This window comes from Rosa rugosa, chromosome 2 (genome assembly GCF_958449725.1).
Source record: "Rosa rugosa chromosome 2, drRosRugo1.1, whole genome shotgun sequence".
NCBI lineage: Eukaryota > Viridiplantae > Streptophyta > Magnoliopsida > Rosales > Rosaceae > Rosa > Rosa rugosa.
In genome coordinates, this window is record NC_084821.1 from 38,239,175 (window position 1) to 38,308,925 (window position 69,751).

At 38.5% G+C, this 69,751-nt stretch overlaps 5 protein-coding genes and 3 long non-coding RNA genes across 14 annotated transcripts; 4 read left to right on the top strand and 4 right to left on the bottom strand.

Moving 5' to 3' along the window:
• Positions 1–239: 239 nt before the first annotated feature.
• On the top strand, positions 240–2,814 carry LOC133732205 (4-hydroxybenzoate polyprenyltransferase, mitochondrial-like). Its single transcript, XM_062159697.1, has 6 exons — positions 240–1,012; positions 1,330–1,465; positions 1,788–1,909; positions 2,023–2,092; positions 2,196–2,345; positions 2,609–2,814. The coding sequence occupies exons 1-6, from the start codon at positions 642–644 to the stop codon at positions 2,795–2,797; spliced, it is 1,038 nt and encodes a 345-aa protein (XP_062015681.1). The 5' UTR covers positions 240–641; the 3' UTR covers positions 2,798–2,814.
• Positions 2,815–11,037: 8,223 nt separating this feature from the next.
• Positions 11,038–13,292, top strand: LOC133728080 (uncharacterized). The gene is made up of 3 exons (XR_009855606.1): positions 11,038–11,405; positions 12,077–12,155; positions 13,118–13,292. It is a non-coding gene; the product is annotated as an uncharacterized LOC133728080 (long non-coding RNA).
• Positions 13,293–17,662: 4,370 nt separating this feature from the next.
• On the top strand, positions 17,663–20,278 carry LOC133727873 (uncharacterized). The gene is made up of 3 exons (XR_009855405.1): positions 17,663–18,391; positions 19,063–19,141; positions 20,104–20,278. It is a non-coding gene; the product is annotated as an uncharacterized LOC133727873 (long non-coding RNA).
• A 4,776-nt stretch (positions 20,279–25,054) lies between these two features.
• Positions 25,055–30,901, bottom strand: LOC133728901 (factor of DNA methylation 4-like). Of its 4 annotated transcripts, XM_062156348.1 has the most exons (13): positions 30,425–30,901; positions 30,273–30,310; positions 29,771–29,842; positions 29,556–29,666; positions 28,943–29,008; positions 28,628–28,858; positions 28,148–28,360; positions 27,810–28,051; positions 27,360–27,510; positions 25,947–26,044; positions 25,752–25,849; positions 25,445–25,516; positions 25,055–25,290 (listed from the first exon to the last, which is right to left on the bottom strand). In XM_062156348.1, exons 1-8 carry the CDS (start codon positions 30,732–30,734, stop codon positions 27,812–27,814), a joined length of 1,281 nt encoding a protein of 426 aa, XP_062012332.1. In that variant the 5' UTR covers positions 30,735–30,901; the 3' UTR covers positions 25,055–25,290; positions 25,445–25,516; positions 25,752–25,849; positions 25,947–26,044; positions 27,360–27,510; positions 27,810–27,811. The 4 variants fall into 4 exon arrangements, with proteins under 4 accessions (XP_062012332.1, XP_062012333.1, XP_062012331.1 ...); XM_062156349.1 differs by lacking the exon at positions 27,360–27,510; XM_062156347.1 differs by lacking the exons at positions 25,055–25,290; positions 25,445–25,516 and having other exon boundaries at positions 25,675–25,784.
• A 9,754-nt stretch (positions 30,902–40,655) lies between these two features.
• On the top strand, positions 40,656–44,126 carry LOC133733149 (4-hydroxybenzoate polyprenyltransferase, mitochondrial-like). 2 transcript variants are annotated; one of them, XM_062160762.1, is made up of 9 exons: positions 40,656–41,430; positions 41,756–41,891; positions 42,218–42,339; positions 42,453–42,522; positions 42,624–42,773; positions 43,040–43,175; positions 43,311–43,407; positions 43,611–43,682; positions 43,842–44,126. In XM_062160762.1, the coding sequence occupies exons 1-8, from the start codon at positions 41,060–41,062 to the stop codon at positions 43,678–43,680; spliced, it is 1,152 nt and encodes a 383-aa protein (XP_062016746.1). In that variant the 5' UTR covers positions 40,656–41,059; the 3' UTR covers positions 43,681–43,682; positions 43,842–44,126. The 2 variants fall into 2 exon arrangements, with proteins under 2 accessions (XP_062016746.1, XP_062016745.1); XM_062160761.1 differs by having other exon boundaries at positions 43,782–44,120.
• A 495-nt stretch (positions 44,127–44,621) lies between these two features.
• LOC133733148 (protein transport protein SEC23 D) lies at positions 44,622–53,256 on the bottom strand. Its single transcript, XM_062160760.1, has 14 exons — positions 52,856–53,256; positions 52,710–52,772; positions 52,001–52,054; positions 51,737–51,909; positions 51,419–51,609; positions 51,140–51,281; positions 50,908–51,062; positions 50,031–50,112; positions 49,797–49,912; positions 48,601–48,699; positions 46,854–46,977; positions 45,683–45,960; positions 45,112–45,326; positions 44,622–45,031 (listed from the first exon to the last, which is right to left on the bottom strand). Exons 1-14 carry the CDS (start codon positions 53,181–53,183, stop codon positions 44,817–44,819), a joined length of 2,235 nt encoding a protein of 744 aa, XP_062016744.1. The 5' UTR covers positions 53,184–53,256; the 3' UTR covers positions 44,622–44,816.
• Positions 53,257–57,727: 4,471 nt separating this feature from the next.
• On the bottom strand, positions 57,728–60,277 carry LOC133733783 (uncharacterized). Of its 3 annotated transcripts, XM_062161421.1 has the most exons (6): positions 60,109–60,277; positions 59,230–60,007; positions 58,745–58,988; positions 58,455–58,532; positions 58,210–58,363; positions 57,728–58,065 (listed from the first exon to the last, which is right to left on the bottom strand). In XM_062161421.1, the coding sequence occupies exons 3-6, from the start codon at positions 58,858–58,860 to the stop codon at positions 57,907–57,909; spliced, it is 507 nt and encodes a 168-aa protein (XP_062017405.1). In that variant the 5' UTR covers positions 58,861–58,988; positions 59,230–60,007; positions 60,109–60,277; the 3' UTR covers positions 57,728–57,906. The 3 variants fall into 3 exon arrangements, with proteins under 3 accessions (XP_062017405.1, XP_062017404.1, XP_062017406.1); XM_062161420.1 differs by having other exon boundaries at positions 58,745–60,007; XM_062161422.1 differs by having other exon boundaries at positions 58,455–58,542; positions 58,745–60,007.
• A 1,545-nt stretch (positions 60,278–61,822) lies between these two features.
• On the bottom strand, positions 61,823–63,078 carry LOC133728111 (uncharacterized). Its single transcript, XR_009855616.1, has 4 exons — positions 62,859–63,078; positions 62,297–62,420; positions 62,090–62,156; positions 61,823–61,946 (listed from the first exon to the last, which is right to left on the bottom strand). It is a non-coding gene; the product is annotated as an uncharacterized LOC133728111 (long non-coding RNA).
• Between the last annotated feature and the right edge of the window lie 6,673 nt (positions 63,079–69,751).

Consider the following 69,751-nt stretch of genomic DNA (forward strand, 5'->3'; position numbering starts at 1 on the left):
ATCTCAATTAACGAAAGCTAACTTTTTTTTTTTTTTTATTATTATTTTTTTAAGAAGATCAAAGGATTTCACTCCTAACTCCATGGTGACTTGAACTCATGACTTCGTACATAGATAGTGAGTGCTCTAACCACTGAGCTAACACCACATCGTCGACATAACGAGAGTTAGCAAAAAAAAAAAAAAAAAAATTAATAATAATAATAATAATAAAAAAAACCAAAGCCTATTCCTTTTGCAAAAGACTGGTGATTTTTCTCTTCCCCTGCAAAACCCCCAGAAAACCCTGCAATTGGCCCACGCCCCTTCTTCTCCTTTCTCCTTCGCTCACCTTCTCCATTGTCTTGCTTACCACGAAGAAACCCACTCACCCTCTGAACCAGTCAACCCCCAAATTCCAAATCCCAACTCAAATCCAAGTACGGAGAAATTGAGCGACTCATAAAAAAATGGCTACTTTTCTATTCAGTTCAAATCCATTATATACGAGGGTGAGCATGATATTTAGAATACCCATCAGCTAACCCACCTGTCACTCCAATTCTGACTTCCCATTCCTCCATTGCCATGCTAAATCATAGCCTAGTTTGGAAGCCAGTCTCTCAACTTGGCTGAGGGTTGCATCCGAACCATTCCTCAAAATGACGTCGTTTCGGCTCTTGTCTCGGGCATCGCGTAGGCTTCTGAAGCCTCCTTCACTCTCTCGCTCCCATCTCTCTGCTGCAGTCTCTACCTATCACCCAACCACCAAACCCAGCCCTAAAGAAACGCCTTTCATCCCTTTTAATCTCAGGCACCGTTGGATTCCCGGTTATCATCTTGATTCTGATCTCAGGCTCGTAGCGCACATATCCACTTCATCGAACAAGGACGACGACCGGGTCAGCGATGACCCGAAAGCCCAAGCTTCTTGGATCGACGCTTATTTGCCCAGGCAGGCCCGCCCTTATGCTAAGCTCGCTCGCCTCGACAAGCCCATTGGCACCTGGTTGCTTGCTTGGCCTTGCATGTGGTAAGTAGTGCTTCAATTTTTATCACTCCCTTAATTTTACTGCATTGTTTGGTTGGAGTGATAGCAATTTGGGTTGCTCGAACTAAAAAGTAAGTATTTAAATTTTTACTGCATTACTTTGTTGAAGACTTGAAGTGATAGCAATTTGGCTTTGGTTGAACTAAGAAGTAAGGCGCTTTTTTTTTTTTTTTTGTTCTTGTTTTGTAATTAGTGCATTGTTTGGTTCAGGTGATAGCAATTTGGCTTAGTTGAACGAAGAAGTAAGGCGGTTTTGGTTAAAACTAATGGTCTGGATACATGCATGTTGGCTTTTGCAGGTCAATAACATTGGCAGCAACCCCAGGACACCTTCCTGATATTAAGATGCTGACACTATTTGGATGTGGGGCTTTGCTTTTAAGGGGCGCTGGATGTACCGTAAATGATCTCCTTGATCGGGATATTGACACCATGGTAATACTCATTGGCCATGCACTTCTTTTGAGTTTGACTACCTTCTTGAGTTGGTGACTGGTGCCGAAGTATATTATCGATTTTCTGTACATGCTCGTGTGCATATGAATATATTAGAGTTTTAAGTGGCATTGGGATCAATTGTTAGTTGCTAAGCTGTTTTTTCAATTTGAAATGCTTAATGCATGGGGATTGCTAAATCAAATGACTGATATGGAAATTGAAGAGGAAAAAAATTGCAGGGTTCAAAAGTTCAAATCCTTTTGTTTCTCTAGACACGAACTTGTTTGTAACCTTCTCTGATCAAAGGGCTTTAATTCAGGTGGAACGTACAAAGTTGCGGCCAGTTGCGAGTGGTCTTTTGACACCTTTTAAAGGGTTGTGTTTTCTTGGATTTCAATTGCTTTTGGGTCTTGGAATTCTCCTCCAACTGAATAATTATAGGTTAGTGCCTCACTTTTGGGTCTTGGAATTCCTCACTTTTAGTCTTTAAATCTGGATAAGTCACCAATAACTCCGAACATATGAAGAGTGGGATATTGTATTGATATTAACAGCCGTGTTTTGGGGGCTTCGTCTTTGTTGCTAGTTTTCTCCTATCCTCTCATGAAAAGGTTGACATTCTGGGTAAGTAAACATTTTTTTTTTTTAATTAACCTGAAGTAAGCCTTGGAAGCACTTTCATGATAATTAACCAAGTGATTAACAAATGGTATGATACTTTCTGCAGCCTCAAGCATACCTAGGTTTGACCTTTAACTGGGGAGCTTTGTTAGGATGGGCTGCAATTAAAGGAAGCATTGATCCAGCTATAGTACTTCCATTGTACATTTCTGGAGTATTTTGGACACTTGTGTATGATGCGATATATGCGCATCAGGTACCACAAATATGTACTGAATATATGCACTATTGTTTTCTTCCCCCTCTTCTTGATAGTTTATCTTCTAAAGAACATGTTACTATCTGAGTGTCCAAATAAAAAAAGAAAAACAATACGTCTTTAGCCTCTAGTTGAGTTTCCAGAATATGGAGATACCTATGAAAATAAATAAATTCTTTTTTGTACTTAGATATGGAATATGTCGGAGTAACATAACCTTTTCAATACAGTAATAAAAGATGTTTCTTTCCATGCTTCAGGATAAAGAAGATGATCTGAAGGTTGGTGCCAAATCTACCGCTTTGAGGTTTGGTGATTCAACAAAGGAGTGGATTACTGGGTTTGGAATCCTGTGCATCAGTAGTCTTGCCCTCAGTGGATATAATGCCGAAATTGGTTTTCCCATCCTTTCTTTCTTTTTATATATAATTTATAGGTATATTTTTTAATTACTGCTATTGGAACCTCAGCCTAATTTTTCTTTTTCTTTTTCTTTCTGCTCCCACGCCCAAACTGTCAACCATGGAATTGGGAGTTTGGTGGTTAGAGTTTGGGCCCTTTGGCCTAATGGTCTCTGTGACCGCGGTTTCTTGGGGTTTAGGTTCATGTCGCCCCCAATGTAAACTTGATTGATTAATGGATATCTTCTGTTCTAAAAAAAAAAAAAAGAGTTGCTAAGTGAAGACATAAATGGTGTTAAAGATGACGTGGCACTTGATAAAAGTAATGTGAGGGGGCGATGTGACAACCATGTCAGTTTGATAAAAGTTTTCCCACCGTATTGGTGCCCTATGTTGCTCTAAAGGAAACTGGAACAAAGGGCACTCTCAAGTTATGGGTGGTTGCATAGTGGCTAATGAAGATTTTAGTGGCTTTTGTGAACAATGAGCACCCTTAATGGAGGGTGTCCTTTGGCCAATTTTGTAGTAGTGAGCCTGTAATTAGAGGGGAAGATTTAATTGTTCTAATTCATGGTTTATGGAGATGCAATATTGCAGCGACCAAAATGTTGTTAGTAAGAAAATTAAAGAACAGAAGCAACTGTGAATCGTACGTCTACTGAACAATTAATTAAGAAACAATCTAAATCCTCAACTACAGCAATATCATTTATGAACAAGATCAAATAATATATTACATGTATTATTTCTTATTGCATAGTACAACTGAAAGCAAAAATTGAATAGAGAAACATTAATTTCCACAATGAATAAAAACAATCGTATTATTTCTTATTATACTTGGGGCTCATTTGTTAACGACATACCTTCTTCTTTTGGTAGTTTCTTCCGAAGGTTGGAGGCCAAATGGAGATTGATGAATGGTAAATACGAAGGAAAAGAATACCGGAAGAAAAATGGTATCAAATGAGCCCTTTAGTTACTATATATGTATTATGACTATTATCAACATATGAAACAGAAGCACAAAAAGCTAGCTTGTGCACAATACGTCATTTGATTTGCTTATTTCCCTTTGTTGTTAACTAAACAATCTTTAGCAGTTTGCTGAGTAGCCACGGACTTACTAGCTGGTGGATTTGAATTTGATTCGGGTTCCCTGCGCCCAAAAATGGCACGGCCAGTGGGTTGAGAAGAAGTAGATGGATTTGAATTTGATTCGGGTTCCCTGCGCCCAAAAATGGCACGGCCAGTGGGTTGAGAAGAAGTAGAACCAGAAGACATGATAAATGGCTTGCTGCTTTATCTTGTATGAATGATATCTTAGAACTTATGGCTTATACACAGGTCACATATGTCTATATATAGTTGAGGAAGTGAGTTGCTTGGTGTACAATTTTGGTTTGGGAAATTAAAGGGATGTTGTGTTGGGATTAGGGAGAACTTTACCATGGATAGATTAAACTTGATAAGTAAACATTCAAAACAAAAAAAAAGAAATTTACCAAGAAAATTTCGGTAATCGTCTGTTAACTCAAACATTACCATGAACTATGACAGCAAGTTCATGTTGTGTAGTTTAAAAGAACTTGTTGCTGAAAATTGGGGTATGGAAACAAGTAACCCTAATGTCAAAGCAACACTATTTCCAGTTAGTTTCATTTTCTATGAAGGGTTTATTATGGAACTGAACCAACCTTCTTTCTGACCTTGGATAGACATACAACTATTGTACAAAGCTAGGACTTGTATTATTTTAAGCAGATTATAGCTTCTTGTTCTTCTTTTCTTTACAAACATTGCTGCATCGCAGCATACTTAGAAATTGAAATTTCCTTCTCTGCCGGCTGTTATACAGAATTACATGATTTCTTGAAGAATTGCTTCTCTTAGTGGTGCCCGCTTTCCTTCTTATTTCTCATTGTTTTCCTTGAGAAGATTAGTTATTTGAATTTCCTTCTGTAATTAACTAACGTTATTAATTAATTGACTTCAAAACCAGTCGGTTGATAAAGATGACCAGAAAATACCCACAGCTGCACTGCACACGAATCCATCCAGGGCCGGTCCTGAGTTTTTTGATGCCCAGGGCGAAATTTTTTTTTTGTGCCCAACTAGCCTAGAATAATAGACATGTAATGATTCTTTCAAATGTCATACTCTATTACATAAAGAAACATTACACAACAGGGTCGACATAAAACCAAAAACCCGTATAAAAAAGTTTACAAATCATCTAAAATGATGTATTCTTGCATTTCTTGAAGCAAAATCATCAATTATCTTTTCGTAGTCAACATTTGCCAACATATTTCTTTCAATGGTTAAAATCGCTAATCCATTCAGTCTATCTTGAGTCATGGTAGTCCGAAGATAAGACTTCAATAACTTCAATTTTGAAAAACTTCTTTCAGCGGATGCTACAGTCACCGAAGACTAGGAAATTGATTGGGACATACTAACTAATGAGATCTCAAATGACGTACAGAAGAAATGGTGAAGAGCGACCGACCAAAGAGAGTGCAGCAAGTTCTATCTACTTGACCATTCACAGACCCCAGAAACAAATTCACAGAAGACTGGGGAAAATCTATAGTAGTTCCTGCAGGAATTGCTATGCGATTCAGAGGAACTTGCATAACTTCACTCAGACAAATTCTAAACCGCGTTTAAACCAAAGGTTTGACGGGTCTGAGTCCCGTCTTCATTGCCACCTTCTGGTACACGTAGCTTGCTTGGTATTATATCTTTGGCCTGTAGATTTCGTTCCCAATTCATTGTTTTCTCATTAGGTACTTTATTTCATTCGGGCAACTCTTGAGACCAAGATAGAAATCCCGCGTCGTTTCCTTGCAGATTTCTGAGGGTATTAGTTTCATAGTCTTCTGTTAAAGCTGTTTCGGGGAAATATTTGAGGACATTCGTTCTACACCAATTTTTTCAGTCAGTGGTTGGGTGCTGTTCATTTTTCAAAAGTCTTCATTTCTCAAGGGCAAGTGGTTAGTGGGCTTGGGCCTCATGCTTAGGATAGCTGCCTAACATTCATATAAGTGTTTCTTACAATTAGTTAAGTGAATTTCCAAGTGCCACAATTAGTGCATTGATGAAGGTATACATATTTAATTTTAATCTTGTATAAGAAGACTGGTCATGATTTTCCTTACTGAATAAATGTGCGTCAATATTCTAGTGAATGGTAATAGTTATGTCTAAATTACTTGCCCATTAATGTAGGACACAACTATATGATGTTATTCTATGTATCATTCAATTTGCCTATGGACTAATGAAATATTCTGTTTATTTAAAAAAAAAAAAAAAAAAGCTCAAGTTTCCCATTATTTTGCTCCCAGTCTCCCACGAACCCTTGGAGTTTATATCAACTCAACTAATGGGGAGAGTCTTCAATAAGGTCTTTGTTTGGTTCATGAAAATGAAATTCTGGTATGTTTAATGAGTTAAATATATATGCAAAATGAAAATTTTAATCGCACATCTTGAACTACTATTTAATACACATCTCTTTGTTTTTTTCTTTTCTTTTTTGTTCGTTTATCTCCATAACTTCCTATATTACCGCTGGTGATAACTAAATATACACCTCCATCCATTTAATGGCAGCTCTGCATCCACCACCACCATACTCCTTCATCAGCCCACTCTACCAAACTTTCTCATAAACTCACAACTCCATCACTCAATTTCCGTAATTTGTGATGGGTTTGTCTAGGAAAATGAAATACTGAAACAACACATCAAGCAAAAATAAAAGCGAAGAATCAGGATCATAGCTCGTAATTGAAGACACCAATCGAGCACCTCCATCTTAATTCAATAATTCATCAAGCTTGTGTCACAATAATATAGCAATATATATATATATATATATATATATATATAGACACACACACACACTTGTGTCACAATAATATAGCAATATATATATATATATATATATATATATATATATATATATATCATTAATTTCCTTTTGTGCTCAATTTGGATCCAAGTTGAAAAAAGAAAAAAATTGTGCCTCAGTTACTTTGACGAAATCATTATCTTACCTTTCGTGCTCTAAACCTCATCCTTCTTTCTCAATTTGTGAGTAAAGTTTACATGGAAATTGAGTTCTTATGTTTTCATTGCTTGTAGAAATTAATTCCCAAACATTACTTTTCCATTATTGAGAATGCATATCTTTTTATTGAAATTGTGATAGTCATGCAATAATAGGCCATTCTGTAATGATTGACACGTTCTTTATTAAATTGGTATTGTAACATGAATTTTATTGTCACTAAGTATATTATAGAAAATTTATTGTTTGACAATAAGAAATAAAATTGAAATTCATATCACCACTTTCATCTCTCATTAATCTATATATGCAGTTGCAAGAAAGGTTATGTATCAAAATTCATCATTGTCAAAAGTAATGGCAGAGATCCTATTCATGTCCAAAACAAACCCAAAATACATTAAATTTGTACAAATAACTTTTCTATTTTCTTGTACTAGACTATTGGTTGTTCTTGTTGCTACTGTATTTCTTTGGTTGGCGATCTTTTAAGTCGGCCTGTAATGTGCCCAATTGAGAAGCATGTACCTATATAGGAACCTGATCTGGTTAATGAAGTTGTTATGATTAGCCTCCTCTCCAAAGAAGCTGAAGGTATTGTTGCCAGAACTGCTGAACAAATATGCAGATGTGCCTACAAAGAAGCTGAGGCTGCCGGATTCACTACAAAGTTCTCTGCTAAGTCTCTTGGCATGATCAAGGCTCCATGAAGCCTTTTGGTGACTAAGGAAGCTGTACATGAGGAGAAAGTTGAACCAAAGAAGAAAAGGGGCACACCGCCACTTGGTTCCAAGAACAAAAACCCCACCAAGTCAAAGAAGGTAGCTGAAGCACAGGAAATTTCCCTAGCTTATCTTACAAAGCCTCATAGCCCTAGTTTGAAGGGCAAGGAGAAAATTGAAGTTTTATTTTCTTTTTAACTTAACCTATTTATTATGTTATTTCATAGTTCATAGGCTAATTTTAATAAGTGAACATTTGATGTTTTAATGAGTGTTGCCTTTTATATGTCACTTTTCTTATTTGCTTGTGTTCATGACAATAAAAAGATATGTAATGTGTCACTCTGGTTTGAGTTAAATGAGAAATCATTGTGATTTGATTAAAAAAAAAAAAAAGTCAGCAAGTAATTAGCGAGGAAGAAATAACTGTTCTGGTTCACGGTTTAGGGAGATGTCCCTGTGCAGCGACCAACATTTTGTTAGTTAGAAAATTAAAGAACAGCAACAACTTTGAATCGTCTACTAGACAATCAATTAAGAAACAATCTAAATCCTCAAGTACAGCAACATCGTATATGAACAAGATCAAATAATATATTACATGTATTTCTTATTGCATAGTACAACTGAAAGCAAAAATTAAATAGAGAACATTAATTTCTACAATGAATAAAAACAATCTTATTATTATACTTAGGGCCCATTTGGTAACTACTTTCCTCTTTTGGTAGTTTCTTTGTACCAAATGGAGATTGATGATAAAAATGGTAAATGTGAAGGAAAAGAATACCACAAAGAAAACTTGTGTCAAATGAGCCCTTCAGTTGCTGTGTATTATCAACATATGAAACAGAAGCACAAAAAGCTAGCTTAAAAACTGGTGCACATTACGTCATTTGATTTGCTTATCTCCCTTTGTTTTTTGCTAGACAAGCTTGAGCAGTTGGCTGAGTAGCCACAGGCTGACTAACTGGTGGATTTGAATTTGATCCGAGTTCCTTGCGCCAAATAGCTTCACGGACACTGGGTTGAGAAGAAGCAGAACCAGAAGACATGATAAATGGTTTGCTGCTTTATCTTGTATGAATGATGTCTTAGAACTTATGGCTTATACCTAGGTCACATATGTCTCTATATATAGAGTTGAGGGAGTGAGTTGCTTGCGTACATTTTTGAGTTTGAGAAATTTAAGAGATGTTGTGTTGGGATTAGGGAGAACCTTACCATGGATGGATCAACTTGATAAGTAAACATTCAAAACAAAACATGAATGATGACAGCAAGTTCATGTTGTGTAGTTTACAAGAACTTGATGTTGAGAATTGGGGTATGGAAACAAGTAATTAACCCTAATGTCAAAGCAACACTATTTCCAATTAGTTTCGTTTTCTATGAAGAGTTTATGATGGAATTGAACCAACTTTTCGTACCAAAGAGTTTTGTGGTTTGGTGTTCAGAGAATAAGTGGGTTTGAATGGTATGTGATTGCTTCTAGGATTGCTTCTCCCAAATCACACATTCCTGGAAAAGGAAAAGAAACTTTTGGCTGATTATGGTTTTACTTCACGAAGGTTTCTTTCTTGTATGTTTTTATATTAGGAGTTTGATCTTTGATCTGAAGTGGCTTCTGTAAATAAATGTTATTGACTTTGAAAACCATCGAAGAAGATGAACAGAAATCAGGGATAGGTATGTGGATCAGAAGATGTATATGATCAAATTACAGAAGAAATAATCATACTTAACGGATCAACAATTAATTCTGGTCGACCATGCAGGCATTTTCTTATTATCTTCTGAGAAACAGTCGGACATGGCATGCCAGCTGCACAGATCGATGACCAAACAAACAGAGCTAGAGAGATTGAGGCACAAGGAATCGACGTGTACAAGTTATATATGTAGCTTACTGCATCCAGTTCTGCGAAAATAAGCCCAAAGCAAAAAATTGAACCCGCAATGTCGGCAATGACTATTAGAGCAACCCAACCAATTGTGACCCTGTTTTTTTTTTTTTTTTTTTTTTTAAACTAACAAGGATTAGGCGATATTAGCTCCTCTGCAATGATCTGAAAGGGGTGCCTAAGCACCCACACAACCCCGAAGGGGACCACTACAACCGGGGGCCCACCGCCCTTCCCTCGCTAGAAATCTTATTAGGGGAAATATATGAGCAATACGGCAGCAGTTTTTTCAACAGTCGAAATTTTCTATCCCTCTTTCCTTTTTCTTTTTTTTTTCCCTTAGTTTTTCTACGGTAAATGTAGTAATATGGATCTAATTAAAAGATTGCTCTCAAATGTGGTTCGACTAAGACCTACGGATGGGTATTTTAGCCCGAAAGAAGTGGTCTGGCTTTTTTGAAAATCTGAGTGTTTTAAAAAAGGGATTTTGTCCATTTACCCCATTTCTAGGGATTTTTTTCCCACTAACCCCATTAAGTTTTTTTAATTCCCTCTTACCCAATACACTCTAAGGGAGTCTTCCCTAATACCCTATTAAGATTTTTTTTTTGTTTTTAATTTTTTTTTAATACCATTTTACCCCTCACCCCTTTATTACTTAGAGAGAGAGAGAGACAAAGAGAAAATGGAAGAGAGAGAAACCATAGGAGACTTCGCCGGAATCCGGTCACCGGTCGCCGGATTCCGGCCAACTTTTGCCGGAATCCGGTCACCGGCCGCCGGAATCCGGTCACCGGCTGCCGCCCACCGGATTTTTTTTAAAACCTCTATTGCCCCCTAATAGAGGAGCAATAGACGTCTATTGCCCCACAATAGACGTCTATTGCCCCAGCAGTGTATTGCCCCCTAATAGATGTCTACTGCCCCCCAATATACGCCTATTGCCCCCCAATATAAGAGCAATAAGGTCTATTGCCCCCCAATAGACGTCTCGATTACAGAAATGGGAATCAATCTTCTTAAAATTACACAAATAAAACTTTTATTAAAGAAAAAAAACGAGGAGATTACATCAATTCAAAACGTCTATTGCCCCCCAATAGACGTATATTGCCCCCCATGTAATAACCTCATTTTCCATTACCTTAATTATTGAATTTTCTGGTTTTGGCACTAGAGTAGTGATGATTTCTTTTTAAAAAAAAAAGAAAAGAAATCTGTGAGGCGTGTTGAGCAACAGTGAAGCAGTGCTTCTGCTTTACTTCTTTTGTATATTGAATGAGAATTGGTGGAAGGCGGTAGGCAGCACAGTGCTTCTGCTTTAGTTCTTTTGTAGTATTGTATGCGATTGTTGGAAGGTGGTAAGCAAGCACAGAAGAGAAAAAAAAAAAAGAGGAAAAGAAATTCCACTCTCTCCCGTTCTCACGTCCGAAAACAACCCAAAGAACAGAGCAAATTTCTCCAAGATTTTTCTCGCTCCACAGGCCATCGATCGACCCCAGACCACGTCCCACGCCTTCGCCTCCTCCTTTCACAGCTGCCGGTAACAGCCTTTCGCCGTTCGTGGGCCGTACACGGCGGTGGAGCACAAGGCCGGTTTACCCCCGTTTTGATTTCAAGCTTGATATCTCAAGCTACCAGTCACCACTCCTCACCAAACTCCATCCACAAGCTCGCCTCAACGTCCTGAAGCTCCCAGAAGTGGCCTTGCACGGCGGCGCTACTCGTGGTGGCGGCTGGAAGCCAGACCCGATCAAATCGAAAACCGAAGCTTCGAGCAATATATCTCGCGCTACAGGACGTTGTTTTGAGTGTTTCTTGAACTGGTGAACTCAGAGTGAGGATCTGAACAACTTTCCAGAAGGTATCGAGGCCTGAAGTTGCAGTTTTTACGTCGAACTAGGAGCTCGCCGGTTTCTGGGTTTTTCCGGCCAACCGACTGGTTTGAGGTAATTTCTATTCCTTCCGGTCATTTTCAGACTTCGTGCTAGTTATGAAAGTTGTCAAGCATGATGAGAGGAAGAAGAGCAGCCCGGCCCCGACACCATTGGTGGTGGTCGGCGGCGGCTCTGCCACTAACTCCGGCGGCCCTTTCCGGCCACCTCCGGGGATCAAAAATATGGTTTCTGTACATTTCAGATTCTATATTTCAATACGATCATTTTGATATATTATACACAATTTTTGGATATCATATGATTAAGTTATGAATTTTACGATTTCGATCGATTTCGATCGTTCGATTTGTGATATGTGAAGATCGGACCGTCCGATGGACTTGTAGTTTTGATATGTTGATCTTATGACTGTCCCAGTGGCTTTGTGTGGTCATGGGCGAAGATCCGACCGTTGGATCTTCGTATAATTGCTAAACAGTGACTAGGAGGCGATTCGTGAGAATCCGTCCGTTGAATTTTCGTATAAATTAGCGGAGATGTTAGTAAGGACGATTCAGGAAGATCTGACCGTTGGATCTTCGTGATGATTTTTGGAGGATGATCCTAAAGGCGATCTGTGAGGATCCGACCGTTGGATCATCATTTAATTTCGATCCGACCGTTGGATTGTCGTTTGATTATGTTTTTGAGTTATTGGCTAAGTTAAGGTCATGTCTGATTAGGTGATCGACGGTTTGATTTGGCGGACGATTCGTGAAAGTGTATTTTGAGCTGTTAAGAAGACGCAGCGGGAATTTAGAGGTGAGTAAACCTCACGTGGTTCATATTACGAACCGAATAAATTTAATTACCTTATTTTGTCGTAATTGCGTGAAAATATTTATGAAATAAATATTTGTTTTAAAATCATATGGACTTGATCAACTACGGTCCATGGGTAAGTAAAATGATTTTTACTATACAAATGAATTTCTCGGTTTTATTGCATGTGAACTATAGTTGGTATTAGTGATTATCCCTGAGCGGATAATTACGTATATATATATTTACGTGATTATATGTGAATGGTGTGACATTGAAGAGTGTGGAATTGGGATGATTAAATTATTATGAATTGACATGTGACTTACCATATTTATATGTGATGAACATGATTGATGAGTTCTTGTTAATATTCATGATTTACATTGGAGGATGTATAGAGTTAGAGAATGTAGGGTTCTGAGGATGAAGTGTCCGAAGTTCGACGGTTAAGGATAACCGGAGTGTTTGTGTACTGAGGACGGGGATGTCCAAAGCGCGACGGTTTATTATTAACCGAAGTTGTGTGCTGAGGACGGGGATGTCCAAAGCGCGACGGTTTATTATTAACCGAAGTATATGGTGCTGAGGACGGGGATGTCCAAAGCGCGACGGTTATAGTGTTAACCGAAGTATTTTTGCCGTTGCTTGACCCTAGGCCAAGGTGTCAGAGGTAACGAGGCAGTTAGAGCTCTAACGTGTTATGGGATGGGACCAAAGTGGTGATAGTGTTGTGAGATAGGACCAAAAATGGTGATAGTGTTGTGTGATAAGACCAAAGTGGTGATATTGAATGGGTTTGACGTTTGCGTCGTGGATGTTGAGATTGTTGGTTGTATTGTTGAGTTATAAGAATTGTAATTTAAAATCAACAGTTCTTTCTTGTTTACTCATACTGGCTGTAAAAAGCTTACCGGGTTTTGTGTTGTTGCAACTCCCGGTACACTATTCAAATTGTGTAGCGGGAAATCCTACAGGTCAGGAGAACCAGGACGGTGATCGGGCTGCTTAGAGTAGTGTTATGTGAATTACAGCATTATATTGTGAGGTTTGTTATGCTCATTTAGAGCTTTGCAATTTTACTTTGTAAGAGTGAATTGTAATAATTAACTCGAGGGTTTCGAGTTTTTGTGTTGAGTGGCGAGTGGTGTGTTTGTTTGTGAGAAAAAAATTCAGAACGTTATTTGTATTAATTGTTTATTCATGTTTCGGATTTGAATTGGTTATTCAAAATTCGGGGCGTGACAGTTTGGTATCAGAGCGTAAGGTACATATTTGGTGATAATCAGTACTCCCCGAGTGATGGCCCGTCTGCAGCGGATCCCCATCATATACTCTTCGGTACTGGTATAATCATTGGGTATGTCTTAGTATGGGGTCTAGACAGCGTGTATGTCTGTAGGACGGTAGAGTTGTCTTCTAAGTTCGTATTAGAATAAGTTTAGTTTCCGCAGGTTGTAATCTTCGAGGAATAGAGACCTCTAGATTTAACTATGATGAGTCGGTGAGATTTGTTTTATGGAAGTGAGGTCCTTTTGGATGTTGAAGTGTTTGGTTGAAGGCATGATGTTGACCTATGCACGTACCTAGTGTGGATACGAGTATGAATTGTTATAAATTTTGTCTTCTTAAGTTGGACGTACAGATGTTTAGATGGGGTGTACGTATCAAGGATTAGATATCTTGTTTTATAAAGAGACGTCTTAGTGGAGTTTTGGTAATTGACATGTGATACGTGATTAAAGTGACTCTGAGGCAATTATGCTGACCTTGTGTGAGATTGAATTCTTAGTGTAGACTAAGAAGGTTGTGTGGTGATTTTATATACACTACGTGATGAACTTTTAGAAGGAAAAGTTATGAGTAAAAGTATGGGTTTTTCCCTGATGTCTATAGCAGACTTGTGCATATGGCAGCCTTGTGGTGGTGCCAGTAGTGTTTATTTTATAACAGTTTTTATGGCAGTGCTTGTAGTGCTTTAGTGGTAGTTGTGTGATGTAACCATTTGATAGAACTCACCTTGGTTAGGGTGTTAGCCATTGAACAGGATTCTTGACTCTGTGGTTTGGGAAGAGATTGATATAAATTTTTGAGTGTAGTGAGGTAATTTGGAGATACTTAGGTTATCTATAAGGAGGGTGGTGGAGTTTGTTATCGAGGTGATACCAGGTTAGATACCTATATTAATGTCGCTTTATTGGATGAAACTGAACTTAAGGAGTTGAAGGTTCAAGGTGAGAGTTTACTTGAGTAGAGATTCATTAGAGCTAGTATTTTTCCATGATGGTACTGTATTGAGAAAGAAGAAGAATGTGGCTATGTTCCTTCTTTAAGGTGAAACATGACCATGATTAGATTTGGTACTAAGGATATGAATTATCGATAATGACTTGGAGCGAATTTGTAGCATTCTTTTGAGACATGTACTTTCCTGCCCAGTGAAGGATATGTTAGTGTTCTAGTTCTAAGGATCACGAGCATAAGAGGTGTTAAGTTTGGTGCTCTATAGGTGTTTCTGAATGGGAAGTGTTTAGCTTTATTAATCCCTGAATTCTAGCGACGAAATTGTTTGTGTTTGGTTTGACTCAGAGGATGCTAGCTAGACCTCTGTGCAACTTAATTGATTGTTTGTGATAAATCATTATGATTGATGTGTGCAGCAGAGTTGTCAATGGTTTTGAAAATAGTATTGGGTGACCAAGGTTGATCCTTGGTGTTGTTGATGGTTTAACAAAAAGAAGAAACGACATGCATGCAATCTTATTGATTTTATATTACAAAAGGGAAAACGAGCACTATGCTATGCTAAGCCTAGTCAGCAGCTCCGGATGGATTGAGGCTGAGCTCAAGAGAAACGTTAGAGCCACTGTGGTAACCGCCTGAGCCACCAGAATAGTAACCAAATGCGCTACCTTCCTCGGAAGTAGTCTTCGGGTTACCAAAGACGTCCTCGCCGTGCACGGGGAACAGAGGAAGAGTTTCAACCTCCTGGTGATCTCCTCCTCGTTGTTGCAGGGATGTTTGTCCTCCTGTTGTGCCAAAAGAGTTGTACTGGTATTAGTGTTGAAGTGTGAGGAAGAATTTGAAACAAAATTTAAATCAAGAAATCCTTCATTACCAGTAGAATAGGTGGAACCAAAGTTGAGATCAATGGATCTACCATCATCAGTAGAACTAGTGGACCCAAAATTGATGTCGATGGATCCACCAGCTGGCCCAAAATTGATGTCGATGGATCCACCAGCACCAGTAGAACCAGTGGACCCAAAATTGAGATCGATGGATCCACCAGTACCAAGAGAACTAGTTCCCATGGGCACTGGAGCAGCCTGATTACACCTATTCATCTGCTTCTCTCGAGCCCTGACGTTCTGGAACCAAAAGTAAATGTTCTTACCCTCAACATGTCCATACTGGTTCAGCTGGAGGCAGATCTCGTGAATATGCTCTGTAGATGGGCACTTAAATCCCTTGACGTAGTAAAGATCCTTGAGGATTCTTATTTGTTCTGGAGTAGGAATCCATCTGGTACGACTTCGCCAGAAATCCATGTTGGCACTACTTCCAGCTGCTTGGGTGTTTCCTCCCTCCTCTGTTGGTTGCTGTTGTTGTGGTTCCATTTGTTGCGGGGTTTGGAGCTCCATTAGTTGCAGAGTTCGTGGCTCTTGGGTCATGAGGTGAGAGGATGTGAATATCGAGGAATACATGGTTTAGTGTTTGAGGGAGATTTTGTTAGAAGGATTGGAGTTGTTGAACTGGTGATTGGAGATCTGAGATTCTCAGAGGAAAGATGAAATCGAATCTTCAAATGGGAGAGAAGATCAGAAGAGAAGGATTGAAATTGATGAAGAAAGGATTTGAGTTTCGAGAGGAAGACTGCAGAGTTTGAGAGAGAATGGCTGGGGAAAAATTCTTTTCTTTGGTGTGAACAGTTTTTCTCCAGGATGCACCTATTTATAGAACGAGGTGAGCAGATCTCCACCGTTGGATGGACGATCTCTGAGATTCAATCTACGCGTTGAATTAAAGTCATCCGAAAACCCGGAAAAGTTGTTGGCGCGTGGAGAGCGTGTAAGGGGACAGGCCGAACCTCGAGACGCTGTGGCAGACAGCTTTAGCCGAAAGTGATTTGCTTTCCGTAAATCACGGAAGAGACGTGTCGTGGCACGTGGAGTGTACCGACAGTTTGTTGTTATTCTATCGCTTATGATAGAATAAATAAAAGAAGTTGCATGGATAGTAACGAGAGCAGCTGGTGCTCTAGTGGTTGAAGAGCAAGGCTCTTGTACAAGAGGTCAGAGGTTCGAACCTTGCCTCTCGTTTATTTTTATTATGTTCGCTTATGACATAATAAGTATAACATTTGTACACATTATATTAAGCACAGCTTGTGCTCCAGTGGTTGGGGGAAAAAGGTTTCGTGCGGCAGGTTGAGGTTTCGAACCTTGCCTTCCCTGTTATTTTATTTATGTCGCTTATGACATAATAAATATAACACGTGAGCATATATTAATGAAGGCAGCTCTTGCTTCAGTGGTTGGGAGCAAAACCTTCGTGTTCGAGGTCGGGAGTTCGAACCTTACCTCTTACAAATATTTTTGGATTTCGTATATGCTTGATATACATACGTATATACGGTCTGTACGGTATGCATACGTATATACGGTTGTACAGTATGCATACGTATATACAGTCTGTATGGTATGCATACGTATATACGGTATACCTACGGTATGTACAATTTCATACCGTAGCCGAGCTAAAAAGTTGTGGGCCAAATAGTAAGCCCAAATGTTAGGCCCGATTTGTAGGCCTAAATAGTGAGCCCAATTGTTCGGCCCGAATAGTAGGCCCAAATGTTAAACCCAAATTGGTTTGGGCCGGTTCGAAATGTAGATGGTTCGGTTCTTCGGCCCAATTGGCCAGCCCTAATGCTTAGCCAAGGATTGAGCAAGCCCAAGTCATCGTCACTGGGTGACATATTTTATTGGCGTGCTTTTGGGGATGATTTGTTTTGAGTGATGCTAATTGAGTAGCGAAACGCTTTGTGGGAGTTTTTACTGTGCTTGTATGCCAGTACAGGGTGAAGATCTATGTGAGGATCTATGAGATAATCTCTGTGAAGATCTAAGTGATGATCTATGTGATGATCCATGTGATGATTTTGTGTAATTGATGTGGAGTGATGTTGAGCAGTTGTGTTGTGAGTTTACGTTTGTGATGAAAGGATTTAGTGGCCATAGGAATGTATTTTTATACAAAGGGCTGAGGCTTTGTAGATTACTACAGATTTGGAAAAGATGGAGATTCTATAGTTAGAGTCTAACATGAGAGTGAAGTATCCACAGCTCTTTGTGGAATTGGGTGCTTGAATTTCGGGACGAAATTCGTTTAAGGGGGGTAGATTGTAATAACCTCATTTTCCATTACCTTAATTATTGAATTTTCTGGTTTTGGCACTAGAGTAGTGATGATTTCTTTTTTAAAAAAAAAGAAAAGAAATCTGTGAGGCGTGTTGAGCAACAGTGAAGCAGTGCTTCTGCTTTACTTCTTTTGTATATTGAATGAGAATTGGTGGAAGGCGGTAGGCAGCACAGTGCTTCTGCTTTAGTTCTTTTGTAGTATTGTATGCGATTGTTGGAAGGTGGTAAGCAAGCACAGAAGAGAAAAAAAAAAAAGAGGAAAAGAAATTCCACTCTCTCCCGTTCTCACGTCCGAAAACAACCCAAAGAACAGAGCAAATTTCTCCAAGATTTTTCTCGCTCCACAGGCCATCGATCGACCCCAGACCACGTCCCACGCCTTCGCCTCCTCCTTTCACAGCTGCCGGTAACAGCCTTTCGCCGTCTCGTGGGCCGTACACGGCGGTGGAGCACAAGGCCGGTTTACCCCCGTTTTGATTTCAAGCTTGATATCTCAAGCTACCAGTCACCACTCCTCACCAAACTCCATCCACAAGCTCGCCTCAACGTCCTGAAGCTCCCAGAAGTGGCCTTGCACGGCGGCGCTACTCGTGGTGGCGGCTGGAAGCCAGACCCGATCAAATCGAAAACCGAAGCTTCGAGCAATATATCTCGCGCTACAGGACGTTGTTTTGAGTGTTTCTTGAACTGGTGAACTCAGAGTGAGGATCTGAACAACTTTCCAGAAGGTATCGAGGCCTGAAGTTGCAGTTTTTACGTCGAACTAGGAGCTCGCCGGTTTCTGGGTTTTTCCGGCCAACCGACTGGTTTGAGGTAATTTCTATTCCTTCCGGTCATTTTCAGACTTCGTGCTAGTTATGAAAGTTGTCAAGCATGATGAGAGGAAGAAGAGCAGCCCGGCCCCGACACCATTGGTGGTGGTCGGCGGCGGCTCTGCCACTAACTCCGGCGGCCCTTTCCGGCCACCTCCGGGGATCAAAAATATGGTTTCTGTACATTTCAGATTCTATATTTCAATACGATCATTTTGATATATTATACACAATTTTTGGATATCATATGATTAAGTTATGAATTTTACGATTTCGATCGATTTCGATCGTTCGATTTGTGATATGTGAAGATCGGACCGTCCGATGGACTTGTAGTTTTGATATGTTGATCTTATGACTGTCCCAGTGGCTTTGTGTGGTCATGGGCGAAGATCCGACCGTTGGATCTTCGTATAATTGCTAAACAGTGACTAGGAGGCGATTCGTGAGAATCCGTCCGTTGAATTTTCGTATAAATTAGCGGAGATGTTAGTAAGGACGATTCAGGAAGATCTGACCGTTGGATCTTCGTGATGATTTTTGGAGGATGATCCTAAAGGCGATCTGTGAGGATCCGACCGTTGGATCATCATTTAATTTCGATCCGACCGTTGGATTGTCGTTTGATTATGTTTTTGAGTTATTGGCTAAGTTAAGGTCATGTCTGATTAGGTGATCGACGGTTTGATTTGGCGGACGATTCGTGAAAGTGTATTTTGAGCTGTTAAGAAGACGCAGCGGGAATTTAGAGGTGAGTAAACCTCACGTGGTTCATATTACGAACCGAATAAATTTAATTACCTTATTTTGTCGTAATTGCGTGAAAATATTTATGAAATAAATATTTGTTTTAAAATCATATGGACTTGATCAACTACGGTCCATGGGTAAGTAAAATGATTTTTACTATACAAATGAATTTCTCGGTTTTATTGCATGTGAACTATAGTTGGTATTAGTGATTATCCCTGAGCGGATAATTACGTATATATATATTTACGTGATTATATGTGAATGGTGTGACATTGAAGAGTGTGGAATTGGGATGATTAAATTATTATGAATTGACATGTGACTTACCATATTTATATGTGATGAACATGATTGATGAGTTCTTGTTAATATTCATGATTTACATTGGAGGATGTATAGAGTTAGAGAATGTAGGGTTCTGAGGATGAAGTGTCCGAAGTTCGACGGTTAAGGATAACCGGAGTGTTTGTGTACTGAGGACGGGGATGTCCAAAGCGCGACGGTTTATTATTAACCGAAGTTGTGTGCTGAGGACGGGGATGTCCAAAGCGCGACGGTTTATTATTAACCGAAGTATATGGTGCTGAGGACGGGGATGTCCAAAGCGCGACGGTTATAGTGTTAACCGAAGTATTTTTGCCGTTGCTTGACCCTAGGCCAAGGTGTCAGAGGTAACGAGGCAGTTAGAGCTCTAACGTGTTATGGGATGGGACCAAAGTGGTGATAGTGTTGTGAGATAGGACCAAAAATGGTGATAGTGTTGTGTGATAAGACCAAAGTGGTGATATTGAATGGGTTTGACGTTTGCGTCGTGGATGTTGAGATTGTTGGTTGTATTGTTGAGTTATAAGAATTGTAATTTAAAATCAACAGTTCTTTCTTGTTTACTCATACTGGCTGTAAAAAGCTTACCGGGTTTTGTGTTGTTGCAACTCCCGGTACACTATTCAAATTGTGTAGCGGGAAATCCTACAGGTCAGGAGAACCAGGACGGTGATCGGGCTGCTTAGAGTAGTGTTATGTGAATTACAGCATTATATTGTGAGGTTTGTTATGCTCATTTAGAGCTTTGCAATTTTACTTTGTAAGAGTGAATTGTAATAATTAACTCGAGGGTTTCGAGTTTTTGTGTTGAGTGGCGAGTGGTGTGTTTGTTTGTGAGAAAAAAATTCAGAACGTTATTTGTATTAATTGTTTATTCATGTTTCGGATTTGAATTGGTTATTCAAAATTCGGGGTGTGACACCCCAATAGACGTTTCGGTTACCGAAATGAGAACTAATCTTCCTAAAATTACACAAATAAAACTTTGATTAAAGAAAAAAAATCAGAGATTACATCAATTTAAACGTCTATTGCCTCCCAATAGACATGTATTGCCCTCCAATAGACTTTTATCAGACGTCGACGTCTATTGGGGGGCAATACACGTCTATTGCCCACCATAAAACTTTTTTTTTCTTTTTTCTTTCCTTCTGGGCCTTCTGCCATCATGAAACCGACCTCCATCTCATCAACTCTCTTCCCAAGGACCCCTTGTGCAGCTATTTCCACTGCCACCTCTTCAGACGCCTCATCCATCTTCATATCTTCCAACTACACCAAGATGCACAACCCATAATCAATGTAATCCAAAATTCTAATAACTAATTCTTCTAACTCTTATACCAATATACTATTAACAACTCGTACATGTAGGCAGAAAATATTAGAAGGGTTGAAAGAAAAAACCAATACAAAATAAGAAAGGAAGAACATGGATGCAGTTACTGAAATAACCATTTGAATAGGTTGACATTGAACTCCCTAAAATAATGCTCAACTGCTTCAAAAACACTATCGTTCCTCTAGCCTCAAATGCCAACACAGGAATAATGGAATCTTACTATTTAACACACATTTCTCTTCAAAAAGCCCATTTGAACAGGCCTCAAGTCTCTTAACACACAACAAGGAAACGCAAAACAAAAGGTTGCCAAATTCAAAAACAAAAATTTAACCTTCTTCCTCAAAGAAAGCTCGATCCCAAGCAAGGCTTTTACGCAAATTGTATCCTCCCTTCTTTTTCCTCTTCATTTGCTGCGGGTGGAGGCTGAATTTCTTTTCTTCAATCTTGTTCAAGTTAGTGTTCTCTTTATTCATACTATCCCTACATGAAGGTTTCTGGGTATCCCCATTCACTTTCACACCCTCTGCAATACAAATCAAAGAAACTCCCATTTACGCTCTGTAAATTGTAATGTAGGTCTAATTACGTAAAATCAGAACACAAACATGTACGTAATGGATTCAAATTTACAGAAAGGAGCACAATTAGAGTTCGATTTGAGTCGCAATATTCAAATTCAACAAACGAATTAAAGAAACCCTAGAAAGCTAGAACAGAGTAAAAGGAGGGAGGCGTAAAATTGGAGAGGGAGGGAGATGAAACCCTAACCTTTGGGTCTGGATCTGGGGGGTTGGAGAGGCGAGCAGAAGAAATAGGCGTCGTCGTTGGTGGCGGTGCTGGTGGAAACGGCGCCGTGTGGAGTCGACTGAAGAAGCGAGTCGTCTTCTCCGGTGATCTGCACCGGAGTCCGAGTTCTGGGGGTTTTAGCGGAGCCACCCACGACGACGAAGAAGACGACGAAGCCGAGGGAGGAAGCACATGGCTAGGAATCTGGCGTCGGCGATCTGCACTGAAAGTAAATCACAGCTAGCAAAACCGAGGCGGAGACGAGGAGAGAGAGCAACGCCGGCAATCTACACGGAGAGAAAATCACAGCGAGAAAAAACACAGGCGGTGACGAGGAGAGAGAGTCCGGCGCCGGCGATTGCACCGAGGAGAGAGAGAGAGAGAGAGAGAGAGAGAGAGAGAGAGAGAGAGAGAGAGAGAGAGTCTGCGTCGTGACTGGAGAGAGAGAGAGTCTGCGTGAGAAAGAGAGAGAGAGAGGAGAGAAGGGCATGTGGTTGTAATTCATTAATTAGACTAAGGATAAAATTGTTATTTCAATTCAAATTATAGGTTAGTGGGAATAAAAATCTGTTGCTGGGGTAAGTGGGATAACTTTGGCTCATTTTGGGGCTTTTGGTCAAGGACCCTTTAAAAAAGGGAGGTCATATTCATATTTTCCAAATTGGTATTTAGACCTCCTCACTTAATAAGCATTCAACTTACTTTTACAAATAACCAATATGTCTCCCTAATTTTTCCAAAATGCTCATCGTCTTATGAAATCAATAAAAGCCTTTAATTTTTAAGAGGCTCTATTCATACCTTCAAAATCGGTAGTTGCCTCTTAATTTTTTAAAATTTTGCAATCCTATTTTACATTTGATACGAGAGCTGAAAACAAAATAAAAATAAATAAATAAACTTCAGGTGGTAGTCGTTCCTCTATGCTACTTTTATATATCTCTCTCTCGCAAATACAAGGCATGGCGATTTCCCAAGTTTTTCAATTTCAATACCGTGAGCAATTTTTTCTTTTGATTGCAGAGAAGTGTGTCAACATGGAGTCGTGTATGGTTTTCATGTTAAGAATTGATTTGTGGGCATTGAAGTCGAGTAACAGAACTGTGGGGTGAAAATTTTGGGATTAGTTTTAAAAACTCAATAAGAAGGTACGTATCTCATCGAGAATGGTATATCTTGTCAAAGAGGTGATATCTCGTTTAGGAAAAGATATCTTGTTGAGTAATAATAGAACCCATCGAGGAAGATCTTGATAAGGCAAATTCCATTGAGGTCAGATTGGAATTCATCGAGGAAGATCTCGACAAGGTACCCTTTGAAGAGGATCTCAATAAAGTAAAATCCTTCGAGGAGGATTTCAATGAGGTGACCAATTTCTTGACTGCCAAAGGTTTCACTCCCGCTCCAGTCCAAAGAAGCAGGTGATAAAATTTTCTATTGATTTTCAAAAATTTAATGTCAAATCCCTTTACAGATGTATATTTTAGAGTTTATGTTGGAGGAGAAAGTTTTCTCCAAGTTGAAGACTACTACTGTTTATAGAGGTAAGAAGAGACTTATGTTTCCCTCTTTCGTGTCTTTATTGGTAACTTTGACATGAGTTGACAAAGTAAACTATTACTTAGAAAAAGAGAGAGATCCAAATACCAAGTTTAAAGGTCGTATGAAGGGGCGGAACTAAAATTTAACTTTTAGGGGGTCCAAACATAAAGTATTAATCAGACAACCGAATTATTACAACATAATTTGAAAGTCAAAAATCTATTAGTATCGTACGGCGTCAAAAATCTATTAGACTCGCTATAAATTATCTCGAGAGGTTGAGAGCAATGATAGGGTTCCTTGGCAGCGTTCTGGCAATTTTGGGTGGAGGGTTTGGATTTTCTGCTATCTCTGTCTACCTTGTGGATGACGGCGGCGGTGGAAGGTTTCTTTATTGCTAAAAGGGTGGGGTGATAGGAACAAAATTGCTCCTTGTTCCTCTGGTTGTCTTTGCTGGTGAGGGCTGGTGGCACGCTTGGAACTGCTGCCCAGATCGAGAGGTTCGGGTACTGACCCTTGGTGGCACGTCGGCTACTATTGTTACTGACGATGGAGAGGTTGCGGTTAGATTTGCAGCTGGGGGGTACCGTTAATCTCAAGTAACTGGCTATGTCATTGGCCATGTCACAGTCATAAATATGACACTGAACATATAACTGTCAAAGTCATTGACCAAGTAACTGGCTATGTCATTGGCCATGTCACAGTCATAAATATGACACTGAACATATAACTGTCAAAGTCATTGACCAAGTAACTGTCAATCACATGCCACTTGTCAAGTCACTGTTATATCCATGTCATTGGTCAGGTCACATTGCATGTCATTGACCATGTCACTGTTATGCACATGTCACTGACCAAATCACTGGCTAGGTCCCTAGTTAGTGCCAACTCACTGTTAATCTCAAGTCACTGGCTATTTCACTGGCCGTGTCACAGTCATGAACATGTCATTGATCATGTAACTATCAAAGTCACTGATGATCTTCTCATTTTCACAATTTTGTATAGGTTATACAAACAGGACACATGGGCCGGAGTAGAAGAAAACAGAGGGAAGAAAGTGAAGAAGAAGATAATTATGAAGAAGAAGTAGAAGTTCCAGTCAAGAAGAAAAAGGTTATGAAGAAGAGTAGTGAGTATAGAAGAAATTTTAGAAATTTGTTTATTGCTTAAGATGCAAGTCACTAACCAGTTTGTTGGCCACATAAAACTTCAAGTTAGTGAATTTGAACAGTATAACAATAAAGTAACATTTTAACGTGTTGTATACTTACGAGGCTTCTTCTTGTGAAAATGAGAAGATTATCATTGACTTTGATAGTTACATAATCATTGACATGGTCAGTAACATGTTCATTACTATGACATGCATGGCCAGTGACTTGAGGTTAACAGTTTTACCTGGCCAATGACTTGGATATATCAGTGATCAGAAAATTTCAAAATATGTTAGTGACATGTAATGTGACTTGGTTAGTGACGTGTATAATAATGGCATGGTCAGTGATATGCAATGTGATCTAGCCAGTGATATGTGATTGACAGTAACTTAGCTACTAACTTGTGATCAACATTGGACGTGACCAGTGACCTAGCAAGTGACTTGACCAGTGACTCAGTCAATGCAATTAACATACTCTTACTAACTGCTGCAGAGCTGCTGAACTAGCACCATAGGCGGCAGCTCCTGTATAAAGCCCTCTTACAATCGAGGTCAACAATATGATGGAACCTCCTAACTTATGATCTCGCATTCTTCTGCCAACGGCCTTTACCGGAAACCAAGCAGACATCAAATTTATCTTCATTATCTGTTTAAACTCATCTTCAGATAATGCAGATATGCTCTTGCATCTCTCAAGATCAAGTACCACTTCCAACATACACATCGACATAAAATTGTCAAATCTTATTTCAAAGGTGAGTATGGGGAATACAGGACTAACAAACAATCATCAAAAGAACACCTAAATTACATTACACGATACAAATGCCTCTTACAGTGGAGATATAGAACCACTATGAGATGACGGCTAAGATAATACGCTTGGCTTTTGCCAGCCAATCACAGGATCTATTCGGTTCCAGCGGTCTTCCTCTTCAACGCATCAATATATGTCTGTAGCTAGTTCTTTTCTGCTCTACTGATAACAAAATAGAATTGGCACTTGTTAGAATTATATAGTTTACATGCCAATTCAAGTGCTGTAGTTCTAATAGTTGTTAAAAATTATGAGCAATGCCTCATCTTGTAGAAAATAATGACATGCAACTTTAAATTGATAGTTCTAAACTTACCTTGAAGAGTAGGTAACGGTAGACGAACCAACCAGTATATCCTAGCCCTACCAACTCCAGGACCTTCGGAAGCTGAGGCAGCAGAGAATCAATCAATTCAGAGTGCGTTGATTGATATTTAGCGTAAGAAAAACAAACGTTCAGAAAATCTATAATGCAGAATCAAATCAATTAAGTGTAAAGGCATTCATCATTTCTGATGAAATAAAATTGAAGAATCTAAAGCCTTGTGGTTTTTTAAGAAATAAAACTGAATAGACGGCACCAACAAGTATTGAAGACAGCCACACAGCGACGATTGCCCCACCTCCATACAGAAGTACTGTTGACTTGTTTTCAACTGCATGCCTTTGATGAAGAGAACATAAAGTTTATCATTCTTAAACCAACCATAGGTGTCACTCCCTTTAGAACAACAAACAGCAAAATCTAAGTACATAGAAAAGATTCAATGCAAAGGGAAACAAACTGCTTGCTATGAAGTAGTAAGCTTATTGTTTACCTTCTCCTTCAAGTATGATATCAGTTCACCAGTGTAAACAGAAGTGGATGTCTCTTCCGAAGATGATGCTCCGATCTGAAGGGAACGCCTCCGGGACTCTGAAAAACATAAATAAACTCAATAAGCTTATAGTCTCAATTCATTTGATGCATTCCATAAAAAAGAGAAGCAGACAGAAAAATAAGAAGTTAAGAACTCGACTCCAAAGTATTCAATGAATACTGAAGAGGACTCAATACTCATGAGCTAAACTTAGGAACTATAGAAACAACCAAATGAGCCAAGAAATTGGGATAATGACGTGTGATTACACTCCAAATCTTCTAATTATCATCTCAAGGTGAAGTCTTTTATTACATGCATGTGCTATAGAGTTGCACAAACAACAAGCAGAGTACATTTGCCGACTGTAGCTTTTGCACAGTACATGGGACTTAGGTCTCACATATTTCGATGGCATCATTCAACTTGGATGCCCTGGCACCATTTCCCACTCCAAAATATGAAAACTCTGATTGGCTAATTAACGTGAAAAGAAAGAAAATTAAGAGTAAAAAAAAAAATGGTCATTAGTTCATCCACTTTCAATGCACTATATCAGCAACAAACCCACAATTACTAAGTGCTAAGGCGCACACAGGTGTTGGAAAAGAAAGAAGGAAAAAAAAAAAAATCTTGCCACCTTCAGAGAGTCTGTCGAAAGTCGAAACTGATTTCACTAATGGAGCTAAAGATGAAATCTTGCAGGCGCATTATAAAGTATTGAACTTAATCAACTCAAATTCAGGAACAAACATTCACCTTCCTAGCTTCTTCATACCTTCATTATCTGTTTATTAAAGAACATCCACAAAATTCCTCCACTTACCCATTGCCTCTCTCATATAACATTTATGACATCCCACATAATAGTTGACATTCATATTCATCTGTCAAACTACTTTAGTTTCTAAAACCATCAAGAACAGGAGCAGAGCCAGCTACTTGAATTTGAATTCCACCCAGTTATCTAGAACAAGCTGATAAGCTCATTGAAACCCACCTAATTAATTCTCAAACAAATCCAATCCCCAAAACCATTTCCCACTCTCCCACATTTTTATCAGCTACCAAAAACAGCAACAAAAAAACACACACAACTTCACCAGCACAACATTCAAGAACAACCCACAAAACCCAACAAGACAAAAACCTCAGAAACCAAAAACACAACCTCAAAAATCTTGCTTCCAACTAAACTACATCAACCTTAATCTCAGCACATAGAAATGCTCAAAACTGAATGGGAAGTAAAGAATGACACAAAAATTCATAGAAGAAGGCCTTTACATTTCTATTTACAAGATCGTTTCCAAGAGGCATCATTTTTACTACTGAATGTAAAAACATATGCAAGAGGGGAAACTGATTGACCTTGTTGTCAATCAGTTCAATTCTACATAGGCATTTTTGTTTTTCCAGCAAAACTGTGGTTTCTTCCAGTTTTGTCTTCTTCTTTTTTTGTAAACAAGCCTTCAAACAACTCATTACGAGCAGCAAACTCTTCAGATGAAAGCCCTTTAACCTGTGAGCAAATAGTAGCATTTATAAACCTCACTGCACAAACCTAAGCAATCAGGAATTCTATACTAAATAGGTAAAATTGACAACTCAACTACACGTTCTTCCACTTCAATTTACTATCGAGTACTAAAATACCGTATCCGAGTGTAATCATCTTTCAATTTTCAGTCTTGAGTAGAATGTAGCACACTAAACATCAATTTCTCAAACAATTTTATGAAATGCACAATTACGAAGAAGCACGATAATAGATTTGATTCAAACAGTGGAGCTAGTAAAATATAAACGCAGATGCCTTACTTCTAGTTTCTTCGCCGCTTCGTGTTCTTAAGCACGTTCCATTGCTTTATAATGTAAGCAACTCCCTCTTTAAGTGTTGCCTTCCTCCCTGCTTTAAAATTCCAAAGCTCTTGTATCTTATACCTCCCACTGGAATTATGTTCATTCAATTCCATTAACGAAGTAGTCACCACCTTGTATACTTCATCACCCAGCTCAGTCTTCAAATTTTTCAACTTTTTATCTTCTTCATCAATAATTTCCTGTATTTACATCAAAATCAAACAAAGTGAACAATAGTAAAAGAAATGTCCAGTATGACATGCTAAATTGAGGGATGTATTTAGTTCATCATATACCATTCTTTTTCCTGTCTCATCCATAATAACCTTGTATGGGTTCCATTTAGAATCCCCAACATAATCCTCCCACATAGAGCACAACTCCACTGCCCTCTCATTTGCTTCTTCTAATGCAGTATATCTTCTCTTGGCTGCAAGTTGAAATGCCTTCAAGTCAAGATCACCCAATGTCTTCACGCCAATATAGATTTTTGAATGATTTTTCAGTCCCTACAGAGAGCAAAAATTAGACAAAATCCAAAACACTTGTTCTAAAAAAAAAAAAAAAAAGGTAAAAAAGAATCCGTCTATTTCGTTCCACCCAAAATACCCAATACATAGCTGGCACACTACATATCCAAAAATGCCTTCCCCTTTCTTCCCAACAAAATCGATTATCAAAAATAGTGAATCAACAAATATGACTGAGAGACTATATATAGTGTAGGGAAATAGTTTATAAACTATATCGAAAACATGCTTAGAATATGAACATACATCAATTAACTCTTTACGGGCCCCCTGCAGCTCATCATTATTGCTCCTCTCCTTGAAAATCAGTGCATTGTAAAATTCTGACAGATCAGTAAGCTCCTGCTCCTTCTCCTTTAACATTTGTTCAAGTGCTTTAACATTCTTCTGGGCCTCAAAATCCTCATTCACTGCCTGTTTGGCTTGGAGCTGGTCTTTCAATTCAATTATTTCTGAGTGAAGCTTCTCATTTTCTCTCTGCAATTACCAATAAAGCGCAAGAAATATCAGAGATTTATTCATCCAAATCTCAAGGTTCCGAAAAGAAAATAGACTACAAACCTTTCTCTTTTCTGCAAGCGCTATCAGATTTTCTGCTTTCTTCTGCTCTGATTCTTCTCTCTCATTCTTACATAAATAACCACAGTATTAGCTCATATCAAATAACATATGCCGAGAATATAAGCCAATCATATTGTGGCCTTTAGATTACCCAAAGGAGAGAACTAAACAAATAAAAGATAAGAAAAATGATGTATACTTAAACTAGAAAACAAAGTAGAGCATTACTAAAAATGGAACTTGAAAATGAGGTTGACGTTGCATCACCCCATGGTACCCTCTCACTAACTCAATCTAAATCCTACTAGAACAATTTTTTCTGGTTCATTATATCTTCATCGAATATCAGATAAGTGGACAAGAATAAAGTTGGAGGAAACTTCATTGGTTTTTTATTTCTTTCACGTCATTTCTCCCAGTTACCATTCTCTCCTCCCTCTGAAAATTTGATTCCCAATGAAGGCACACAATAGTCCACAAACTATATTCCAAATCAGAGTGCGTATGAACGAATATCATATACAAGCCGGAAATATATGTGAGTAGTAAAACCATTATAACAGTCCAATAGAGTCTAAGTTGATCGATATTAACATTTCAACAGTATGATTACCATATGCTGTAGCTCCTTGCGGCAGTGCTCCAGCTCATTCTTTTTCATATCAATCTGATTCTCCAATTCAATGTTCTTTAGTTGAAGCTGATGCTTTTCTCTCTGCCATAGCTGGTCAATCATGAAAAATACAAATTAATCTCAAAGTTTCATGTACACACGTGATTGCTCCAACCAACCAAATTACCAAGTAAAAGAAAACAAGTACAGCAAACCTTTCTCTCTTCTGCCAACATTAGCTCCAGTTCATAAGTGTCCTTCTTTCCCTCTGTGCTAGTTGTCTCATTCTGAAAGAGAGGCTACATTAGCTCCTAGCATGTCAACAAAACTAGTTCTGAACACTAGAGAAATAAACAACCAAAAAGTTATTTTGCAAAGGCAGAGATGCTAATTAATCAAGACAAGTATCAGAACCAAGGAGCGAATAGTAACGGCTCCAACGAATGCCTATGCACCCAATGATCAAGACAGTGTTTTCTGAAGCTCAACCTCTTTCTCAAGATACTTCTTTTCAGCTTCAGATTTCAAGAAGCCTTATCCTATTCTGAGAATGCCTTTTCAAAGTAGCCATGTACATTATTGCAAAACTTTCTATTTAAACAACACATAACATGAAAAGATAAACATTTCCAATTTTACAACTTCATGACTCAGAAATTTTTAACCTTTCTTCAGGAACAGAATCAGAAATATCAACCTTAAAAAACAGAGACTCACCCATATCTCTTTCTCCTTGTATGTGAGATACGGCAAACCTGATACACAGACACGAAATCAGAACTACAAGAGACCCAACAATAGAAACAGAACATAAAACTAGAAACAGTTAATACTACTAAAAATAAAAATTCAACTATAGACTTGGTTACCTGGTGATGAAGGTGGAGGAAGTGAAGCTATATGAGAAGGCTGAGCCGGGAAAGAGAAACACTTGGTGCGTTTGGGCTGGGGTGGTTGTGGGTTTTCATCGAAGTAATCCAAGGCCAACCCAGCAGCACTGCACTCGGCTTCTTTCTTAGAGGTCAGCATAGTTTTAGTGTTGAAGGTGAAGCCATGGACGAGCACAGAGGCTGAGAAGCGAGGTCGGTGAGGTGGGCCTTGCTGGTTGCTGCTGTACTTGGGGAAGGTCCAACCTCTGGCTTGGCACATCTCCTGAAGCTTGGATTTGTTCAAGTTCATGGTGATTCTTAATTTGGAGGCTGCTAAGGCAATGTGGGTTCTTTTGTTGCTTGAGCTTGTTGCTGAAATGGAAATGCTGACCAGAATTGAGGGTGAGGGATTTTGGTGATCAGGGATTAGGCTTGGTAGGGGAGCAGTTACCACAGCTAGCTACGAGCCCAGCTGCCTTGTTTTTCTGTTTTCTGTCTTTCTTTTAGAGGTATGAAAACACAGACAAATTTGATCAAAATAAAAACCCAGACAAAATTTTTTTTTTTATGAGAAGGACAAACGTTTTTGTAAATTGACTCTTTTATGAAATGAAAAATTATCGCTTTAATTTTAAGTAATTTTCTAGTAGTGAAACCGTTCACTACTAGAAAATTACTTAAAATTAAATTAACTGCTTGTATCGACCTATTACTATAAGAATTTTGACATCTCCGATTTTATAAATATTGTGAAATATCCTCAGTAGATCAAAGGAAGTCAAATTTTAGCAACTTTTCAACTCCAAAAGGTAAACAAAACATAGTGAAATTTGTTTTTGCCTTATTCGCTATATTGCATCCATCGGGATTGAGGCTCTACCTCTAAATTTCTTTTCACATGTATCAAGAAAGGCTTTTGTTGAATTTCGAAGTTCGAGCCCTTTTTGGATGGAATTTTTTGTGACGAGTGTTTTTTGAGTTTCAACATACCATTTTTAATTTCTTTCTGGCATTGCGTTGTTGCCTCTTGGTAATTTTCTTAAATTAGTCATTAGAATAAGCTACTTTCTTAAAAACTTAATGCGGGTTAACCATTTCTTTGGTATTATTATTTCTCAGGTCCTAGGTTCGAAGAAGATTACATATATCTATACTGCCACATGGTACGCTTGCTTTATTTAAGAATTTCTCTCATCCCAAAATAGTCTGTCCCATTCTGTCTCAACACGTGTCATCTCAATCAAAGAGAGCTAAGTCTGTTAGCAAAAAATAATAATAATAATAATAATAATAATAAAGGGGGCGGATCCGTGGCATCACAAATTATAGTTAAAATCATACTTCAATTACCAACCATTAGATTTTTTTTTTTGAAGGCAAAAGAATTTAACTTTATTAGATTAAGTGGGAGTTGGGGTCTCCCGTCGGACTAAGTCCTGAATACAATCTGGAGTGGAGTCATACCAAAACATACTTTGGTCAGATTCAAAAGCTATACTAGCAAGACGATGAGCAGCTCTGTTGCAAGTACGGGGGGCATAACAAATCCGCACATGCTGCATCCCCTTCAAAGTAGCTTGAATGTCATCAATGATGGATCCATACACAGTACGTATAGAGGAGCAAGAATATATATCATGAACTGCCACCTGACAGTCAGTCTCAATAACAACATATCGATAATCATGCTGCTTAATAAGCTCCAGCCCTGCCAGAATGGCCAGCAGTTCAACATGGTATGCAGAACTGACAAACGGAGAGACAGAGTGAAAAGCAGCTGCCACTTTTCCACTTGAGGTTCGGAGAAGTCCACCAATGCCTCCCTTAGTCATATGAGGCATAAAAGCCCCATCAATATTGAGTTTAAATTCTGCAGTTTTAGCTGGCTCCCAAGTCAGTAGAGTAGAGGATCTCGGTGTAGACGGAGTAGCGCTAGACTTTTGGAATTCTGCAAGCCAAGACAAGCACTTGAAGAGTATGTCAGCTGCACTGCTAGTAGTGTCCTGTAATACCCCGAAAATTCATAATTAATTCCTAAATGCTTCGGGAATTATTTAAGAGTTCATTGATACGATTTCGTGGTTCGTGGATGGAGCGGAAGTATTTCGGACGATTATTTATTCGAAAAGTATGGTTTTAGGGGGGGTGCGAAGGTTGACTTTTTATACGTTAGGATTCTGTGAAAACTTCCTTCACGAAAGTCGTAGATCGCGTCGATACACGTTCATGCATATGTGGAACGTGAAAATCGGAGTTTGTATGAAGAAGTTATGAAGATTTGAAGTTTGTGGATTTTTCTATAAATATAAAAAAAATCCGGATTTATTCATAAATCCAGAAATTTTCCCATTTTGCGTTTCAGCCCCCCATTCTCTCCGTTCTCTCTCCTCTCCCACGCAGCCGACCCAGTCGACCCGACCCGACGCCAGCGGCGCCATCGCGAGTCCTCCGGCCACGACCCGGCGCTTCCCGCGTTCGCCGCGAGCCGCCCAGACACCCCGTGGCGTCGCCTTGTCCCATCGCAGCCTCCAGGGCTGGATCGAAGCCCTCCACCGAGCCCCAAACCCGACCCGGCCGATTCTCCTCCACGCCGGAGTTGCACGGGCCGATCCTCCCTGGTTTTGGGTTGTCTTCCTCCTCCTGATCATCCCCATATAGGCCTTGCATCACGATTTGGGGTGTAGAGCGCTAGATCAAGGTTTGACTTTTTCTATGGTCCTGATTCGATCTGGAATCTGATCAGACGCACGAGATTAATCTAATTTCCAAGCTTGATCTAGGACGATCTAGACCGAATCTCGCTTAGCTCCAGGTATGAAAATTGATCATCCCTTCATTTTGAACAAGTTTGTAGTTGACGACTTTTGCATCGGAGGTGGTTGACCCGGCGTTGACCGCCACCATTGACCACTCGCTGACCCGCCGCTTGTGGTGGCTCGTGGCAGCGCACCTGGCCTTATTTTTGTGTTCTGTTTTCATATTATTCATCTACGCATCGATACGGTCGTTTTGATATATTATAAGGTAATTTTGGTGATCACATGTTTAAGTTGTGAATTTTAGCGTTTTAGGGTTTTCGGTTCAATTGTTTTTCGATCCGTGAGGATTCGGCCGTCCGGTTAACTTGAAATTTTGATAGATTGATCATATAAGTATTCCGGAGACCTCGAGTGGTCTCGGATGAAGTTTCACCTCAATCGGCATTACTTTCAGAATTTAAGGGCAAATGGGAGTTCGAAATATAATCATTTTCGATTTGTGGACTAAGTTAGGATCGTATTGTACTTAGGTGATTGACGGAGCGTATTTGAGTTCTTATCTGCGGTGAGAAGACGCAGCGGGATTTTGAGGTGAGTAAATCTCACATGGTTCATTTACGAACCGAATTATTTAATTGTTGGAATTGTTGTGATAATTGTAAATCGTTTTCAAATTTAATGCTTTGTTTGAAATAATATGAACTCGATCGACTACGGTTCATAGGGCTACGGCTCCCAAGTAAAAAAATGAATTTAAGTATAAAATGAATTTCTTGGTTTTAAAGTGTGTGAACTATAGTTGGTATTAGTGGTCATTCCTGTGTGGATGATTACGTATATATATATTTATGTGGTATATATATATATATCTGGATGGTGTGGCATTGTGATATGTAGACTTTTGGTGTTTTCATTCACATTATTGAATTGAACTTCCACTTATGCCGGAATTATATTTGAGGACTTATATTGTTGAATGAGTTATTGAAATTATGATGTGACAATTGAGAGTCGGGTGGGATTTCTTTAAATGGCTGAATTCTGAAGGTTACTGTGGTTAACCTGGGTGCAATGTCATCGTAAGGCTGAACCTCGACGGAGGCAACAGGTTACGGTATGGTTAGAGCTCTAGTCATGTTGCATTCACAGTTTCATGATGGTAACTGGGTTATTGCATCATGGGTGTGTAGTCTGTGTTTGCATAGTTTCATGATGGTAACTGGGTTATTGCATCATGGGTGTGTAGTCTGTGTTTACGTACCGTCATGGTGGTAACGACGTTACTGCATCATGAGTACGTATTTTTCGGAGAATGTTCTGGTGTTCTTTCCTTAATTCATATGTGAGAATTGGAATGCTATGAATTCTATTGTTGATTTAATTGTAATCTCCTGAACTAAACTTTCGACGCAGGGATTACTATAATTTGAATTGGGTGACTTTAGTGATCTCCTGAACTAAACTTTCGATGCAGGGATTACTAATTGTTACCTAGGGTGATTATATGTTTGGTTGTGCTTTGTGAAGTTAAATGTTGTTGCTTTAATTTATCTCACGAGTTGAGAAATTATAAGCATGAGTGACGTGAGTCATTTTAATTGGGTTTACTCATACGGGCTTAAAAATCTTACTGGGTTTGTTTTGTTCATTCCCGGTGCACTATTCTATGGTGTAGGGGTTATTGTGCAGGTTAGAATATCGATTAATCGTCATCAAAGCTGAGGTGTACGTTCGGTAGCGTGGACGTGGATGAGTACTCTTAGTTTTAAGTCTTCCGCTGTGTAGTGAGTTGTGGTGGGTGTGTTTACTTATTAAATTGTCATTCAGTTTAATTTGTAGACTATCTGTAATGTAATATGTGACTCTAAAGAACGAGTCAGTAATGACATTGTGAGCTCAGTTTGTTTAGTTGCTTAATTTATAACAAAAATTTTCTATTTTGTTTTTCTTGTGCTCGTTAAGTTTCGCGTTTCGGATTCGAATTTCTTTATTCGAAATTCGGGGCGTGACTTGTCCTCCCAAAGCTTTGTATTCCGGTTGGTCCACAAGCCCCAGATCAACATGAGTAACTTCTCAAAAGTCTCCGTTTTAAGATGCATAGCTTGTTCCAACATCCACTCTTTGAAGTTGATTTGAGGCAATAACGAGCTTTGAAGGTGAAATGGAGCTTGAGATAGTAGAGAACATGCTAGAGGACACTGACAAAATAAATGACCGTTGTCTTCAATCATGTAATTGCACAAAAGGCACCGAAGATCCCCTGCATAACCTTTTGTTGTGAGTCTCTCTCTGGTCGGCAGTAAGTTACAGCATGCTCGCCAAGCACAAATTTGGACTTTCCCAGGGACTTGAGCTTTCCATAATTTCCTCCATATCAATCCACTTTGAGGAGAAACCAAGCTTTACCAACATAGAATGAAGGAGAGGCCATTCTAGCCGGTCATAAGCCTTACTAATATCAAGCTTCAGAGCAAAAAAGCCTTCTTCCTGTGATTTAAGCTTATGCATAAAATGTGCAGCCTCCGTAGCAACTAAAGTGTTGTCTGAGATCAATCTCCCAGGAACTTACGCACTTTGAAGTGGGGAGATGATATGCGGGAGCCATTTTTTCAACCTATTTGCAATGACCTTGGAACTGATTCTGTAAATTACATTGCATAGTGCTATAGGCCGAAAGTGAGAGGCAACAGTAGGGGCTTTGATTTTTGGAATGAGGCAGATATAAGTGTAGTTGGACTCTTTCCAAATTTCACCCTTCTCCAAGAAATTACGAATAGCAGTACACACATCAAGACCTACAATATGCCAGTATTTTTGAAAGAAGAAAGGAGACATACCATCCGGTCCTGGACTCTTAGATGGATGCATTTGAAACAAGGCTGCCTTGATTTCATCATCTGAGTAGGGTAAATTCAAATCATCATTCATCAAGGCCGTGACTTTCATTGGAGTTGCTCTGAATATCTCAGAGATGGCAGCATCATCTACACCCTCAGAAGTAAAAGTCATGGTGTAAAAATCAAGCAAGAGACGCTTGACTTCCCTAGGATCATCAGTCCATTCTCCTAACTCATTTGTTAGACCATGAATTGAGTTTCGACTCTTTCTATTGGATGCCTTGCTGTGAAAGAATGCAGAGTTTCGATCACCATCTTTTAGCCATATAGCCCTGGATCTTTGCCGCCAATACTTTTCTTGTAGTGCTAAAAGTTGACTCTGTTGGATATGTAATGCACGCTGCTCTTCATACTGCCAGGGAGAGTAGGGTTGTCTCATAAGATCCTGCAATTTCTCTTAGACTTGTATAAGCTCAGCCTTCTGCTTTTGAAATTCCGGTCCATGCCACTGCATAAGGTGTTGACCAGTTACATGTATCTTGGAGCCAAGTTGTTGCAACATATTACCAGTCAAAGGAGTAGCCCAATGCCTTTTAATAATTTCGGTACACTGCTCGTTGCCGTGCCAAACCTCTTCGAAACGAAACCTTCTTTTGCCTCGCCGTAATTTTGCACGTTCAACCCTAGCCTCAATGAGCAGAGGATTATGATCTGAGTCGGAGGGAGGCAACGTGATCGTTCTGCTTAAGGGGAAGATCTGCTTCCAAGATAGCGACTGGAAGCTGCGATCCAATCGCTCCTTAGTGAATTTGTTGAACCAAGTAAAAAGACCACCTACATATCCCATATCAAACAAACCAGCAGCCTCCATGGTGGATCTAAACAAAGACATTGGCGCCCATGCCCTAGGAGGGCCACCAGACTTATCATTCCTTGTTATTAGCTCATTGAAATCCTCGGCCATTAACCAAGGGAGAGAGCAAGCTTCTGTTGCTAAGGTATTAATCAAGGACCAAGTTTTATAGCGCTCGTCCCTAGCAGCAAAACCATAAATACCGGTGAAACGCCACACTTCGTTCATTCCCACCTCCCTTACTTCAGCGTCAATATGGTGCGCAGACTTAGATCTGAGATCCACATGGAGTTCAGAACTCCACAGCAATCCCCGGCAACGGCGCCAAAAATTGATACGCTCAAAGCAAGCGCATAATTTAACCCTGAAAACATCGTTAGTAGTATAAGCAAATAGGGATCGTTCTATTCCGGGGATTGAGGGTACACCTGTCATTGTCAAAAACAAATAAAGAATTAAAATAATAAAGTAAAAAGTATTATGTACAAAAATAAAATAAAGAATAAAAATATATACAAGTTAATATAAAAAGGGGGGTTTTGAGATTATAGAATTGGAATTAAAATTAAATGAAATAAAGAAAGTGTAAAAACACATATACAAGGGTGGAACACAAGAAACAAAGATCAAAACTACAATCATATGAATGAAATCCAATTACAATTCCTATAGTTGATTATCTATGTCATGAGAAATAAGTTGACCATGTGAAACATTCGAAGCAAATGATTTCCCATATTTTACTTTCCTTGAATATTTAATCTAAGTGAAAGCACCTAAATTAAACCTATTGAACATGCAATCATAGTCTAGAAAACTAGCTAATCAAGAACACATTCAATGCATGAAGAACAAAGAAAGGATGTTAACCAAAGTGCACAACCTAGTATGAAAAAGTCCATCTATTTGCAATCCTCCTTAATTGATTTCGACTTTTGTCCAAAGCCTTTACTACTTAAATCTAGCACCAATTACATGCATATATCCTAAGTTGGCCATCAAAGAACACATACATATAAAAGTTTTCCATAATCCAAAATCAATTAAGCAATCTGTGAATAAGCAACATAAAAATCAACATAAAGAAATCACAATTTTTATTCAAACATAGAAATTGGGCTTAAACTTTGCCCTTAATGTTATTGTTAACTAGAAACAAATTCCTACGAAATTAAATAAGGAAAAAGAATGAATTACACCGTGAGTTGGAGATGGAGATGGAGTGCTTGAAACGTTGAAATCTTGAATCTTGGAAGCAAGCCTTCAAGGTGGACGATGGAGGATATGATATTCCCGGCTCCTTCTTCTTCTTCTTCTTCTTACTTGAAAACGCAGAATTTTGCAACTAGAGAATGGAGAGAAAAATGGAATGGAAATGGAGAGACAAAGAAGATGAAATGGATGAAGGAATGTGTTTAGAGTGAGAGGAGAAGGTGTTTATATAGGGAAGAAAAAGAAGAGTGAAATGATAAATGGAAGAAAAATAATGAAAGTGGTTTGTAAAATATGGAAAAGATGGAGTAATGATGAAATGAAAGCAAGGCATGAAGGTGCAGAAGTATGGAAGTGATGATGATCTATTGGAGCAGAAAAATATATCCAAGGAAAAAGAGAAAAGCATCTAGCTTTCTTCATGTGGGTAGGAAACTTGAACATGTGGTGTTGAGCTGTTTTTAGATCAGTTTCTGCCCCTTTATTCCTTCAATTATTTCTCCAACAGGACTTCAGATTTGGCTCTTGACTTCTTCATATGAAATGATCTACCATGAGTGTAGATCATTTTGGTAAAATTTCAGAATTTATTTCCATGCCTTTGGGCCAGAATCTCTGCTGGACTCCTTACGGGTCCAGTTTTCCAGTTTTGCTTCTGCAGAAAATTGGGCTGACTGTTGATAGACCTTCCACTCAAAACTAGCTCTGGCACTCTTCATGAGAAATGATCCTTAGGATGTCTAGAATGGATCTGAAAAGTTTCAGCTCATTTGGAGTTCATTTGGTCAGCGGCCGCTCCTTCTTCCTTGCTTGGCTTGGTTTCTCATAGCCGGAGTAGGAAAATGTGTAAAATTGACCTTTTAGTACATTTCCATTTTTCTCCATCATTTATAGGTAATTATGGACCTAATGCTCATTTCATCATCATCTACTCCAATGTACCTAAAAAAATAGAAATTAAGTTAAAAATCGATTCGTTAAGGAATTAACTAAGCAAAATGTGAGGAATTAACTATTAAAATACCACATTAAAATGCTCCTATCAATTATGATCTGAGTCGGAGGGAGGCAACGTGATCGTTCTGCTTAAGGGGAAGATCTGCTTCCAAGATAGCGACTGGAAGTTGCGATCCAATCGCTCCTTAGTGAATTTGTTGAACCAAGTAAAACGACCACCTACATATCCCATATCAAACAAACCAGCAGCCTCCATGGTGGATCTAAACAAAGACATTGGCGCCCATGCCCTAGGAGGGCCACCAGACTTATCATTCCTTGTTATTAGCTCATTGAAATCCCCGGCCATTAACCAAGGGAGAGAGTAAGCTTCTGTTGCTAAGGTATTAATCAAGGACCAAGTTTTATAGCGCTCGTCCCTAGCAGCAAAACCATAAATACCGGTGAAACGCCACACTTCGTTCATTCCCACCTCCCTTACTTCAGCGTCAATATGGTGCGCAGACTTAGATCTGAGATCCACATGGAGTTCAGAACTCCACAGCAATGCAAGACCCTGAGATGCCTGCTCCTTGGGGAAACAAATATTATCCACAAACCCCAGACGAGATGTGAGCGCATTGATCAGTTTTGGAGTTGCTAGGGTTTCAGCCAAGAAGATGAGGTAAGGTCTCTTAGCATGGACCAAATCAATCAACGCACGTTGAGTTTCGAGGTTAACAATACCCCTGTAGTTCCATACAAGGATATTTCCTTGCAGCATGGTGGCCGGAAGATGTCGTACTGGCCTTAGAGGCGTCGCAAGGAGGAGCGGCTCTTAATAGGTTTGTTTAGGATAGGAAGTAAATTAGATTATATTACCAACCATTAGATTAAAAGACTATCAATAGATGATATTAAATTAAAAAATTTCATTTTAATTTTTTTTTATCTCTCATTGAATTAATTTAATCATAACTAAAACTCAATTGAACACAAGAACATCCTCCAATGCCATTCACTTTCAGAGTCATCTCTGTGTTGTGTTCAAATTCTCTTAATTATGTAAAGAGTGATAATCCAATTATCCAATACAAACCCAATTTCCCAGATTCAAGAGAAGTTTTCTTCTCTATCTAATTTCAGGTCTATAGCTCCACCAATCGATCCCCAAAAATATATTTTCTTCTAAGTAATATCACTTTGCTAAAGGAAAATTCAGAGTCACTATGAGTTGTAGTTCAATCGTTTTGCCTAAATAACACTGGAATTTGTAGCATCTCCAGGCTCCAATTCGCGGGACAACATTCTAGACAATTAAGAGAAATTAAGTTGACGTTGAAATTTGTCGTTTACAAGCATTGAAGGAAAATAATTGGAAGATTTGATTCGTTAATTGTATTCCAAATTAGAATAGCATTTATTGATTTTTATTATGTCATAATAAATAGATTTGATTAATTAATTAAAAACGAAAGAAAAGAAAAGAAAAATAATAGATAATGAATTAATAATTTATTCTTTATGACTCATCTCATCCATTAATAGTCTTTTAATCTAATGATCGGTAATTAAAATATAATTATAACTATAATTTGTTGTGCCACGCAAACCAAAGCCTTTTCCTTTTGCAAAAGACTGGTGATTTTTCTCTTCCCCTGCAAAACCCCCAGAAAACCCTGCAATTGGCCCACGCCCCTTCTTCTCCTTTCTCCTTCGCTCACCTTCTCCATTGTCTTGCTTACCACGAAGAAACCCACTCACCCTCTGAACCAGTCAACCCCCAAATTCCAAATCCCAACTCAAATCCAAGTATGGAGAAATCGAGCGGCTCATAAAAAAAAATGGCTACTTTTCTATATTCAGTTCAAATCCATTATATACGAGGGTGAGCATGGTATTTAGAATACCCATCAGCTAACCCACCTGTCACTCCAATTCTGACTTCCCATTCCTCCATTGCCATGCTAAATCATAGCCTAGTTTGGAAGCCAGTCTCTCAACTTGGCTGAGGGTTGCATCCGAACCATTCCTCAAAATGACGTCGTTTCGGCTCTTGTCTCGGGCATCGCGTAGGCTTCTGAAGCCTCCTTCACTCTCTCGCTCCCATCTCTCTGCTGCAGTCTCTACCTATCACCCAACCACCAAACCCAGCCCTAAAGAAACGCCTTTCATCCCTTTTAATCTCAGGCACCGTTGGATTCCCGGTTATCATCTTGATTCTGATCTCAGGCTCGTAGCGCACATATCCACTTCATCGAACAAGGACGACGACCGGGTCAGCGATGACCCGAAAGCCCAAGCTTCTTGGATCGACGCTTATTTGCCCAGGCAGGCCCGCCCTTATGCTAAGCTCGCTCGCCTCGACAAGCCCATTGGCACCTGGTTGCTTGCTTGGCCTTGCATGTGGTAAGTAGTGCTTCAATTTTTATCACTCCCTTCATTTTACTGCATTGTTTGGTTGGAGTGATAGCAATTTGGGTTACTCGAACTAAAAAGTAAGTATTTAAATTTTTACTGCATTACTTTGTTGAAGACTTGAAGTGATAGCAATTTGGCTTTGGTTGAACTAAGAAGTAAGGCGCTTTTTGTTTTTGTTTTTGTTCTTGTTTTGTAATTAGTGCATTGTTTGGTTCAGGTGATAGCAATTTGGCTTAGTTGAACGAAGAAGTAAGGCGGTTTTGGTTAAAACTTAAAACTAATGGTCTGGATACATGCATGTTGGCTTTTGCAGGTCAATAACATTGGCAGCAACCCCAGGACACCTTCCTGATATTAAGATGTTGACACTATTTGGATGTGGGGCTTTGCTTTTAAGGGGCGCTGGATGTACCGTAAATGATCTCCTTGATCGGGATATTGACACCATGGTAATACTCATTGGCCATGCACTTCTTTTGAGTTTGACTACCTTCTTGAGTTGGTGACTGGTGCCGAAGTATATTATCGATTTTCTGTGTAGACATGGTCGTGTGCATATGAATATATTAGAGTTTTGAGTGGCATTGGGATCAATTGTTAGTTGCTAAGCTGTTTTTTCAATTTGAAATGCTTAATGGCTGGGGATTGCTAAATCAAATGACTGATATGGAAATTGAAGAGGAGAAAAATTGCAGGGTTCAAAAGTTCAAAACCTTTTGTTTCTCTAGACACGAACTTGTTTGTAACCTTCTCTGATCGAAGGGCTTTAATTCAGGTGGAACGTACAAAGTTGCGGCCAGTTGCGAGTGGTCTTTTGACACCTTTTAAAGGGTTGTGTTTTCTTGGATTTCAATTGCTTTTGGGTCTTGGAATTCTCCTCCAACTGAATAATTATAGGTTAGTGCCTCACTTTTGGGTCTTGGAATTCCTCACTTTTAGTCTTTAAATCTGGATAAGTCACCAGTAACTCCGAACATATGAAGAGTGGGATATTGTATTGATATTAACAGCCGTGTTTTGGGGGCTTCGTCTTTGTTGCTAGTTTTCTCCTATCCCCTCATGAAAAGGTTGACATTCTGGGTAAGTAAACATTTTTTTTTTAATTAACCTGAAGTAAGCCTTGGAAGCACTTTCATGATAATTGACCAAGTGATTAATAAATGGTATGATACTTTCTGCAGCCTCAAGCATACCTAGGTTTGACCTTTAACTGGGGAGCTTTGTTAGGATGGGCTGCAATTAAAGGAAGCATTGATCCAGCTATAGTACTTCCATTGTACATTTCTGGAGTATTTTGGACACTTGTGTATGATACGATATATGCGCATCAGGTACCACAAATATGTACTGAATATATGCACTATTGTTTTCTTCCCCCTCTTCTTGATAGTTTATCTTCTAAAGAACATGTTACTATCTGAGTGTCCCAATAAAAAAAGAAAAACAATACGTCTTTAGCCTCTAGTTGAGTTTCCAGAATATGGAGATACCTATGAAAATAAATAAAATCTTTTTTGTACTTAGATATGGAATATGTCGGAGTAACATAACCTTTTCAATACAGTCTAATAAAAGATGTTTCTTTCCATGCTTGCAGGATAAAGAAGATGATCTGAAGGTTGGTGTCAAATCTACCGCTTTGAGGTTTGGTGATTCAACAAAGGAGTGGATTACTGGGTTTGGAATCCTGTGCATCAGTAGTCTTGCCCTCAGTGGATATAATGCCGAAATTGGTTTTCCCATCCTTTCTTTCTTTTTATATATAATTTATAGGTATATTTTTTAATTACTGTTATTGGAACCTCAGCCTAATTTTTCTTTTTCTTTTTCTTTCTGCTCCCACGCCCAAACTGTCAACCATGGAACAGGCTGGCCATATTATGCACTTTTGGCAGTTGCATCTGGACAATTAGCTTGGCAGATATGGACAGTTGACCTTTCATCCAGGCTTGATTGCAATAGAAAGTATGTATCATTGAAACTGGATATCTATTTCATTTGCTAATTTGAAAGGTGGAGAGGTGTGGTTTACTTGTGATGGTTTCCGATGGTTTATTGTGTGGCGGTTCTTCTGTCTCTGAAAGAGAGACTATTATGGTGGAAAATGATGCCTTGTTTAGTTTTGAACACTAAAAGCTTGGCTTAGCATTCTCTCGTCTTTGTTATAGGTTTGTGTCGAACAAGTGGTTTGGTGCTATTATTTGCAGTGGAATCTTATTGGGAAGACTTTCATCATAGGGGTAAGGTTACATTTAGAATATTTACTCGAGTCCTCTATAGTCCTAGTATGCCCTCTTCTCTTAACTACAGTTCTTTGTTTTTTGCTTCGAATGTGACAGCATTATTTATATGGCCAAAGTTCAGATGATTTATGGGGTACTGCTTGTTGAATTTGCAAGGAATATCCCCAAACGGAGGTAGCAGAACCATTGCTGTGCAGCATTCAAATTGCAGGGATTTGTATGTCACATCTATAGTCGTCAAGAACTGAGATACACATCAAACTAGAGTGATAGACCCTTTCCTTGGGGGTGTTTGAAATTAAATGTATTATTGATACCTTTTTTTTGGGGGGGGGGTAATATTGTACTGTTTTCCATTGTTGTAATATCATTCTTTCAGTAGTTGAGGATATTGTTGTAAGATCATGCTGGTTTTTAAGGGTCCTCCCTCTTCTTAATTTATAACTAATTTCAGTACTTTGGTCTTATATTTATTGACTAACACTAGGATAATGCTGCTACATAACTTCTCTAAGAAAAAATAGAGAAAAGGAAAACATGAACTGTAGAATTCCCTGTTAGCTCAGTGGTAGAGCACGCCCTTTGTGCCTAGGCTATGAGGTCTCTCAGTCAGATGGTTAGTTCAATATGCTCATCAGCGGCTCAGCACCTTACCCTGAGATGTGGATCGTCCATGACACATTAGTGTGACGTACTTCTTCGGTGAAGTCTTCATTAAGGGGGGAAAAAAATTGCCGAAGAATTTATAACAAAATGTCACCTTTATAGTGTATACCAAGCACAGGCACCTGTAAAAGTCACTTTTAGCACAGTATGAGACCTATATTCAGGACTTGGCCAGAAATGTGGATCTCTTTGCAGGGCAGAAAATCTGCAACTATGCTTTACAACAATTATTCAACTCTGATTTTTATGTAATCGTACAGGCCGACCTCAAAAAGGAAATGATTACTAGCGGCTTCCCCACTCAATCAGCACAATAGGAATTCTGAACCTCGGAGTTTAAACAAATTTTGGTAGACTAGGTACCGAGAAACTAGTAACTTCTTTCTGTGATATAAGCACCTCTTAAATGTGCAAGTTACACCTTGTTTCCTGTACTTTGTCATTAAATTATACAGAATTTTGATATCAAGACTTGATGTATTCTAACACACTTTGTGTAATATCTTCAAGAAAGGAAACAAAACCCATAACGCTTGTTATACCACTTCCGTCAACGTCCTGTTCCTCGATGAGATAGTTTTCAAATGCTGTGGCATCGTCCTGCCCTCCTCTGATAAATATGAGTTTAGGGGTAATACATCTCTCTTGCTTTAATTTATTGATCTCAGTCCGCAGCAAACCTAAAAACATATTGTATTAGAAGTGAAGCAAATAAACCATGTATTTGCTAAGAAAGCACCAAGCAATGCAGAAAACTTACAATCATGGGGTGGAGGAAAAGGTAGAGTAGGGTCTGCCGTTGAAGAATAGAACACAATAAGAGCAGTGAATGCATCAAGGAAAAATATCGGACTACCACTGGTAATCAGTGCAGCACGACTCAATGAATGGCGTGGGTATGCTAGTTTATCGGGAGTAGAATATGAGGTGAGGACTGGATACACGGCACGATGAAGTGAACTTGGTTCAAGTGCACTGCAAAAAATAAATAAATGAAAAAATAAAAATCAGAGAACAATAATTGCAGAGTTCATGCTCCATCAGAAAAGAGAGAGCATAATCAATTCTCCAAACATCAAATTATGTGGCTGAAGATATTTCAAGACTAAAGAACCAAAAATACATATTAAATTAACCTTCTGTAAGACAACTATCAACTTAGACAAAGAAGTCATGTCGCAAAATGTGCCAACAAGTATACAATGATGAGTAGTGGGCAAAATAAAGCAGAACAAGCTCAGTATTTCATCTGATAGTTCATAACTGAAAGTTAAAACCCTGTAACAGAATCCTGGAAGATTTTCGTTAATAACAGTTTGACCATCAAATACCTGAAAAGACACTGTAGGTAGATTCGGTAATCAGGATGAACACCTTCTTCATGAAAAAGGAGCAGAGGATTTCGAAGCAATGCAAAAACTAATCGGGGTAAAGGCTGCAGTTCGGGGCATTGTGAGAATGCAACATCAATTTGGGCAGTCACTGAACTTCCGTTCTTGTAGTGAACAATTTTATAAGCTTCATTGTATTGAGCTGTCAGAATCACAAGCCAATCGTGCAATAACAGTCTTCCTTCCCGAACCCCTTGCTCCAAGGAGGCTAATATAACCTATAGAATTCACAAATTTGTAATAAGCAATTCGTTACCAACTTATCTCCCACGCATTATGTTAAATCGGTATATCTCTACCTATAAAAGGTTCTAGTATGATCATGCCCAAAATTTGGTCAATTCTCTCATGACAGTATATTTCTTTATAACAAAAATTACAGAGCCTATCTCTCAAAACTGGTACCATACAAAAAATTTCCTCAGTCAAGGAATAATGAATTGGACAGAAGTATTTTACATCAATCAACACAAAAGAGAAAGAGCTTTTGCATCAGTAAATAGTCTCTCAAATGTGAGTTATTAGTGTAAACATATCACAACTTTACTTTCCAGCCTCCAAATAAAAACCTTCTGCAGGATCGCAGGAGATTATATCTCCAGTTAGGAGAGCAAGAATGAACACATCACATACAGAAGAAATTCAAGCAAACCATACAATAGCTTATCATTTTTCAGACGTTAAGCCTCCAAGCGTAAGACATTTTAAAACATTCATATGCCGTTCAAAACATCATGTATAATATTCCACACTATGCCAGTCGAAAGCATAATAATATTTTTATTTGGACCCATTTGGAGAAATATTAAACTATCCTTAAAAATGTAAATATCCGTATAGTATTCCTGTGTTATGCCTAAGCTAAACTACACTAGAAATGTAAATCAGGAATACTATACAGGATATTATCCTGTATAAATTATTTATCTATATAAAAACCTTACTAACTCAGACTAACTCACTTATATTCAAGCTTGACAGTCCTTTAGTCAACTTTAAGAAAACAAAAGTAATAGTTATATCAGGAATTACATTTATACTTGCATGGTGCAATATGATAACAAAGGCAATATGAACACAACAAAAACTATGGAAAAACTGGGAGAAATACCTTGTGAACAAGTAATGAGAGAACCACTTCAGGATCAACACTGTCATAGAGTTCATTCATGTTTTGGGCAACTCCACATTGCAAAGTCCGAATCCTTAATCGTCGTTTAAGAGAATGCTTGCCTCTACATTGAACATTCAGCAAGCTCAGCCCAAACGGTAGAATCCAAACAGTTAGAGAAGCATAACAAAGGTGTAACTGGCAACATAACACAGCAAGGCAGTCATTCTGGATGGGAAGAAAAATAGTGAAAATGCAAAACTAAATGTTCTGGAGAGCAAACTATAACAAAGGGAAAATCATTTGTGGCATTTGCCCAAACAAAAAAGGTAGAGAAGCAATAACATTCTGAAAGGAATAAAATACAGTAGAAAGCTTTCATAACCAAGATGATAAAAGCCTTCATTTAATAGAAGGTTTGTTCTCATATTATGTTTTATATCACACAGAATGCAAGGAACTGCATCAGAGTTCCAAACATTTTGGTCTGAACATAAGATATCCTAAGATCTGTATTTTAATCACACAATTTCTCAAGCACCATCATAGTTCTTTGGCATAATGCAATCCAATATTGGATGTCAATGGAAACACATTTAACTATAACAAGCACCACAAGGCACCCACGGAAAGAAACACAGTTACCAATGGTCAAGAAGCGTAGAAATGACTCTTTTTTGAAAGTGTACTGAACTTTGTTTTCCTATATGGTTTTATCTTAGAGAAACCAAGTGCATACTAAAAATGTCCACTGAAATCAACATTATCCTACGTGAGAAAACCTTTGCTAAACAAGAGATCTGAACTCTCATCCTCTAACTCTCTAAGTAACAAGTCCATATAATACGTGCATAAAACTCAGTCCGCCATTCCCATTTTTTGCTGTAATTCACACCTTCTCAGAAGTCAGATCTGGCATACGCCAGTGCAAAAAGGTCCTTGTTAGGTTCCTATCATATAGATCTATTTGATTAGGCTCACCCTTAGTCACGCCAAGACATGTTGCTTCTCATCACTCCAGGAAATGTCAAGCCATGTGCAGCTAAACATGCTTAATTACCAAAGCTAACAAAAACATACGTAAGACACCTTAAATCAAGTGCAGCTGAGGCACAAACCCATGCACTTTTTCTTATAAGAAAATCATTCAACTGCTACATTTTAAATGACAGCAGATTTCCCATACCCGGCACATTCCTTTATATGTAGTAGAAGTTGATAATAAGAAAATGCGTTTAGTACAATCTGAGCAAACGATATATTAAAGTCTTTCATCCTAATTATGACGACGCTAAAACATTTTAGTTCTGTTAGAAACAGTGGCATAATGTCTAAGACCCAAAGATACCTAGAACCTGTCCTCATCTATTGAAATCTTTTGTTTTACAATTAGAAGCATAGCTCAAGGCATTCGAATTCTTGGATCTGGTGTCCACGATGACTTGGGAATGTTGATAGTTGGCAAAATGCCACTTCAGAGCAATTCTTCAAATCAGAAGCTTTAAAGAACCACCACAGAAACTTGGCATTAATCAAATAGAAGCATCAGAGAGGTGAACTTCTACTCAGGTAATCAGTTAAAATACATAATGGAGACCACATTCACTTTAATATGTAGGAAAAATCTACCTAATGTTAACATTTGAATCATCAAAATAGAAAATACAATTTAATGTCAGAGATAGGTTTGGTCCATTTATTGGAAGAAAACGAACAATTAACAACTCATATAGTAAAACAACCATACCTAACTGAGGAAACCAATCCCGAATCGGTGAGCTCCTCAGGAGGCAGAACGACTGTGTATTGAAACGCAATCTGTATAATAGGAGGTTCTGATCCATGTCTGCAGTAGTACAACAGTCACCCAGGAAGGGATTAGAGAGGCAAAATCAAGAGCTTTATATCAGTAAGTCATACTATGCAGTAATATGGCTTAGTAATTAAAAATACAACCATGAGACAGAGACGATAGAAGCTGAAAAAATATCAAACCTACATGGAAATCCCACTAAAATCAAAGAATCTATTTCTGGAAAGTAACAAGGTGACTGAAATACAATTGTAACTATCTAGAAGAAATATCATCCACTTTCATATAAATGATTCTTTAAGTTGTATGCAAATATAACAAATTTTTCCTTTAATTATTGCAGAACTGTTAAATAATCATATTTCTCAATGGATGTAATGGAAGCTGAAATAGGTTTCTTTAACATCATTGTCTTTCAAAATTTGATTGTTCGTTAGAGAACCAGCTTGTATATTAGCAAGACCAAATTTTGTTGGGTAGAGAGAGTCAATGGTGGACCATATAAAGGAAATGACCTTTCAAATAACAGAAGGGTTATATCTGCAGAGTTCTTTTTCCCTCAAACAGGTGATTCAATCTTATCTACCACTGTTTACACCAACCCAAAAGAAAAGAAGACAAAGCCCTAGTACGTACTACCTAGACCAGATTACCAATTATTATTGAATAACAAAATTGTGCAACTTCTCAACAAATTTTCCTCTTACAAACTTGACAACAACTTATATAATTAGAGGCAAGAAATATTTAATATTATAAACAAAATAATTTGGCCTTGACAGAGTAAATAACTAGAAATTGAACATAGTCAATGGTCTTTTGAACTAGAAAAATATAAAGCTGCACAGTAAGCTATTATCCATTACTGGATGGTTCCTACAAACGGAGGTGGGCTGTTGTTTGGGATCTAAATGTGCTTCCAGAGCTCTTTAAAGTGACAAATGAAGAAAGTAGAAATCATGGAACATGCATGATTCTCAAGTATAGCTTTCACTATGAAAATTAACCTTAACCAACAGCACTGAAATCCCTTAGTATCTTCCAACTCAAAATCATATATAGTAATCAAGCATTATTTTGTTTCAGTCAAAAGGAAGATACCATGATGGCAATCTGAGCTACATACTTACTTTGAAAATTCCTTGGTAGCTTCAAACTCAAAGTCATAAGCATATGTGGCGTAAGAATCACAACAGATAATGTGTTGAACATTCTCATACTGTGGATCTGGAAAGAAGTGACCATACTGCAAAAAAAAAAAAAATAATAATAATAATAATGAATTATGTTATTATTACTATTATTATAATAATAAATGGTGCATTACTAGCAGTGACTCTGACAGCAAACAACAGGACACTTACAGAATGACCAGTTTTGAATTCAGATGATGTCCTCAATCGCAGTACACAGCCAAAAGCATATGGTCGACTTAGCATCCGGTACCTGCAAATCATGCATCTCAGTCACTAGAACCTAGATATGTTCTGTATGCTTAGAACCTTTACATCTTTTGTCGAGAAGGGTGAGAACCAGTTAGAATTGGCCCAGCTCCAATGAGGGCACCCTCTAAGATAATTTAATATTCTCGAAACCTAAAAACTTATTTGTCACTCCATCCAATGGCTTACTATATCTATCTCCATCAAAATTAGAAGCAAAGATAAGATATTCATTAAAGTATACATAATACATACTAGATGGAATTTAACTGCATCACTTGCTAACATATTTAATAACTAATAACACAGACATATACATGCATACACATGGATGAGAAAACAAAAATTGGCCTTTTGAACCATATCACATGTATTGACTTTCCCATGCTCTTTGATAATTTATTATCTTGAGAACATTTTCATTCTGAAATTCCAAGCAATCCTCCATTATATTCATTCATCTTTACACCTGAGTTTGAATCCTATAAATTGCTTATAATTTATTTACTGATAATCCAAGCACATGACAAAATAAATGATTTAAGACTTGCACTGAAATATGAGGAAATAAGAACCTAAAAGAAAGGAGGATGCACTTTGAATTGATCTTCTAAGGAACTTAACGTGGGAATAAAACTGCTTTCTTTTATTTGAATTTTCTAATATGTAGTGCAGCACGCCTGCTAAATGAGCTTCGAAGTCTTAACTAATACTGAAGTTAATTGGTCTAGTTAAGTTCTATCCTGCATCACACACTAGAATATCAATATAAATCTACAGTATTTCAAGGAATACTCACATGTCCTGTGGAAGTGTTGAATCATCAGTATTTGAATAAAAGTACAATGAGCCTCCACTTTCTACGCTAAGAAACTTCAGAGACGCCAAATCTGTATACTCATTTGTAACAGCAAAGATGTCTACGCAAACACCTGCTTGAACAGCGACAGCAGCCTGTAAAATATGTCAATGCTTACACTTACAGAAAGATATTCAACACATGATACCACAGACAAGTAAGATTAAATTACCAAATCTTTATAGAAAGGTGTCTGCTCAGGAAGCAGTGCACGGTCCGCATCCTCTCCTCTACTAGCATATTGTTCACCGTACCGTCTTGTATCTAGTTGCCCAGCTCCATAGTCAGGAGGACCAGACAAAAAGGCAAAGACTCTACCTGCGGTTACATGCAAAGGAGACAACAACCTATATCATGCTTTTCTATGTCATGTGATGATAAGAACACGAGTTTAACCTCTGATTATAACAGAGCACTGCTATAGAAAATATTGAGCTCTGAGATTCACCACCTACCTAGTGCAAATGTGCTTCCATATTCAGATCCAAGGTAGTTCAAAAGGGCTTCAATTGCCACCCCAAAACCTCGCCCACCCATCAAAACACCATCTACTCCTTGCCCTGCTGCTGTTGTTCTCTCCCATGAAGTTGTTGGTCTAATTGTTTCAAGTGCTGATCCAATACGGTCCTTACAAGTTTCCACCTGTGACAATGTTACCAATGTTACAGATATAGTGAATTGTTTACACAATAAACTGTAACAAAACAACCCAATCACTAAATCAGAAACATATTGTACAACAGAAAAGATAAAGAGTGATTTTACATACTGGAGCCAAGAACTGTAACAAGGGCATGACATCTTCAAGCTCAATTGGTAGGCTGCCCTCTGTTTCCGGGGGAATGAAAACATTTTTTACAACTGGTATAGGGCCTTGAACATCATACAATCCTAGTTTGTGGCTAAAGGTAGCAAGACCAAACAGCGAACCAGGCCCAAGAGCTGCAATCAAAGTTAGAACAGAGTTTCAGCAGTCCAACTACGGGATTCAGGAAGCAGAAAACAAAATCAATTTGATCTAGCCACTATCAACCTTCCAAAGCTGCCAGCAATGCACTTTTAGTAAGTTCCAAAAATTCTTCCGAAGCTGCAGTAAAATCCATAAAAAAAAAATGTGTCATTTCTCTGAAATAAGGCACTCGAATTATAAGAGTCTAACTGCGCCAAAGTTACCATATGTACATTGCCTTGACAAGAAACTGTCAGGCAAGTGTTAATAGTCTGCCAATTCAACACCAATAGAACCCCTACTTTAACTGGACAAACCAAATGATGGAAATCAGAACAATACCCTATGCTTAACATCTTCTTTGATATATGAATTCAGTAAAAGAGAAGCGCCAAACAAGCACTGAACAATATCCAACAGCTCCAGTCCATCTGGTTTGCATTTAAGTGTTTAGGCTTTCATGAGATTAAGCTTCAATTTCTATATCCTAAAGCATATAACCCCTTATAAACCCGACATAGAAATGATTTGGACACAACCTAACTGAATATTGATTCCCATTGCCATCCCACCAGCTCAATTTATTGTTATCTTATTTGTTCAACCTAATGATCATCCTGATCAGTGAACTAGGTCAACAATAACTTGAAACTTCAACTTAATGACCTCAACTTCCTCAACCAGCAAAGTTCAACAATATCTTTCGTTTCGAAACAAACGCTAGTCAATCATTAACAACTCCACAGTACAAACAAAGGTAATATAGGCGATCCAAATAGCAATGTAAGCTTACAGGACAAATCAATGGCCGCAACATAAACCGGGCGAGGTTGCATTGCCTCATCCGACTCTTCCACTGCACAAAACAAACAGGAACAACCAATCAGCACTAACAATGGAGAAAAAAAGCAGATGAATTTTGGTCAGAGTGAGACGAACCAGGAAGCTCTAGATCTACGAAGGAGGAGATCATCTCGGGGCAAGACTGAGGCTGAGAGTATCGAGCAATGGCCTCAGAGGAAAGTCCCTGGGGGTTGCCGCAGAGGGCACAGTTCCATGACCACTGGTCCAGCTCGCAGTAAGAGTTGAAGTAAGCCCAGCAGTTCTCGCACCGCGGCAACAATTGACCGCCGGATCCGTACGCCGGAGGTTGACCGTTCTCGTCTTTGGTCGCGAACGGCGTCACGGTGAGGCCCCATGGTATGCCGGAGTTCTCGTGCGCGCCGGCGTCGATAGGGAAGCGCGAGACGGTGGCTCGGACCGCCATGGTTTTGACTTGTGGGGGTTTTGGTGAAGGAATTATTTCTTTCTCGGCGTTTGCGTTTCTCCTCTGGAAAGAAAGGGAAATGGGATGTGACTTGTTTGCTGTGAAGTGACACATCGGTTGGACCAGTGGTTTTGTGCCAGGTCAGAAAAACGTATCTGCTGATTCAGCAACCGAAGGTCCTAGGCTCCTAGGCAGAAGAGACATGAAATTGTAGCATCTCAAAAAACAATTAGACGATATTAGTTCTTCGGTGACGGCCGGACTTGATATTTTATTAAACTCTAGAATCTACTATTTTTGATGAAATTATGCTAAAATTACTATGCTTTCTCAACTTGTCGGTCTGCGAATGTGTTTTGCATGGATATCTGATGCGGCTACTAAAAGAGTCAGTATTATTGGGATGAATCCAGCTGAAATCATAAGCATTCTAATGCTCATTCATGATACGCTAAGACCAGATGCTATTGAGGCTTTTGCACTATGGCATGAATTATATTACGTACTATAAGCAAATTGGCGTAGGCCAAGTAGAGATAGCAACTCTTTAATGTTCTTAATCCTTTAGCATCAACTTCTATGGATCCAAGTCATATTGGTTGTTTTTTTTTTTAATGGAATCCAAAACATGATGAGAGAATTTAAATTAAGGGTTTTTGTCCATTTACCCCATTTTTAGGGGTTTTTCCCCACTTACCCCATTAAGTTTTTGTAATTTCTTCTTACCCAAAACACTCTAAAGAAGTCTTCCTTAATACCCCTCAAGTTTTTTTTTTTTTTCCTCAATTCCTCCTTACACCCAAAACACTCTGTTGTTGTCCTTACATACCATAATATGTAAGGACAACAACAGAGCTATTGATGTCATGCACAGTAACTTTGCAGTATGTTTCGATAAGCACTGTATACACGTGTTGCTGCTGTACGAATTCCAGCCCGGCTTATATAGCAAGTATCTCCACATGCATCGCTGAACTGACCAAATGGACAACAGATTAAAATACAGCAACCGCCACTCCATTAGAGTTTCGAAGTACACCTCCAATCCCACCTCTTGTTAGCTGTGGTATAAATGCTCCATCTATGTTGAGCTTGAACTCGTTCTCGCATGTAGGTTGCCATATATGTGTGATTCTTTGCTTCCATGCTACATTAATGGTGTTCGACATCTGAAACTCTTCCAACCAAGTCATAGAGCTGAAGAAGATATCAGATGCATTACTAGTTGTGTCCTCCTATAATTTGGTGTTTCGATTTGTCCACAGACCCCATATGATCATTAGTAACTTCTCAAAGACCTCCATTCCTTGAAAGGGATTTGAGGGAGCATGGAATGCTAATGGTTAAGGATGCTTGTGACAACAAAGTAGAGGATGTGGGACACTTATAGAATATATGAGATGTATCCTCAATCTGATAGTTGCACAGAGGATAGTTGAATACTCCCTCATAACCCTTCATATAGTAAGTCATTCTCTGGTCGGCAACTGATTACTGCAGGCTCTCCAAACACATATTTGAACCACGCTAGGGACTTTAGCTTTCCAGAGTTTCCTCCACAGCTCTCTAAATAGGTCTCTATTGGAGGATGATGCAAGAGCATTGTTGAGAACTTGTTCTCTAGCAATTCTCTTGACTGTAAACCAACCACGTCTATCCAAACTCTGAAATTGTTTGTCAGGAGTGCCATGTCTACTAAGCAGAATACTAAAGATTTTCACAATCACTATAGGGTGAAATACAGCATGAATAATGTCCGGAATCCACTGCCTAGTGTTTGAGTCAATCAGGTCTGCCACTAATTCAACAGGAGACATTATAGGTCTTTGAATGAGGTACTGTGAGCAGTTGGAACACAAATCGTTCTAGCTAGAATTTTTGTCCCATCTCCAACTCGCCATCTGGTTCCTGCCTTCAACACTGGTCTTCCTGCAAGAATTCTCCTCCAAGAGAAGGGAGGGTGCATCACCTGGGTCTGCTTGCCAAAATTCAAGTGAAGTACCTTGCTTTTTATAGTCAAGCAATAAGTGGGGTACGATTTGTGACAAGGGTGGTTCTAATTGGACCTCCAAATTTGATATTTGGACTTCCAACTTTTTTTAATTATTAATAGACTTTGTCAAGTCATATGAAAAGACAAATAAGGACGAAGAGAGAAAAATATAGAGGAAAAAAAAAAAACTCTTCTTACCTCCCTAAATATAATTACAGTCAATTAAATTGTTTTTTTATTTCTTCCGGAATTTCCTTATACTGCCATATACTTTTATAATTTACCTAGAATAATTAAGTAAAAATAATAATTTCTATACATGACCCATCATTTAATACAAAAATAGATTCAAAATAATCTGATTTGGAATTTCCTTAAACTAAATTTATTGAATATTATGATATAGTTATTACTCGATCTTCTAACCCAAAGCCCTTGAAATCCTTCTTTTAGCAAATTCAAAAGGATTCCAGCAATATATCAAGATCGAGAACCTCTTATTAATTTTGGTGGAGGAGAGACCTACTCATAAGAGACCAATATCATGTGATTTTGATTTTTCTTCTTCTCATGGTTGAAGATAGAGATAAAAAGTAGAGTAAGAGATTGTTGTATCTCATGTTTATGGGTGTTTTGGTAAAAATAAGGAGGTCTACTTAGCTTTTCAAGTATTCTAAAAAGTAAATTAGAGGTATAAAGAATACCAGTTAATGTCTTAGAAAAAAAAAACGCTCTCGTTCTCTCTCATAGCTAGGGTTTCTCTCGACAAAAACCTTCCTCGTCCGGCGGCGCACCAGCGTCGGAGTGGGCCTCTGGCCTCGTCAACGTTTGGCACGTGCAGCCGGACGGGCACTGTCCTCCTAGGAATTCTCGGATTTCTGTGCACATTGGCAGGTTTCAATCTTAAGCGTGGTCTAGGAAAGGTGGAAGGGAGGTGGATGTCAGGGTGGGTAGATCAATTTCGATCTGACCTTCTATGGTCGTGGGCGATCGCAGGTGCAGAGCGGCGCTGGAGTGGGGTTGACCGGCGATGGGATCGAGGTTCACCGACGCTTCGAAGAGCGGGGGCTCGTTCTCCTATCAGTGGCGATTCCGAAAGGGATCTGCTGCTCTTTGGGGTTCGATCACTGATTTGGGCGGAGATCTATGGAGGTTGGTGGTGTGGTTGGATGGTGCCGGATCGTTCGCGGCTGGGTTGGCGGCGGAATGAGCGATCTGCAGCTCTGGCGTTCTTGGCTTGGAAGATTGGTGGTTGGGCCGGGCTTGGAGTGAGTGATCTTGGTAGTGCAGCGGTGGTTCATCTAGGCAGTTCTTTGGATTCCGGTGGTATTTTTTTGCTTTTTAGTGCTATTTCAGTTTTTGGTTTAGGTTTTTGGCTTAGTCTAATAAGTCCCTACTCTTTTGAGCTAGGGTTTTGGAGTCTTGGTATGGTAGGTGTGTCGTGTTATTCCCAGGAATTCAATTTACCTTTTTGTGGTCAAAGTAATGGGGAGAAGCTCCTGCACATGGTCTAGAGGTTTTGGGCCATGGTGTTGAAGGGAGTATCTTTCCTCTTGAGGTTGGCTGTGAGGATGTACTTTGTCTCTTGGGTTAGTATGGATGAAGTGTCGTTGGTATGGCGTTATGTCCGGGGACTACATGTTTTACTCTCGGTGTTTTCTTGTTGTCAATGTGGTAGTGACTTGCTCTTGCACGTGGTCTGGTTGGATTGGGACACGGTGTTGATGAAGGGGAAGTGGCTGTTTGTAATGTTGGCTGCAGGGATTTATCGTGACTCTCGGAAGTTGACTTATGTTGTAGCCCGAGTTAAGGGGCGATTGGTTTGGTTAGGGGTTGGGCCCTCACTATGCCAAAAATGTCATCAGACGACAGAGGAGATCTGTCGTCTGATCAAAAAAATTTCTGTTGTCTAGTACGGTGCCGTCTCTTGGGGGTATCAGACGACAGATTTCCTCTGTCGTCTGAAAAATCAGACGACAGAAAGTTTTTAGGTCTTCTGTTGTTTGATGGTGAATTTAGACGACAGATAAATGTGATGTGATCTGAAAACAAATAACAGTTCCTTATAGTTTCTGTGATCTAATGCTTATTCCAAAGACAGAAAAATGTGGTTTGAATGCACCAAAGTAGAAGATATGAAATCCTATCTGTTGTCTGAATGGACTTATAATAACAGATTAGTGTTGTTTTATTCAAATTCCAACAACAGTTAACTGTCATTAGCATTCAGTTCAGATTACATTTATCTATCGTCTTTAGTAGCCTACAATAACATTTATCTGTTGTTTTAGTGCACAAGTAACAACATATTTTTTCTTGTTTCTGTTGTTCTTAGATATGTCCAACAACATATTTGGATTTCATTTTGTCGTTGCTTTTTATTTCAGATGACAATTTTCTGTTGTTTGAGTGCACAAGTAACAACATATTTTTTCTTATTGCTATTATTAGATATGTCCAACAACATATTTAGATTTCATTTTGTTATTGCTTTCTAATTCAGATGACATATTTGTATTCTCGTTACGCCACAATTATGTAAATCTGGAAACTACCCAATGCATTCATCAAATATGGAATCCATTCACAAAAATACCAATATTTGATTAATCTGTTACTGCATCTATACATACATCCATAATGGAGCTAAATTTAGTAAACATCAGTTCAATAACCCATAGCAGTTGGCATGATCAACAAATGGAACCCAAAGAACAATGATATCTCATACTATTGATCATGTTTGGTGAAGGCAGATTTAGGTGGTGCATTAGTCTCTTCAACAGCTGGTTTCGACACTGTTTTTTTATCTCTTTTCATTTGCAGTGCCTTCATCCTTAGTGCTATTGCTTTAGCTTTGGCTGTGTTGTTAGACCGGGGAGCCATGGCCTGAAAGAAACAGATCCATGTATCAATAAATGGTTGAAAACAGACAATCAAAGATGCCGACATTTCAAAAACACACAATCAGCAATATGTATCAATAACGTTTTTCCAGGCCAGACAATTCAACAATTGTTCAGAAACACAAACCTTGTTTGATAAAGGAGATGAAGGAATCTCTATATTCAGAAAGCAACTCTTGGGGAATTCCCCCTTCTCAATATCCCTGATAGCTGCATTTATTAGAGGTAAACAAACAGCAACTGCATCTTTGAAATCATTTTCTTGACTTTCATCCTTCCTCCTAAATTAGGTTATAACACCAAAGATTAACTTATCAATATTTATATGAAAAGAGCAACTGAGCATCAAATTGCCAGGGATTGAAAACTCACCAATTTAGTGATATTGATAAAGAGGGCACTCCACTTATTAGTGCCTCCCTATCTTCAGCAACAACACCCGAGTACAACCTGGTAAAAACTAACATACAAAGCAAACATTAGCCTCCAAATACATGCTATTCATTGCTAGCAAGGTAACCAAAAAAAAAAAAAAAACAGAGCCATTACTCAGGTTTACTGGATATCATTATAAGTGTCTATTAATAGAAACTTTACATACTGAGTATAAGCAAAATTGATGACATTACGAACATTACAGAGGCTTATAAATTACAACTTACATGTGATGGCCATAGTTTGATCCCCGGTTGATTCCACTGGTTACCTGAAACCATATTATTCTCAACACTCTGTATGCTGAACCACCACTACCACAAAAGTGGACTAAAAACACCATTGACAATGGTGTGATTTGGGTCAATGGAGAGTTGGAGACCAATGATTGGTGTCTATCCTCAATAGCCACGGTTTAGACACTAATATATGGGACGTTGGTTTCTTTTGCTGCCGTGACAAACACAAAAACTCACCAATAAACAGAAAAGTGAGTTCAATTGTGGGTCCTAGCACACCTCTTTGGTGACTAATCTATTATAATTATATAATACACTAATGTCATTGGTGACTGCATTTAACTAAATTTAAAAAAAAAAAAAGAATTGTCTTTTGGGAATCATCCTGGCAGTCTACTAACCATTACAGCTAGTGACTCAAAATTTAACACTAAAGCATAAAACACAGAAAAGATAACGAGTAGTAGACATACTTCTGCTTTGAATCAGATGTGAGTGTTTGTGAGTGATTAAGTGATTCTATAATCAATTGCTCTCAAACCAGTTTTGTTTAAGGAACCAATCAAAGTAACCTGAAAATCCAGCAATAAATGTTCTTAAAGTAGCTAATCTAGCTATAACATGTTAGCCAATCCAACTAATTTGAAAAATCTAATAATAGAAATCTGAACAAGCATATTGCACGCTTGGTATTTGACAACAGAAAATACTAAAAAATGATTGTAGATCAAGTAAGCATTGAATTGCCTAATGTTATGTGCCAACATATTAAAATCGAGCTCATAATTAAGATCTACATAAACCATCAACTTAATGTATTTACATTCAAGACCAACTAATTCCAGGACTTCTGAACTTTAGTGGAAATATAAAGTGCCAGATCCCAAAGACCCAAATATTGTGAACCATGAACCCAAAATAGCACACATAATCTCTGTTTGTCCTGTCTATCATATAGGTCTACCAAAACACACCAAATTAAACATAAATCTACCTTAAGATATGAAAACTCAAATCGGTAAGCAAGAAATATGAGCCAGCAAAACCATAGACCTCATACAGTATTTTGCAAGATTATATTTGTTCTGATTTAGTAGCCTTTTCATGGAATGCCAATTTTTTCCCTTTTCCCTACTTGGGTAGATTTAAACCTACAACAACCTAAAAAGGAACATTTTCCACAACTTGCCTAATTATAAGCAAGCGCAATAGACACAGCATCTCTCATAAGACCAGCCACCATATTACCACCTATAGGAAAAAGAAAGTGCAAAATTTGTCAGTTCTCTATAGCAGAAGAAAAGAAAAAGAAAAAGAAAAAGAAAAAGTGATTGAAAAAATAAAATGCGTACTTGCTACTGGAGGCTAATTTTCTCGCTTTGATTTTTCTTGGATAAGTTTGACAAGAAGGATAAGGGAAAAACAAAAGCTGCTCTTCCAAGCGTAACAAGACTTAGTAGTATTGAATTTACTGCAACCTATGTTCCAGGACTTCACATACAAGATCGAGCACCATATGCTAAACATGAGTTCAATCAAAGATAAAACTAAAAGAAGCACCATCTGTGAAACCAGTTGTTTGGACCCAAAATGAACATTTTGGCCTGACAAGGCATGTATTGGAGAAATTGAGCCAATGTCAGTGGCTTAAGCTATATATTGTCGACAAGTTCGAAATATATATTTAGAGGCTAAATAAAGCCTACATGAAAGCATGGAAGCATGGAAACATGAAAAGTCAACTTTAGCACATTTTCCTACTTCGGCTAGGAGAAACCGAGCTAAACAAGGAAGGAGGGGCGGCAGACTGACCAAATGAACTTGAAATGAGCTGAAACTCTGCAGATCCATTCTAGACAGCCCAAGGATCATTTCTTATGAAGAGTGCCAGAGCTTTTTTTGAGTGGAAGGCCTTCAAACAATCAGCCCAATTTTCTACAGAAGCAAAACTGGAAAACTGGACCTGTAAGAGGTCCAGCAGCATTTTCGGCCCAACCACATGGAATAAAAATCTGAAAATTTGTCAGGATGATCTACGCTCATAGTGGAACATTTCATATGAAGAAGTCGAAGGCATATAATGAAGTCTTGTTGGAGAAATAATTGAAGGAATAAAGGGGCAGAAACTGACCTAAAACCAGCTCAATATTCACATGTTCATGTTTCCTACCTACATGAAGAAAGCTAGATGCTTTTCTCTTTTTCCTTGGATATATTTTTCTACAACAATCTCTTTAATAGATCATCACCACTTCCATGTTGCTGCACCTTCATGCTTTGCTTTCATTTCATCTTTTCTCTATCTTTTCCATATTTTACAAGTGAACTTAGATCTACTTTCATTATTTTTCTTCCACTCATCATTTCACTCTTCTTTTTCTTCCCTATATAAACACCTTCTCCTCTCATTCTAAAAGACACATTCACAACATCAAAACATCTCTAAGATGATCTAAGTTCTCTCTAGAGCAAACCTCTCTAAGAGCAACTCCTCTCCCTCTCTTTCTCTTTCTCTTAGCGGTGATCACACTCCTAGTCCTAGTCTTCTCAGAAGCCGACTTTCAGTGCCACCAAACCCTCTGTCAACGTGCTTCGGTCCTAGTCTCCTCGGGAGCCGACGGTAGTGCCGCGACCACAACGGTTACAGAACCAGCCAAGCAAGGGTAACGCCCTGCTAGCAACCCAGCCAAGCTAAAGTCACGCTTTAGCAAGTTCTCCTCACTTCCCGGTGGTTCTCGCTCTGCTCGATCTACAACATCGAGTATCGATTTGGTGATTTTCAAGAAGCTCAGCAAAAGTCCTCACCACGAGGCACAAAGAATCCCACGACGAGGTTGGTGCTCTCCTCGTCTACAATCGCTCCACAGAAGTCAGGTCAAGGGACATCCCCGACGACCGCACCCGAACGGTGCTGGCACGCCCGCGCAAGAAAAGAGACTGTTGACCAGCTGCAGCAAAATTGGAGCCAAACACCAGTATACAATTATTCTAAATCAGTTAAGTTCAACCTGTGTCAATGATATTCATATAATAATACAAATGCAAAGACAAAAGGTGCAAAGTGTTCTCCGTAAATGTCAAAGGGCTTACCTATCACTTAAAATTTTCCACTTTTCAATGTCCAAGGCATCCATATTGACATCACAATCCCACAAAAGAATACAGTGAGAATGCCACTATAATAGAATAGCTGCAATACATATCAAAATCTATCATTATGATTTAGCTACATGCCTAAAGCAATAAGATCTATATAGACAATATATTGAAGCTGACAAAGAGAGTGAAGAAGGACGCCTTTTGTAAAAGTCCCAGAGTAGAAGGAAACCTTACTTCAGCCAGCATATATGAAAGGTATGCCATGAGCATCATAAGAGCAACCTCATGATTTGTCCAGTGCCTAAATATGCCAGAAAGCAAGTTGTCAAGGAAAAAAAATATATTGTAAAAACCAAGGGTCCTTTCAACATAGAAATATAAAGACGCTCTGATATTAAAAGAAATTTCTTTTGGCATAACATGTAAATCCTAACGATATACCTTGCAAAATAAAGCTTTTTGATAACGAAAGCACCTAGCAGGCCTGTCTGCGAAATTTTATGGGTATGCAATTCTCGCCATAATTTACAATCGAAACCTGAAATCGAAGACCATGTCCGATTTTCTACAAGACCGATAATAAACCCAAAATTCAGATCTGCCATCAAGAGCAAAAGCACATCCATGATTTCATAGCAAAAGCACACCCATCTTTGTTCTTAAGTACCAGTGAATGATATAAATACAGCCAGCAAATGATGATCAATCATATAAATTCTCGAATGAGAAAAAGCAAAACAAAGAAAACCCAGTATCAAAAAAAAAAGGAATGGCCACCAAGGTTCATAGATTAACATAGAGATGTGCAATCAATCGGTGAAAACCATAATAATCAAATCCCAACAGAAACAAATAACAAGGAGAAAAGCACCTGAATAGCGAAAAGCACCATTCATCATATATACTAAAATTTTCTAATCTGATTCCATTCTTATGCAAAATCAACATCAACTAGAATCTGTCTCTACAGAAAAGGAAAATAGAGGAGAAGTAACATTCATACCGTGAACAAAATGATAGCAACAATGGCCTGAAGGGTTTGCTGAAGAAGAACGCCTTTAACCAAAGAGCTTGGAATCAGAGATCAATATACCCACAATAGCAGCACTCTAACTTCTCCAATTTCGAAGGAGAAATCGAGACATGCAAGACAATGAATAATCACCAAACCAAAGCCAATGAATAATCACCAAACCAAATCGAGACATGCTAAACAAGATTTAACTCACCAAATCGTAGCCGAGATCCCCGAATGCACAAATGGAATCCTAATCTTAGCAGATCAAGACCCCCTCTTCCTCCTTTGGAGGTTGTCTTCAATGTTCTGGGCCCTGCGCTCAGAGCAATTGAAAGCGATGTAGTTGCGAAATGGGTGGTAGAGATCGATTTTGGTGGTCTTCTTCTCGAAGATGGCGAGGAAGGAGGAGGATGGCGTTGGCTCCATTAAGTGTTATCGAATTTGATCAGAAAATCGAGGAGCATAAAATATGAACAAGGATTGGGGTTGAACGTGAGACTAAGAATGGTGGCTTAGGTTTGGGTAAGGATTCTCAGATCTGAAAGAAGGCCGAGATTTAGGTATTATTGCTACGCTTTCCTTCCTCGATAGCTTGGATGTGCGTGAGCTTCCGAGTTTTTGGTTGCTGGTGAAAGAGGGGATAGAAACTTAGACAGGGCCAATGGTTGCTGAGACTGAGAGAGAGTGGGTATTGTCGAGGGTTTTGTGTGCCAAAAAAGAGTTTAAAAAAAAAGAAGTCAAACACAGCTTACTCAGACAACACAATTAAGAAATTGTGTTGTCTGAATATCACCCTCATTGACTAGTCAGCCTGGGTTTTGAGATTTTGAGAGGAAAAGTACTTCAATTTCTTGGAGGGAATTACTTTGGGTTTGATATGAAAAATTTCAATCTTTTACAACAACATATATATGTTGTCTGAATATGATCACATATTGAAAATGAAACAAGTATTGTTTTTCAGTGTATTCAGACAACACATTTAATTTATCTGTCGTCTGAAAAACTCAGACAACAGAAAATCAACTTTCTGTTGTCTGATGTCTGTCGTCTGATGACATTTTTGGCATAGTGCCTTTTGGCTCATGGATGTCATCATGGATGACGGACCCGTAACTGAGGGTGTTCTTAGGGAGGAGAGTGGGGAACTTATGTCCACCACCGGTCATTCCCGTTTTATTTTATGTAATCGTGTTATTCTGGAATAAAATGTTTCTTTCATTCTAAAAAAAAAAAAATTAGAGGTATAATAAGTATGGGAGGTCCAAATAGCAAATTTAACTTGAGAATAAGAACGTATTTGAGAGAATAATGATATAATTTTATTCTTCTCACAAGGAGGTATTTATACACCAAGGTTACATATACTAACTAGGTAAGTGCTAATTACAATTAAAGAGATAATTACATTCCTAATTGCATACAATAAGTACATTCCTAATAAAACAAGAATATTCTAAATAGGATACGTTGACTCACGCTAACAGTGTGGTGGGTGTGAGATAAGGAAAAAGAGAGTGAGAAAAGAGGCCCAGAAACAGAGAGAGTTGTGGGTTTGTGTTTGGAGAGGTGGTGTGGGTTTTGCAGACAAGGTAGAGGTGCTAGAGGTTGACGAAGCAAAGCCATAGCTCTGGTTGTGTGTGTTTTCAGAGCTTGAAGAGAAGTGTGTGTTCTGTTGGGATAGCGAGGAGTTTGGATAAGCTAGTTTTGGGTGTCTAGTGGGAATGATCAAGGAACAACGAACGGTGTCGTTTGAGGTTTCAAATGGTGGTAACAGGTTTTAAATTTCTTTGGTCCCTCTGATTTGGCCATATTGCTGATTTGGTCCCTCTATTCAGATATAGGTAATTTTGGTCCAATTCTCTGGATTATGGGTAGGAAAAACTCTCAAGAGTACAAACAAAGTAACAAACCATCTCTTACCTTCTACATTGTTATAATTTATTTGTTACCGTCTGCTTCTTCTGACTAACACATAAATTTCAACATTTAATGATGAATAAGTGTGACGTTCTAAAAGAATTTTTATCATAAGGTTCTCAAGTGAAATTTTTTGATTAGAAACAATGTTGTCTGCACTATTATGAAAATCCCTTTTCACCTTTTCCCTATGTAAAACATCAAGTAATATTGCAATAAGGACATTATTTCTCGGATCTTGGGTCTTTCCACCTTGTTTTGCATGCTCAGCCGCATTGGAAATGGGAACTGCATCATTCTTTGATGACTGAAAATTAAGTAGAAAGAGATGTAGATGCTCTGTGGCTTTGTTGTCTTTCAATTTCTTTGGAATCTGTCCAAACTGAAAGAGAGCAATTTTCTGTTGGGATGTAATGATCAAGAAAAGGAAGAGGTATTGGTTTCGAGTAGCTTATGATTGAAGATAAACAATAGGAAGCATGGACGCCAAATTTTTTGTGTTGATCAAATCATATGCATGTGAGGCAGTTAAGAGGTACAATTATGTGTCGCAGATTCTATTACAGGGTTTAAAGCCTTGGCAAAGACATGAACACTAAATCAAACTCTTTGAATCTAAGCTGAAAGAAATATCAGTTCACTTCTGGGCAATTCAAGATCATAATTTGCAACTAATGAAATCCAGATTTGTCTAGTACCATAAAGGAAAACAAATCATCATGTCTATAATGATTCAGAAACCCTCAACACCTTTGTTTGAAGAGCACAATTGACACCCTCCATAATACATATAATACATTGCAAATTCTGTATATGCAGAATCAAAAGGAATACTGCAGTGATATATATAATTCAAGCCATGCTGCATATACCATCATGGCTTCATGGTTCATAGCTTTTCCAATGATTCAATACTACAGTTACATGTTTCATAATATAACCTTTCTGTCATGATCAGTATAGGATATGAAATAGCCAACTGAGTATGCACATAAAAGCAGAATTTCTGCAATTGTATTTTATTAATTATGAAGACTCTTATGGCAATATCAACAATCATGTCCATCCACTCGGAATTATTTATCCAGGACTAGTATGAGCCAAGGCTCCTAGCAATATTGGGAGATGGAAAAGTCGGAGGATTACAAGAATTACAGTATCTGAGTTTGATTAATTGTTTTAACTTCCATTACCTTTACCATACTCCTGGGGTATTGACATTTGGTACACCTACTAGATTCACACAATGAAGTGACCACAAAACATGCCTGTGCTTGTTGTCCGCTCAGTTGTTCTTCCATTAATAGTTTCAAATTTCAACTTCATAGTCAACACAAATTAGCTGCAATGCAGGAAGAAGTCTGATATGCTTGAATTAAGCGCACAAAATTACCCTGCAAAAGACAATTGTTAGTATAGGATAAGCAGAGATCGTTCAGTCCGGGGATTGAGGGTACTTTCACAAATTGCGCTAATTGAACAAAACTATCAAAAACTAAAGAATGAAAAGAGAAAATAAAGTTGACGCAAAAAACTAAATGAAAGGGGGGTTTTAGGGTTTGAAAACGCAGACAATAATAAAAGAAAGAAAACGTTGCAATTTTTAGGATTCTAAATCAGATGTATGAACGTTGAGAACTTCGTAATCCACCACTAGTTATGATCAGAGAAAGACAATTTAACCTAATCTTCAATTACTAAGGCATGTGAATGAAACCAATCAAGAGCTTTAGGATCGCCGCTAAAGCCTTATTTTTCCCAAAATTACTTAGAACCGTGAACGCACTGCATCCTAAGCTTGCTTATATGCAATCAAGGTGTAGAACGCTACCCTATCAAATTAACTCATTAAGTACACATAAACACATTAAGCTCTTTGGAAAGATTGATTTTAGAGTACAAAACTAGTGAGGAACACCATCCTAGCATGCATTCTATTTGTTTGATTTCACCTAACGTGTAGGCTTTACTACTTTAGTGTTTTAAGATCGTGAACGCACTGCACCTTAAAACTAGCTCCAATTACATGCTCATATTTTAGGTGATCAATCTGAGACATAAACATATAAAAGATTTTATAAAACAAAACCAAACAAAGCATTAACAAAACCTTGTAATCAAAAAAGAGATTCAAAAGCTAAAAATCTATCACATAACTAGGATTTCATACTAGTTCTCAACAAAGAAAATTACTCGCTCATAGTTTGGAAATCCGAAAACATATACATATTGGAGTTGAAAAGTACATAAGGAATAAACCGTAGAGGGCAGTAGATATCACGGTCTCACTTTGAATATTCTTCAAGAAAGCTTGAGGCGTCTTCAAAGCAGGAGCACGACAGGATGGTGGAGGATGATCTGATGAAAGATGGAGGCTACGACTTCTTGGGGTAGGGATTTCGTGAGCTATGATGAGGGGAGAGTATGGAGGTAAGGTTTCTGATTTAGGGCAGAAGATGGAGTGTATGTGGTGTAGAAAAACGTGGAAGGAGGCCCTTTATATAGGAGTTACAAGTTCAAGGCTTCCTCTTGAAGTTAGGTTAAGTTTTTCCTTCTCCAATTGGAATTCCTCTTCTTGGGCCGAATCTAGAAGTCCAAGGATCCTTCACAGCTCATATAGGACGTGTACAACTCAGCAAAGAATCCCCAAGAAGCCTCAAAACAATTTGCCAAGAGATACGAAAGGTAACTGCGCGAAACTTCCTTTTCCTGCCTCAATTAGGATAGCCTCTTTAGCCCATCTTTTGAATAGGATCCACCTCAACTTTGCACGTGATTTTTAGGCAGGTAGAAGTCCTGATGTTGATCTTCAAAACCGTGCAAAAACCTTCTAGAAATCTTCCCAAATATATCGTTGCCCATAAACAGCCTTGAAAAGTCTTCGAAATAAAGTCTGTCAGAAATTTCCAGATCTTCCTTATTTTCTTGTCAATTTGACTGGCTTTTAAAATGACATTGCAGCAATCTTTCTGAGAGTTTATTGATCCTAAGATTCCCTATGACATCATATCCTTAAGTCCAAGCTATAAAATTCCAGAAGCCTCTCCAATAACATCTCCAAAAGATGCCTCAAAAATGCTTCGCATATAAGACCGTTGGAGAGAACTGCTCGAGATACCTAATTTGTGCAACGTTTTTGACTTCATCCTCGATTCTTCTGATCACTGATTTTGCTCCAGTTTTAGTACAACATCTGATATTCAAATGTAGCTAAGAATTCCTACCAATTTCCACTCGAGATATCTTCAAAATGGCTCCCAAATACAGAAGAAAATAAGGCAGATTCCAGTTTCCAGATTTTGCTTCTCAGTTGCCGTATTGCACGAATTTTCCCACAAGCTTTCCTTCTTGATTCTGACCATCTAAATAGCGTCTTTCATCTTTTCTATCACTACTGTACATCAGAACCTTAACTTGCCCCAATTGAGCCCTTATTTCTCCACGGTTGCTCCACAAAACTTCTAAGGAAATAACAAAGTTAGTTTGATCTTTTTAACGAAATAACTAAGCAAAAGTGGAAAGGGTTAAACTATAAATTCGTCGCATTTTACGCTCCTATCAAAGTCTCGGGTGGTTGAGGAGATAAGGCATGAATTGATCAGATCATAATATAAGCAGCATTTAACTCTTAAAAAAATAGTAGTGCCACTAGCCCACAACCAAAGACGTAGCTACACACGGGCTCCGTTGGGCTACAGCCCACCCCAGATTTTGAAAAAACATAAATTTGTAGCTTAATTATGGTTTAATAGATTAAATATTAAAAATTAGCCCACCTCAAATTTCTAAACTTAGTCCATATGTTATTTCTTTTCTTGTTTTAGTCATACACTAGTCTGCAATCACATGCTCTGCATGTGTACGAAATTTTTTTGTTTTTTTTTTTTAAAAAGGTGGGTAGTTATTGTAGAAGAAGTAGATTCATTGGTAGTTATTGCAGAGAGAAAATAGTGGGACAGAAAAGTGGGGGTTGTGGAATCATTTCTTTTTAATTTTCTTAATAAAAATATATTTTATAATTGTCTTATTTATCCTTCTGATTTAATTTATTCTCAAAGTTTTTTAATCTTTCAGGGTTAAATCTGTCAAAATTTTCAATTTTGGCTAACAAAACCTCTTCTCTTAATAATAGTATAGATATGTTATTTATTTGCTTGAAGTATTTTATTTGATTTTATTTTGTATTATGCTTTAAGTGGCATAGTCGCATAAAAAATTTGTGTTTTTTTTTTTTGGTAAATTAGGTCTGAAAAAGAGCCAACTAAGAATTATAATACATATTCAATAATTAAAGATTTTTACTTCTATTCAAGGGCGCGGGGTACAATTTGAGTAGGTGTGTTCTTTTGTCTTAAACTTTTGTTATCGAATTTCTATCACACGTTATAAACTTATAATGTTGATTTTTTGGGTCATTTAGCTATTTGATTATTTAATATGTATTTAATATAGGGGAAATGCTCATTTACCCAATTTTAGCTTAAAATTTGCCCACTTGCTCTACTAACAGTTTTTTAATCCCATTTACCCAAAACACTCTAAGTGATTTTTTTTTTTTTTTAAAACCCCACCCCAATTAAAAACACTCTAAGAGATTATTTCCCATTTACCCAATTAATTCTTTTTTTCTTCTTTTTATTTATTTTTGGGACTTTTTTGCCCTCTCCCCCCTCACCGATCTCTCTCTCTCTCTCTCTCTCTCTCTCTCTCTCTCTCTCTCTCTCTCTCTCTCTCTCTCTCTCTCTCTCTCTCTCTCTCTCTCTCTCTCTCTCTCTCTCCAGACGACGTCGGATCTCTCTCTCCCTCCCTCCATCCTTCCAGCAGGTCGCCCACGACGCCGGCTCTCGCCATCCCCGCGCCGAAAGTCGTCGTCGTGCTCTCCGCGGCCAGGCTCGACGCCAAGCCAACGGTCCTCGTCGCTTAGAAGCTCGGCGAGGCCGGGTTGGACCTTCTGAAGG

Excerpts from the sequence above, each read along its gene's own strand:
- LOC133733149 (XM_062160762.1), top strand. The coding sequence starts at position 41,060 with ATGACGTCGTTTCGGCTCTTGTCTCGGGCATCGCGTAGGCTTCTGAAG. Across the intron at positions 41,892-42,217 it reads ATCGGGATATTGACACCATG|GTGGAACGTACAAAGTTGCG; the intron begins GTAATACTCATT and ends GCTTTAATTCAG. Across the intron at positions 43,176-43,310 it reads TGGATATAATGCCGAAATTG|GCTGGCCATATTATGCACTT; the intron begins GTTTTCCCATCC and ends ACCATGGAACAG.
- LOC133732205 (XM_062159697.1), top strand. The coding sequence starts at position 642 with ATGACGTCGTTTCGGCTCTTGTCTCGGGCATCGCGTAGGCTTCTGAAG. Across the intron at positions 2,093-2,195 it reads TGAAAAGGTTGACATTCTGG|CCTCAAGCATACCTAGGTTT; the intron begins GTAAGTAAACAT and ends TACTTTCTGCAG. Across the intron at positions 2,346-2,608 it reads ATGCGATATATGCGCATCAG|GATAAAGAAGATGATCTGAA; the intron begins GTACCACAAATA and ends TCCATGCTTCAG.
- LOC133733148 (XM_062160760.1), bottom strand. The coding sequence starts at position 53,183 with ATGGCGGTCCGAGCCACCGTCTCGCGCTTCCCTATCGACGCCGGCGCG. Across the intron at positions 52,055-52,709 it reads TGCGGCCATTGATTTGTCCT|CTTCGGAAGAATTTTTGGAA; the intron begins GTAAGCTTACAT and ends ATTTTACTGCAG. Across the intron at positions 51,610-51,736 it reads TGTTACAGTTCTTGGCTCCA|GTGGAAACTTGTAAGGACCG; the intron begins GTATGTAAAATC and ends ACATTGTCACAG.
- LOC133733783 (XM_062161421.1), bottom strand. The coding sequence starts at position 58,860 with ATGGTGTTTTTAGTCCACTTTTGTGGTAGTGGTGGTTCAGCATACAGA. Across the intron at positions 58,364-58,454 it reads TTATCAATATCACTAAATTG|GAGGAAGGATGAAAGTCAAG; the intron begins GTGAGTTTTCAA and ends AACCTAATTTAG. Across the intron at positions 58,066-58,209 it reads CATCTCCTTTATCAAACAAG|GCCATGGCTCCCCGGTCTAA; the intron begins GTTTGTGTTTCT and ends TGTTTCTTTCAG.
- LOC133728901 (XM_062156349.1), bottom strand. The coding sequence starts at position 30,734 with ATGAACTTGAACAAATCCAAGCTTCAGGAGATGTGCCAAGCCAGAGGT. Across the intron at positions 30,311-30,424 it reads TCCTCCACCTTCATCACCAG|GTTTGCCGTATCTCACATAC; the intron begins GTAACCAAGTCT and ends TCTGTGTATCAG. Across the intron at positions 29,009-29,555 it reads GCAAGGAGCTACAGCATATG|AATGAGAGAGAAGAATCAGA; the intron begins GTAATCATACTG and ends TATTTATGTAAG.